The sequence below is a fragment of the Impatiens glandulifera genome, chromosome 1, assembly GCF_907164915.1.
Source record: "Impatiens glandulifera chromosome 1, dImpGla2.1, whole genome shotgun sequence".
NCBI classification, from domain to species: domain Eukaryota; kingdom Viridiplantae; phylum Streptophyta; class Magnoliopsida; order Ericales; family Balsaminaceae; genus Impatiens; species Impatiens glandulifera.
This window is the reverse complement of record NC_061862.1, coordinates 86,710,953-86,765,551: the sequence shown is the minus strand read 5'-3', so window position 1 is coordinate 86,765,551 and position 54,599 is coordinate 86,710,953. Positions and strand designations below refer to the sequence as shown.

Sequence of the window (54,599 nt, the reverse complement as noted above, 5' to 3'; positions counted from 1 at the left end):
AGTGTCATTAAATATAAAGACTCAAAAAAGATAAAAGATTACAAAAGTTAGAATTCAAGCAAAACAAACTTTTGCAAAAACATGAACATCATATGAAGCAATCAATTAAGCTTGAAATATAACATATAAGAACTTCTTTAATCCAAATGTTTAGAACCTAACTAACTTAGAAACAAATAGCCAATATAAAAAACTTCCTTTTTATCCACATCTCTCAATTCAACAACTAATTTACTATATGTCCTTTTTATACTCTTCTGTTTCAGCAAACCACTTATCATTTAGCACATCTATTTCTTCCACTAAAGCATTGCTGCTATCTATACCTGAAATTACATTCTTTAGATGAAGATTATAATGCACAAATGTCAAGTCAGTTAGTCTCTTTTCATCTTCCCAATTCTGTCCATTCTTGAGCATTTTCTCGGCCAATGTTCTCTTCAATTGATATCTCGAAGCACCACTGCATGTTTGGCTCAGAATCCGCACAGCTAATTTCTGCAACTCAGGGCATTCCCCTCCATAAGTAGACCACCATTCACCTACAAGTAAAAATTCAACACTTTTAACCAAAAAAATATCATAATATTAGTTAGCTGAAATATAGATATGTAATGTATAACCAACCCACTTGGTAAAATATTTGTTCTTCGGTCATATGAGATTCCTTCTCCAAAACCACCATTGGATTCTTGATATTCATCGAGCTGCATAGAGATGGCATCCTGGACAAACTCAGACTTCTCCATTCGAACGATACAACATAGAAGACCACCCGAAACTTCCATATCATTAAAGAAATCAGCGGAGTAGAATAAACAGGGGTTTAAAAAATAACCCGCTGCATGAAGAGGGTTATGAAGAGGGGTGTCCCAAATCTCGTCTATAATACTCCAAAACTGCATGTATTCGAATTCTCTTCCGTGAAATTCCTTCTTTATCGTTTCTTTAACTTGGTCAATTGTTTCATATATTGTGCCAACCGTGATTATATCCTTTTCATTAATCAACTCCAAGACACGCACCACAGGGATAGTTCCTCGTGTGACAATCCATGCATCCTCCCAAAAAGATTGATCAGCCACCAGATCAGCCACTTCTTTTCCCTCTGTGCTAGAAGCCCACGATGATGTGATCCACTCTGAGGACGTGAACATTCTCTTCAAATTCTCCTCTTCCGATACAATATTCTCTAAGGTCAAAAAACAACCCGCAAACTTACTTCTCGAGGACTTAACCAAGTTATGAACACCAGTATTCCTCATAAGCTTCAATATTTCAGCACAATTATAAATGAACTTTGTGATGGTTCTAGCCTTGATCAGAACATTGTTTATCATACCGATCCTTTGCATCTTCTCTAACATGAGTTCTATACAATGAGATGCACTCACCGTCCAAAAAATGTTTGGGTACTTTTCCATGAACTTCTCGCCAACCACTTTCATATTAGGCGACCCAGTGTATGTGATGATCTGAATGACGTCCTCTACCCCAATATCTGCAATAACTTCGTCAAGGCAGATCTCCAAGGCATTATCATCAGAAATATCATCTGAACGAAGATAAACCGGACCTTGTGGACATTCAACTAGAATGTTTACAAGCTTTCTCCCATTTTCATCAAACCACCCATCCAACAATATACTACAACCTGTGTTCGTCCACGAATCCCTGATCTTGTTCACATATTCATGCATTTGCTTCACTTCATCCTGAAGGAACTTTCCTTCCATCATTGAGGAACTAGGCATAATAATATTGTTATCCATTTGCTCAGAGCCAATAATAGAATCTAACACCTTCTTGACACTACATAAATTGGCCGGGTTGATATCAATACCTGATTCGTAGAAGATCCTAGCAATACTTTCTTGAGTTGGCCCCGGTTGAGCTTCACTACATTCTAAAGTTGTTAGTAAAGAAGTGTTTCTTATGACAGAAGCTAGAGATTGGTTTTGTTCACTAGGATCAACATCTTGAATGTCAATGGTTTCAATCTCGATATCATTTGATTGGTGGTGAGACTTGCTCCTCTTGCAAGAAGAAATGTTTGAATGGTCTAGACTCCCGACTTTTTTTCTTAAGTGTGACCTCTTTTCTAGTAATTCTTTTTTGAAAAATTGCATTACATTTAATGGAACCTCATCACAAGGACTAACATGTTCCCTCCACATACCAGCTAAATGTGATCTAAGATGTTCTAAGCCAGACACAAATTTTCCACAGTAGCTGCACTTTGTTTTCCCTTCTGATTTCTCCACAGATACGCAGTACTGGTTAATATCTAAACTTACTGCATGTGTATTCATTTCTGCTTCCGCAAAAATGAAATGACAGATCTGCAGATTAATCGTCTTTCAATGGCTTTTTCTTGATTTGGAATTTCTCAACCTCCAACTTGTTTTCCACATGAATTCGTTGACACTTTGAACCAACTGCCATGCAAAAAACTAAATATCAGATTCACATGCTAGATTAAATAAATGAATCACAATGCTAAGCACTCATCTCCAACTATATGATGAAAATAAAGCTTTACGAAACTAGGTAAGCCCCATTTAAAAATGCATACTTAGTGAATGCAAGGACTCTTAAGAGATTCATAAGCTTAATTGAATAAAATTATTGAAATTAATATGAAACAGCATGCAATCAAGTAGTCCCAATTCTACTAGATCAACTTGCTTCTTTAAGAATATATGCATCTAGAATGTCATATGTGGTGTACTTTCCCAAAAATAATTTATGCAGAATAATATGTCACATGCCCATATCTGGAATGTCATGTAAATTTTTTTTATTTTTGGTATGAAATTGATGAAGAAAGAAAATATTATTTTTCAAATGAACTGCTTGTTCTAAATATTACAAAAGAATCATAAAAAAAAATTCCCTCCTCGAAATAAAATTATATTTTTGATTCATCTGTTCCTATTTTATCTGAAACACAAACTCATCCTCCGAAAACACATAATTTTAAAATTTTGAATGAATAAAGAAGAAATTCAAGGCAAAAGAAAACTACTTTCAAATTTTGAATGAAGAAAGGAGTTCAAGACAAAGATTTTTTTTTTTGAAATTTTGAATGAACAAATAAGGAGCGAAGACAAAATAAAACTCTTACTTGGCTAGATGATTTTGTTACTAATATCACTATCGACTATCTTATACACCTAAAACATTTAGGTAATATATCTATTTAAAAAAAATCAAATATTTTTAGAAAACATTTTAAATTAAATAATGACAAACTACTATGAATGATGAATTGACTACTCTAAAAAATAATAACACGTCGAATCTGGTTTACTTCCAACCAACAAGTAACCTATTGGTTGTCGATAGGTTTAGAAAACAATAGTTAATCCCAATGGATCTGTAGCCAAATAGAAAACTCAACTCGTTGGAAAAGGCTACAACCAGAAAGATGAGATTGATTTTAATGACAACTTCTCTTCGATCGTCAAAAATAGTAACAATCAAATTGTTACTTGTTTTAACATTTGCTAACAAGGCTTAAGAGACCAAAAGGTCGGGTTCAATTTCATATAAAGCGTTTTGAGTTTAAGCGGGGACCATGATTATTGGGTATCATGCTAGTTCTCTTAATTGATCAAAAAAATTTTTTTGTTAAAAGTTGATTCTAACAGTAATTTGATGTTAATAATGCATTTTCTCCACGATCATCTCAATAAAGATGTATACATGGATCTTTCAGAAGGGTTCATTGAAGCAACATCAAAATTTTATGGCTTAAAATATGTTTCACTTTAGTGGAATACAGATTTTTCTAGACAATTGATGAGTTTTGATTTTGTACCATCAATTAATTTAATGATAATTGTATTTGTATTCTTAAAACTAAAAAAACTTTCACTAACATGTTAGTATAGATTAATTACTGGATATTGTATTCAATTCATTGATTTTAATCAAAATAATTTTTGGGTTTAGTACTAGCACCGGTTTACATATAAATAAACACAGATATATATTCTTGATATATTAGCTTATAAAAGTCTGACTAGTTTATCATTTTGATTAAAAAAGGATTAAACTGAACAAAAAACAATAGTTCAGCACTTCAGCTCTGGCTAAACAAAACAAAATTAGAAATATTTTTTATGCAATAAAAATTATTGTTGTTCCAAGAATAATAAATGTGATTATTGGATAATCAATAAGATGTTTGAGTATTCAAGACAATAAATGCTACATGACTCTTCAGTTTTTGTAGAGAAATGGTTTTGTTTATCAATTAAAAATGTAAAAGACATATATTTTCATCTAACAATATTTTATAAAAAAATTCAATAAGAATCTCAAATAACCCAACATCAAACAAGTTCAAATAAAAATACAAAAATACAAAAATAAGATCCTCTCTATCATTTCATCATGTGTCCTCTCATAGGGATGGTTGAAATGACTAAAAAAAACAATCATTTCAAATCTGTTAAGAGGGCAAAGGGGCCAAACGGTAAGATGATCTCATTTGATCTCATTGTTCAAGAATAATAAATGTCATGGCTGGATAACTAAAACAATCAATGTTATCTGACTTTTCAACTTTATACAGAAATCTGTTTGTTTGTTTGTTTACAATTAAAAATCCAAAAAACCTGTAGTTTCATCCAACAATATTTTTTTTAAAAAATTCAATAAAACTCTCAAATACCTGAACATTAAACAAACTCCAAGAGATAGAAGAGAAAGACTAATCAAACCTAGAATGGTATAAAGAAGATACATACCATTCATAAGCTACCTTCAGACTACACTCTAATCCTAGTTTATAGATGTTCATGTACATCATTTTCTTTTAGTTTTCCTTCTAAAACTAGGGTTTATTTAGCTTGATCAACCATTCTAATGATCCCCTTTTATTCAGGACATTTTTAATAGAACAGAACATTCATAATCTGTCTTTTACCAAACAAAACAAAGCTCGCAATTATAACAATAGAATGTGATTCTAACAAAAATGGGTAAAAGTTATATGGGTCATTAATCAAACAACCACATTCGCATAAAAACTTACCTGTAATGTGGAATAGTGGAGAAGATGAGAAAAGCATTCACTCTTGGCTTGAACCCCAAGTCCGCAAAGAATAATGTGGCCACTACAGGTGAGCCAGAGATGAATAATCTGATGAAGAAGAAAAGGACAAGAATAAGAGGATTGAAGGTTCTTTCCCCCTTTCCTGCAGAAAATGGTGAAGAAGAATAGGCGGACTTAAAGAAGAAGATTGTGCTGGAAATGGAAATGGGTCAGTGTCCTCTTATGCTATTGGCTGCGGATTGAGAGAGAGAGAGAGAGGATGAAAGTGGTTCTCTCTCTCTCTTTTGCATGCTCATGGTTGTTTCCTCCAGCTGTGAGTGTGTAAATCAACGTCTTAAAGGACTTGTTTGGGGCTTGGGAAAATGTTGAAAATCTCTTTAGAAGATCATTTAATATGAGATTTTAAATAATAATACTTTTGATTGAAAAATAGTATTTTTTTTAGTTTATAAAATTAATAAAATATAATGATGATACTTTTCTAAGTTACATTCATTTATTTTATGTTATTAAGTAGTTTGAGTTTGTTGAATTTATTGATAGTATATATTTGAAGGAAGTGATAATTTTTTTTTGGTAAAAAATATTTGTAAGGTATTAATATATAATGATAAAATAAAAATAAAATTAATAATTTAAAATATAGATTATTTTAGTATTTTTGGTAATGAATTGAATAATGTGTTGAAAAAAGAGAAAGAATGATATCATGTTTTTGGGTTATGATTATTTAAATAATCTATACCCGAAGGATTAAATATATTTATCATAAAATATTTATGAAAGCTGGAATTAGCAGACAACGGGTACCCGTCCGTCGGTTAGTGAAATACTCATCATCGAACCCGATTAAACTTTATTATCCGACACAAATAAAAATATTATTTATTTGCATATTTATATTATATTTATTTGCATTGTATACCTATATTTTATAAGTTAAAATTTTTAACAAGTTTGTGGTTATTATATATTAGAGTTTAACAAAATATAGAGAACGTTGAAGAGTTGAAAGTTGTTGAACTTGAAAATAGAAAATAGAAAATAGAAAATAAAAAATAAAAAATAAAAAATAAAAATAAAAAATAAAAAATAAAAAGTAAAATGTAAAAAGTAAAAAGTAAAGAGTAAGTAGACGGTTAGAGTAGAGTGAGTATGAATATAGGCAACATAAATAACATATTTATTGTAAATTTGTAATGATTTGGAATTTGAAAAGTAAAATTAAACTTTAATATATATTAATATTTTTGGTATCGGATTTGAGTTTCGCATACTCCCATCCCGACCCCAAACCCGGTCAAGTAATCATTTTCACCCTCCACCCGAACTCTAAACCCGATTTAAAATACTCGAATCTTAAATATCATATATACAGACACATTATTTATTGTGATCCTTAGCTGGAATCAATGATATAGTACATGTTGATAATGATGAAAAAAATGTGATAAAAACCTACTAAAAATAGATTGTACGTAAAAAACAATGATGGGAAAAATTAATGAATTTTTTTACTAAAAGTATCCTCTTACACAGATTTATAAAGAAAATGGTGTGAGTAAATTATATTTTGCATTTCAATTTTATTGTCTTTCTTCAAGTCATAATCGATTATTAAGAGGTGGTTGTGATCCTATATTGAAATAACAATACAGAGAATGGTCAATTTATTCCAAAATAAGTATATAAAATTATTTTGATTTTTAAAATATTGTAATCGTTTTGATTATTTTATTTCTTTTAAAAAAATGTGACAAAAATATAATAAATTAGAAATTAAAATAAATAAAAAGAATTAATGGCACAATAATCTCACATAAGAGCATACAAGTAAGACATCCTCCAAGAATCCACAAACTTCCTTCTTTATAGAAAGTCATTTTCTTATTTTTGTTTGGATTGAGTAACTTTTTTTCTTCTTTTAATCATTGTGAATTATTTTTAAATTTATAAAAAAAATGATGCTTAAAATAATGAGATTTTATTGAAGTTTGACAACTAAAAAAATTAAACAAGGAAAAACAAACTTAACAATAACCCTTATTTAACATATTTACAATTTGGTGTGAATTTGAACTTGTATTTGGCATAGCAAAATAATTTGATTTTATTTTTTGAGAAAAAAGTTAATCATTTTATTAAATTACTTGTTTAGCACAAAAAATGAAGTATCAAATTATACTTAATCAAACAATTAAATAAACAAAACAATTTTATCTCATCAACAATGTGAATTTTTTTCTAAGTAATTAAGGAAAATGTTTTTTTTTGTATTTTTTTTATTAGTTTCCCTTATATTTGTACACCATTCTTATTAAAGTTAACTAAACACTTGTTTAATTAATTGGGGAGAACTAGTTAAAACAAAAATCAAAACTAAGAAAAATAAAGTATGGACTTACTTCACATATATATATGAAACAATCTTTAACAATATTCACAATGATTTATCATATCATCATCCACTCCAAATAATTTCAAATAATAACGTTTGTGAATTACTGATATTCTTACATACTTTGACTAATTTATTTTCAAAATTTTCACACATGATTTTTTTTTTAACAAGAATACAATTCTTTTCTTTTCAGATTTTCCAAAAAAAATATTAATTAAAAACCAATGTTTCATATTCACAATTTTTTTATTTTCAAAAGGTATCTCAATACATGTGGTACCTGATGGCCGAATTTGAAGGGTTCGAGATCGAGATAAGGAGGAAAAAGATTACCCAATCAGGTTCGGGATCCAAGATGAAAATGTGCCCAACACAATAAATATATATATATATATATTAAAATTTAAAATCACTTTTCAAATTCTAATCAATACAATAATTACACATTTATAATAAATATATTATTTATCCATGACTTTTAATATTATATGTTTTTTTAAATAACAAAATGTGTTCTCTTTATTTCCTTTTACTTTTTATTTTCAAAATTAACAATTCTTCATATATTCAACCTTTTTCTAATTGTTTTTTTGTTAAACTTCCGTACATGTATTAACAAAACAAAAAAATTGTTATATTTTTCAACTTTTATAAAATAACTATGCAAATAAATAATATTTTCATTTGTGTTTTTAATATTTAATATATTTAAAAAATAACAAATAAAAATTTATATTTTAATCGGGTAATAGAGTACTCGTCGAGGATCGAGTACCCGACGAATCGGGAATGAGAATACAAATAGAGACACCTTTCGAATTTAAATAATAAAATAAAAATCGAGTTTGGAGATAGGGATTTCACTATCCGACATGTAGAGTACTCGTTGTCATTCATATTTCTAAATATAATTATAGGGATTATGAAACTATCACTATGATTTATTATATAATTTAATCAGATTTAGCAAGCTATAACATTCTATTGCAATAAAGTCCAATTAAATACATTACCATAGTTTTATTACACAAAAAATGTACTTGTTTAACCAACCAAAACATAAAGTTTTGATCCCTTCTCAATTAATAAATTTTCAGTATTACAAATTAACCTAATGTAAAGTTATATTTGGATATGTGAAAAACATTAATAATTTTCTTTAACAAAATATAATTTCATAGATAGTTGAGTTAACAGGAAAAAAAAAACATAAAGAAAACGGACACACCAGGAAAATCTCAAAATCATATTCTGGGTATAACTAAAAATAGAGCTCTAAGAATTTTAAATGGCCAAAATTTGTTTTAAAAAATCATATATAGTTCATTTCCACCCACCAAACTTAGCACATTTACTTAGTATGTAAATAAACATATTAGATTTCAATATGGAATTACCTTAAATTGCGTAAAAACACACATTATGCGAGCTAGAAACCGCCTTCATCATGCAAACAATTAATCTGAGATACATAAGATATATAAGAACTTCCTTAAACAAAATGTAAGAAACTAAATTAGAAAGAAATAGGTCCATCCCTTAATTAATAAATAAAATCCATTGTCTCTCCAATTGAATTATATAGTTCTATCCTATAGAGAAGTTACAACAACTAATCATTATTAAAAATAAAACATTATCTTCCCAATTCAATTATATAGGTCCATCCATGTTACATCCCATTCCTAAAATATGTGTTACCTTAAAATTGCTGTTTTAGAAAATCTATATGTTACCTGAAAATATTGCTGCTACCCATACCTGAAGTTCCAATTTGTAGATGAATATTACACAGCACAAATGTCAAGTCAGACAGTGGCTTTTGTTCTTGGCAACTCTTTCCACTTGTGAGCATCTTCTCCGCGAATGTCCTGCTCAATTGATATCTCGATGCACCGTTGCATGTCTGGCTCAGAATCCGCACAGCTAATTTCTGCAACTCCGGGCATTTCCCTCCATAAGTCGACCACCATTCAGCTGCAAGTGAAAAATTAAACACTTTTTAACCAAAAAAAAAGAACTATATTAATTTAGCTTTATTAGCTGAAATATGTATAACCCACATAGTAAAATATTTGTTAGCCGGTCACATGAGCTTCCTTCTCCAAAACTACCATAGGAATTTTACATTCATCAAGCTGTGTAGAGATGGTGTGATGGAAAGATTGAAACTTGTTCATTCTCACAATACAACATATAAGACCACTATGAACTTCTTCTACATCAAGAAGATAGTCGTCCCAAATCTCGTCTGTTCTTTAACTTGGTCCATTGTTTCACAAATTGTACCAACCATGATTTTATCCTTTTCGTTGATCAACTCCAAGACACGCACCACAGGGATAGTACATCGTGAGACAATCCTTGCATCCTCCCAAAAAGATTGCTCGGCCACCAGATGAGCCACTTCTTTTCCCTCTGTTCTAGAAGCCCATGATGATGATGATGTGATCCACTTTGAGGACGTGACCATTCTCTTCAAATTCTCCTCTTCTGAAACAATATTCTCTAAAGTCAGGAAACAACCAGAGGACTTAACCAAGTTGTGAGCAAGAGTATGAATGGATGAGTCTGATATAGTGAGAATTAGACTTCTATAATATGTAGTTTCAGATTAGGGCAGTAACTTAGTAACGACATAATAACTGAGAGTTTAGATCAAATAGAGAAGACCTGCAATTGATAGAAGAGATTAAAATGAAATAAGAGAGATTTAAAGTATGAGTAAAGAGAGAATAGAAATTAATCTAAGAGTTTTACAAAATGTTCAGTCTTGATCAGCTAATATTTAAGAAATTCCTATTAAATGTTTTTTCCCTCCAGAATCAGTTCACTTTTCTGTTCTGTTGTGAGGTCTAATTGTTTCTTCTGTTACTTAAACTGCAGCAGTCTCAGCAAACTATTACCCTAATTGTCACCTGCTGATACACAGTTTATTCAATAGAAAATCTGCTGTTACATGTTGATTACAAAGAAGTTACAGACCGACTTCGCTATCCTCGACTTATTAAGGGTTAAGAAAACCTAACCCTAAAATTCCCTCGTATCATTAGCCTCTCCATCAACACTTGTTCGCCCACGCCCACGAACAAGCTGATTGAAAGAAGTTGTCTCCCACTGTCAACACGAACTCCGAGTACTTTGTAATCAACCACGCTTCCTCTTCCCAGCTAGCATCATCATCTGAAGCGTTAGACCACCTTATCAAAAATTGTCCATTACTAATTCCATCATTCCAAACAACTCTCTCATACTGTGCTACCTGAATCCACTAACACATATATACTGTTCTTACCCACACTGCCCTTGATCTTCATTGTCTCAAATATTGTAGCACCTTCTAAGCTCACTGCCAATACTTCTGCTCTTCTGCCACAACCCCATTGATATCTCTTTGATTTTTATCTTCTACCAGTTCAATACTCATAATCATTGGCCGAGATTTTTATCTTCTACCAGTTCAATACTCATAATCATTGGCCCGATTTACATCTATGATCATATTCCCACTTTTCTTCCCAATAGAAACATTGTCTTTCTTCTCTCGTCCAGTGTTTTCTGGTCCAAATTAAACCTTCGGGGATTCGAATTAGTAACGACCGATTTCGACAATGATCCATTATTAACATCATTAGTAGAAGTACTCGTACCTGATCGATTATAGCCTCCTAAATAGTTGCTTCTACCTCCAAATGCAGGTTGCTTATGATTAGGTAGTGAACTCCCTTTATTTTCTAAGTAGCCCTTTAGTACCAATAATTCACACACTGCCTTCTGCAGTTTAATATTTGTCATCTCTTGGAGTTTAGCCATTCTCATAGTCTTCGATAATGATCCCGGTTTTTGAATTCTGATTAGATTCGCAATCTCCTCATTTTAACCCTTTAAATATCCTTTAATTGAGTATTCTTTCGTAAGATAAGATAACTTGTAATTGACATCCAAATACTTCTTACCAAACTCTTTAACTGATGCAGACTGCTTAAGATCTTTCTATTCATCCAATGGATCATCAAATTCACTTAGACCGAACTCTTTTAGTACCAACGCATTTAACTTCTGCCATGTCATAGCTCTTCCTGGTATTATGTGTTGTAGATATGAACTGAACCAACAACGAGTTCACCTTGAACCTTTCAAGTGTGCACAAACATATTCCAGCATAGATTCTTCCAACGTGTGATCCACAGAAAGGACATCTCCACTTCATATATCCAGTCGTCTACCTCTTCACCATTAAATTTGGGAAAATCCATTTTTGAGAGTTTCAATGGTGGTCGATACATATGGTCACGTTGTTCTCTTTCTTCACGAGGTTCACCACGATATCTCATTTCCTCATCGTGTCTACAATCTTGTTGTCGTTCATCTCTGTAGTCTCCTCCATTGTCGCCTCTTTGTTCCTGATTATTGTTATCGGACACTGGAGTTAGTCGCCTAAATGCATCGTTCATTGAGGTCATCATCACCTCCATCTAATCAAACCGATATTCTTGCGCTTGCATTCGTTCTTTTTGTGTATGGATATGGCTACGAATCTCGTTCAATTCTCCTTCATTCGCGTTTCCACCATAATGTCAAAAAGATGTTTCGATACCAATGATATAGTGAGAATTAGACTTCTATAATATGTAGTTCCATATTACGGCAATACCACAGCAACGGCAGAATAGCTAAGAGTTTAGATGAGTAGAGAATAAGAACGATTACAGGACCTGGAATCGATAGAAGATATTATAATGAAATAGGAGAGATTTAGAGTATGAGTATAGAGAGAATAGGAATTAACCTGAAGAGTTTTACAAAATGCTCAGTAGTCTTTTACCTTTGATTAGCTAGTATTTAAGGAATTCCTACCTGTTTTTCTCTCCAGAATCAGTTCACTCTTCTGCTGTGAGATCTAACTGTTTCTGACAATTCTGTTACTTAAACTGCTAAAGTCTGAACAAACTGTTAGCCTAATTGTCATGTTACACAACTTATTTAATAGAAAACTCGTTGTGTAAACGAACATGCCGATTTCGTTGCTGATTTCGTCGTGACTTATTAAGGGTTAGAAAACCTAACCCTAAAATGCTTTCATATTAGAGTCCTCATAAGCTCCACTACTTCAGCACAATTATCAATGAACATTGTGACGGTTCTAGCCTTGATCAAAACATTGTTTATCATATTGATTTTTCGCATAATTTCTAACATGAGTTCTATACAATGAGATGTACTACTGTCAAAAAAATGTTTTGGTACTTTTCCATCAATTTCTTGCCAACAACTTTCCTATTAGGCGAGACATTGTTAGTGATGATCTGAATGACTTTCTCTACCCCAATATCTGCACTAACTTCGTCAAGGAAGATCTCCAAGGTATTATCATTATAGTCTGTAATAGAAATATCAGTTGACTGAAGATAAATCGGACCTTGTGGACATTAAACCAGAATGTTTACAGGGTTTCTTCCATTTTCATCAAACCACACATCCAACAAGATACTAAAACATGTGTTCATCCATGAATCTTTGATCTTGTTCACATATGCATGCATTTGCTTCACTTCATCCTGAAGGACCTTCCATCCAACATTGAGGAACTAGGCATATTAGTATTGTTATACATCTACTCAGAGAAAAGAATATAATTTATCACCTTCTTGACACTAGATAAATTGGCCAGGCTGATCTCAAAGACCAAATTCATAGAAGAACATATCAATAATATTTTGACTCTTGTCTAGAGGGGTTGAGCTTTACGGCATTCTACAGCAGTCTCTAGTAAAGAAGTTACATGCTTTTGTTCTTGTTCCCCATGACGAGGATTTTGAATGTCAATGATTTCAATCTCAATATTGTCTGATTGTAGACTTGTAGGTGAAAGTTCCTTAACTTGCCAAAAAAATGTTTGAATAGTCTAAATTCTGAACTTCCTTACTTAAGTATTTCTTCTTTGGTAATTCGTTTGTGAAAAGTTCATGTAAATCTAATGGAACTTCCTCATAAGGAGCCACATCTCCTCCAAGACCAGCTAAATGTGATTAAGGCGTTGTGAGAGACACACTAATTTGCAACAATAGTTGCACTTGACTTTATTTTTATCCAAAAATACACCATAATGGTTGATGTCTGCGCACTTACTCCATTTGTATTCATTTTTGGCAAATAGTGTGTTTCAAAAAAGAAACGATGGATGTGCAGAATAGTCACCTTTCAATTTATTTTCTTGCTTCGAAATTCTTCACCTCCAACTTGGAACCAACTGTCATGCAAACAACTTTATGAGATTCAAATACTAGTTTAAGTAAAAGAATGACAATTAATCATTCATCTGCAACTATGGTGGAAATAAAACTTTAGGATTTTCACTACACATTTCAAATTATCCCTCACAACAATATTAGGAGAAAAGCCAACACAAAAACATATCATGTTTTAACAATTAAATAAGGATATTTTTTCACCACAATTTTGCAACCTGCGCAAAAATATGCATCAATAAAATGGTTTCATCTTTTCAGAAAATGAAGAAGTAAATAAGGATTAGTAGTTAAACCCTAGAATGAGATGAGAATGATAGAGCTATTTGAGAAGAAAATGATACACGAGAAAAAAGGGATGCGATTGATACCTGAAATGCCAATTATAGAGAAAATATACTTCTTTCATCATCATGACTTCCTTTTCTATGATATTCCCTATATAAGCCCTAGCCATAACCAACTAGTGAAGGTATCCCAACACATGAAAATGAATCTACAAGCTAATGTACTATGGTCAGCTAGCATTTTGGAAAGGAAAACGATTACATAGGAAATACTAATCTACTTGTGAGTCCACTATAAATCTCCTTTACCCCACTAGTGTGATTCGTGAAACATGTATTCAAATACAACTCCTAATTCACGAAAACAATAAATCTAAGTTTCCTTAGGATACTAAAGGTTTCTTTTTGTCTCTAAAGAAGAGGGATAGACTATCCATTGCATCCATATTAATTTATATTCTTCACTTTATAGATTTAATATGTAGGCAATAGGCATGCAAGGCTTAATTCTCCTTCATCAACTATCCTTATGAAGACATATTCGTTTGTCAAGATATATAGAACCTTAATGTGATAAGAGATTATGACTTCTGATAGTTGAATTGGCAATTGTTTTTTAACTAGTATTGGCAACCTTAAGATTCTGCTTCTATATAAAGTTGTATAATATTCTAATACATTTGCATGAAATTGAACACAACAATGTCAAAATTAGGAATCTTAGGTAGATTAAAGTTCCGTTAAAACTTAAAATCAAAGACAAAATATAATTAACACTTTTGTAGCAACTAATTAATTGTCCCCTCTTTTCAGGAAAAGAATTTAATTATCCTAAAACACAACAACTTCCATTTTTAGTCACACCTAATTCGTTTTAAAATCCAAATTATAAAAAATTTAAAACTTTTGGCTTCATTTTATTTGAAAAGGGTTGGTCGATGCAGTTTCATAATTGTTTGGTACGTGTTAGGTTACTATTGAGGAGTGCCAAGAGTCCATCCACTAAGTGAAAGAAGATTTATTTATAATATAATAAGTGTTAACAAAGTGCAATAATATATAAAGCAGTAAAACATGGGAAATACTATTAATTCATTATACACGCATTTCATTGATATGATAACATGTTAAGCTCAAGTGATATTCACATAAGACTAAAATGAAAAGCCAAGATGCACATTCCATGCAAGGCTAACCATTCTTTATACATTTGCGTACACCCAATTTGTTATCTTTATGATTCAAAACATTATGTAAAAAAGTCAGATGAAAAGTAAGTTGGTTATGTTTACGGATCATATAAAATAACTCAAATAATAATTCCCACAATAATCCAAAAACCATACTAAATCATCTTTGTATCAAATGAAACACCATTTTCAGGAATAAATATGAATTATGATCCATAAACAATGATTATGTTATGGCAGAGATGTGACAAAACACAAGTTTTCAAATAGGCTCAATATTAACTTAACTAGCAAATGTTAGAAAAAACAACAAAATTCTCATTTTTCATTAACAAAACTTATCAATAAATGGACTTGAACAGTGATAGTGATGAAATAGGAACTTACCTGTAAGATGAGATGAGCCTTTTAGATATGGAACCAAAAGCTTGAAACCCGAGTCCAATAAGGATGATGGTTGTTCCTCTAGGTATATCGCATCAGCTGAGGCAAACATTTTCCCTATTAGGCTATTTTATTTGCACGAGAAATGATATAAAACAAGAAAAAAATTACGGTATACTCTTACATATATATTCAAATTAACTACAGCTTTCGACCCGACAATCCGGACCCTTTAAAAATTAAGCATTCTTAGTTAATTAAAAGGTTGAACTTATATTGTTATAACGTTCCGCGCTCATCAAATTTGGTGTTAAATTTAAAAAATAAAGTCTTATTACCCTAGTTGGTTAAAGAGTTGTACTTATTTTGTTAGGTTGCAAATTCGAAACATACCTATAACATTTTTTAATAAATTTATGGGCATGTCAACTCACAATCTGGCCCAAGTATTAATTTACTCTCACATATATATCCAAATTAATCACAACTCGCTAATTCGAACACTTTAAAAATTAAGCATCATTATATTATTATATATGGATAGATAAAGTCCACAATTGTATTTTATGTGTAAAATAAATTCTAATTTAAAATTTGGTACAACTTATGCCACAAAGATGTGACATTCAGATGAAATGGGAGCATGTATTTTAATTTTTTTTATTTTAAATTATTTTATTTGATTAATTTGAATAACTCTATCTCATTCAAAAATAAACTCAACTCAACTTAAATTTAACGCAAATTAAATTATATTATCCAAATTTATATTTAGATTTGGTTTGAATTATGATTAGAATTGAAATGAAGGGGTTTGTGTCAACCAAATTATAATGTACAATGTATATTTGAGATTAACTCTAAACATTTTTTTTATGATTTAGAAAAAGTCTTATCTATGTTTTTTCAAACCAATTAATTGTATTACTTTTTATTATTATTATTATTTATTTTTTAATTTTGAACATTGTTTATTCAGTTTATGTTTAAATATTTTTTTATTTTATTTGAATAACATTTAAATATATATATTACTTAGAAAAGATCTCCAAGACAAACAATGAATCTAAAATAAAGGGAGATACTAAGATTAGAAAAGCGAACAGTTTCCCAAACTAACCTTGTTTGGCGTTCACTTTCCCAAACTAACCTAGTTTGTTCATTTATTCCCAAACTAACCTAGTTTACTATTAAAACTCATTTTGTTTTTTGTTTTTTTTATTTTTTTTTTACATTTCAAATTTATTATATATATATATATAATTATTTATATTTTGATATATATTTTAAATTATTAATTTTATAAATTTAATTATTTATATTTTGATACATAATTTAAATTATTTTTTTATAAATTTAATTATTTATATTTTAATATAAATATTTAATGGTTCATTAACTTAAGACATATTTTTAGGAAGACAACACAATAAAAATTGATAAAAATTTTATTGTGAAATTATATCACAATGAAAAGTTGTCAAAATTATTTTAATAAAAGACAACCCAATAAATATAAATAATAATTTGAATGAAAAGTTGTCAAAATTATTTTAATAAAAGACAACCCAATAAATATAAATAATATTTTGAATAGTAAGATAAATAAATTTATGAGGATGAAAATCATACTGCCACATATATATATATATATGTAAATATATATATAATAAATTTGAAATGTAAATATATATATATTAAAATATAAATAATTAAATTTATAAAAAAATAATTTAAATTATATATAAAATTTAAATAATCAAATTTATAAAAATAATAATTTAAAATATATATAAAAATATAAATAATTTAGTTTATATAAATAATAATTTAAATATATATATCTATATATATATAATAAATTTGAAATGTTAAAAAAAGTAAAAAATAAAAAATAAAAAAAACTGAGTTTGAATAGTAAACTAGGTTAATTTGGGAATAAATGAACAAACTAGGTTACTTTGGGAAAGTGAACGTCAAACAAGGTTAGTTTGAGAAACTGTTCTAGAAAAGCTCCTTTATCACAAGAAATGAACTTTTGTTTCTAGGTAGGTAAGTAATCAAACATCAATTGAATTAAAAATCTCATTCACAAACATTCTCATTCATTATTTTTTATAATGATAAAATTGGATGACACCTATAAAAGTAAATCTGTTTTTTTAATATCCTTGCAACTAACATCTCTCCTTCCCTCTTTCTCCCATTTTGGAAATCTAGATTGGTTCTTCGAATAACGGTTGATTATCAAGAATGGGAAGGCACACTAATAAAAATGATAATAAGAATTAATAATAAAGACAAGAAATTGATCTAAAGAATTGAAACAAAGTTTATAATATTTATGTCAACCCTTTCTCACCTTAAGAAATTGAGTCCATTAACCAATAAAGATTCAAGATCATTTTGTAACTTCAGCCATGGTACTTGGTAGGCCGTCTATTAGTCTCATTATGCAAACATAGATTTGCAAGTTTAATGTACGACTGACTCGAGAGAATCAGTTGGGATTTGTCCACTCAAACTTAAATCAATTATTTCATCAACCGTTCCATTCTCGCAGCACTGTTGAACCCACAAAACGAGATTACGTTGTTGTGCAAGTATTCTAACCCGCGAGCAGCACCTAAACAGATATGGAGTCTTTCCTTCCAAGTTAGAGGAGTCACGTCTTTACTACCATTACGTTTATTCTTGTGGAGTTGGTCCGCCAGATTGCCGCGTTCTATGTACTCATAAACAAGTATCATCTCATGACTATGAGTGCAGTATCCTATCAAAGAAACAATGTGTTTGTGTCTAAGTTTTTGGAAAGAGTCTCAATTTCTGATATGAATTATTTCTTTCCTTGATTAGATTTAGAATCTAACCTCTTAATTGCAACGGTCATTTTAATCTTACCATTAATAACCCCTTTATAGACCTTACCAAAACCCCATGTCCAATCTCTAATCCTTTGTCAAAGTTTTTAGTGGCGATTGCGATCTCAGCAAATGAAAATCTACAACACAAATCCTTGTCTACTAGAGATGTTTTTTCACTCCTAATTCTATCTTCACGTTCGCAAAAACAGTAAGCACTGACAACATTAACTATGACCATAAATATAACCTGACTTGTATTTAGTATCAACAATCTATTCTCTATTGAATCATGAGGATGGAGATAGGAGAGCACTGGATACCCACCAGCAAGATTGTCTTCGGGGTCGCTAAGTTTAAAAACCTCAATCCCCTTAAGAATTGAGTCAATGAATTCGGTCGATTGCTCATTGTTGCTTGGGTACAAAGCTACAAGTAGATCTCTTTTTCCCATGATTCTGTCTCCTCGTAATGTCGTCAAGTAATCCTTATGGATTGCAACCCCAATATCACTGCCCCATTTGATCAAGTCTCCTCTAGGCTAAACCATGTGATTGTTTATGAGAATACTGAACTCTTTCTGCCCATTTTCTTTAGCGTGTCATAGTCAAGCTCACAAAAATGCAATCTAATTAGATACGCGAAACCCGAATTCACAGGCAACTTCCATGTAAAACTAACTCCTTCACCATCTTACGAATTTCGGTTCATTGACCAAGACGGTAAAGTCTTTGTGGTGCACTATCTTAAGATGTTTTCCTCGTATACTTGATCCGATTTGTGAAAGTGATGGGAAAAACAGTTGATTCTATGATATGGTTTGAATCATCCGTCCACTCCCTGAACATACTTGGGTCATGAACAGATGAATGTTTGATGCCACCAACGTTTAGCCGATAGGCCATCTCCATTGCAGTGTCTCTGCCCAGTTGAAATCGACCCTTCTGCCCTGCAACGTATGCCCCTGCATCTGCATCTCCATCTCCCTCCTCCATAGTGTAGTAAAGTCCAACCGGAATGGGAACAACTTCAATTCCATTAACAAATGCAAATCTGTCATCCGAAGTTGAGGGCGATAACTTGTTGTGGATCATCGTACTGAACAGGTGAGTTGTCGGCGGTTATTGATCGTCGGAGAAGGAGGAGAAAGAAGGTGGTCGGAAAAGGTAACTGAGTAAACTTCATGGCTAGCAGCTTCGGGGTTTTTTCCGATCAATGGAGTTTCTGTGCCAATATATAGTATGAAGACAGTTTCCACACTTTGTCATTTATTAATAATATAATGACATGAATGGTTTGTCTATTTCTATTAAAAAAAATTAGGATATGTAAAAATTTATAATTTGTGAAGGATAACTTGTTTTATGACATCGAACTATTACCCTTTTCAAGACAAACCTAATGATAATAGAGTCGGTTAGTTCGATGCTACCCATATTTGTCTGTATCCAATAAGGTATTGTCACATATATAAAGAAAAAAAATTAACAAATAAGGAAGATGATACTTCACTTTATCATTTTATGAGTGGAATAGGGCCGGCTCTCGGGTAAGGCAACCAATGCACTTGTATAGGGCCCCCATTTTTTTATATTTAATAATATTATATTATTAGTATTATTTTTTCCTCTTTTTTCTCCTTTAATATTAAATATATATTATAAAAATAACTTTTTTATCTTCAAAGTCTCGTATTATAATATATTAATTATTTATATTTTATTTTATTAATTAAAATTAAATTTTATATTATTTTACTATTTTAGGGGCCCCAAAATTTAAATTTGCATAGGGCTCCAAAATCTCAAGGCTTCTCATGGCCGACCCTGAGTGGAATACAAGCACCGTTTTTATGGATAGCATCAAAATAACAGATATCTATGATTAGAATTTATTGACTATGCACACTCTATTAGAGTACCCTAGGTTAGGGTCTCCCTAGTTTATTTGGGGGTTAATAAGGCCTAAATTACATTATGTGCAAGATGGAAGAATTATCAAACTACAATACTTCTTCTTGCTAGAAAAAATATGAACAATCTATTCATATTGATGATGAAAGTAGTCTTACAATCATAAATATAATGATGGGATCTACTTATTATTGAGAATCACATGAATAGTTGATTTGTATATTTTGTAACAAAGAACCATATTGACATGGCGGTTTATATTTTTTTTAAAATTTTATGAAATATTAATATTAGGGTCATCTTTTTCATCTTTCCCGTTATTATCAAAATTTCTACGGGCGAAGACCATCTTTTTCGATTCCATGGCTCAGGCTGTTGTTGTAGTTTCTTCTAGTTCTTTTGGAACCTTCCATTGCATACTCAAAACAATACTATCCTCAAGAAAAGAAACATATTCTGATTTTGGATGACATTTTTTAGTTTGAGTTAATTTGAATAAAAAATTTATTATTATTACAATAATTTTAAAAGAATGTTTACATTTTTTAAATTTAAAATATATGTAATATAAAGTTTAAAAAATAAATATAAAACATAAGTATCTTATTATAAATACTATTAATATAAATATAGAACAAAACATATATTATTAAAACATTTTAAATTACAAATATATAAATAAACTCATCAAACATATGTTATTTATTTTAAAGTTTTCAATCAAAATATTTTTAAAATGAACCAATTATATATATATATATATATACTTCTTTGTTTTATTTTATAAGTTTTTTAATTCTATAAGTAGTTTGACTTTGCCGTCCTAAGTCTTAATAAAATGAATAATATTGTTTATTGTTAAATATTAAATTGAGTATTATGACCCAAAGGACATAATTTTTAACGTTTCAAATATATCTAGGATTTTCGTGCGATACAAACGGACAAATATATAAGTACGATGTGAGTTCTAAAAAACAATTGAAAACCTAAAATTTATCGTCTTACCTTTATATATTCATAAACAAATCGGTCGAATTAATTCTAATGAAAAAATGGGCAATAGACTTAGTAGCCTACTATGTGAGTTCTAAAAAACAATTGAAAACCTTAAACTTATCGTCTTACCTTTATATATTCATAAACAAATCGGCCGAATTAATTTTTTATTTTTCAAAAGTGGAGCTCTGTCGATAATCAATCAAATCAACTGTTTCAAAAGTTGAAATGATCACTCTAATATGGCGATCATTTCGCCTACAATCATAAGCACAATGATGCCATAACTGGATGAGAACGAATGAATATAGACAAAATCTATTAATGTCATTTTGTCTGAAATTCGATCAACTTGCATCCACGACCGACATTGGTTGGCTGTAAAAAGCCTTCTCTGACCAAGACGAAGCAAGATAGATGAACCTCAAGCCTCCAATCCAATACTTACAAGTTACAAAATCTGACATTAAATTATTCAAAATTTTTGAAAATTTTAGAAATTGTATAGGCTTTAAGGTTTGTTTCTGGATCATCTCAAAGCCGCATAAAGAGTTCATGAGTGTTCTTCAACTCACTGTAAGTTTCAATTCATCTTATAATTCCAATTAAAAATTCAAATTCAAATTTTTATATTTCAGTTCGGCCAGTTTTAAATACTGCTTGATTGTTCAATTTTTGACTTGAAAACGATATTCCTAAGATCAATTCGAGCGAATCAGGTTAAACGAAAATACTCAAATTCAATTTTCAAAATCGAGTTTTTATTTTTGATTTCTAGCTCGAGAATTATGGTTTAAAAGATGTTAATACATCTTTTAAAAGACGTTAATAGAAATTTTGGATCACTTACAATTGGTTTAAGGTATGTTTACACAAAAATCAAAATCTTTAAAAATTTGAAAAAAAACAGTTCTTGAATTAGTTTAAAATGATAGCTAGTGTTCATGTTTTGGTTCTATTTGATCCTAACATGTATAAGGAACCTATTGGTGAGCTCCTTATACGAATTAAACTTTAAAAACTAAAAATTCAATTTTTGTGCAAGATTTGTCCACACTCGATTTGACCTCCTTTCCGATTGAATGATGCTTTAGAATGATGATGATCATGTCCTACATTGGAAAATGAAGCTACACATACCTTCAGATCGAAGAACGGATGAGTATAACGAAATCATCAAACATGCAGTTTGATGTTCTTGACATCCGATCGACGTTTTCGCTTTGATCTGATTTTCGATTGAGAAAATCATCCATCCCCTACATCTAACCGAGGAATCCCACCATTCGACTGCAAACTTTAGCGCGGCTTGGTTTTCGACCGAGAAAACCAGCTAAACATGGTTTTTGACCGAAGGGCAACGCACGAGACCGAGAAGTCCAACCTCCGAGTTGACCGGGTACCCAAATCTGTTGACCTTGGGCCAAACTCGCTCCAGACTCGCGCATCCGGCCTAATCCGCGACCTGGGCACCTATCTAAGATCCTACTTGTTTGGGGTTTTTAATTTCTAAATTCTTTAATAATTAGAAACCTTAAACTATTTTTAAAAAATAAAAAAAAATATAAAATGATTTTAGAATATTTTTAGAATATTTTTACAAAATTCATTTTTGATAAAGGTCTGTTTGAATTTATTTTAAATTCTAATGCCTTAAACTAATATTTTTCAGGTGTGTTTTTCAATAATTCTTGAAATCAATTGTAGGTATCATCATTTAAATATTATTTTATAATTTTAAATGCAAGATAAATCTATGCATGTCTAAAATTAAAAAATAATTAGTTAAATAAAACGTAATAAAACCAAACTTCAAAGAAATAGTCAAAATTTTATAAAGTATAGACAGTTCTTTAATGAATAAATTCCACTAACTCTGAGCTCTTTAACTCTTTAACGAAGAGTGACCATACTACTAGCTTCAGGATGGGCAGGTGGGAGCATAGAGGTTCATATGCCTATAAGTCTTGTTCCAGTAATCGTTCATGTAATCACCTGTACATATTTGATCATGAAGGAAGTGGATGTGGATATTAGAAAATTTCCTGGAATTATGGATAGAATGAGTAAGGAAATAACTAAAGGAAATAACTAGTCTTGCTGAATAGTATGAAGATAAAAAAAAGTGGTGGCTCCTCCTAAGAGAAATTTCAGTGTTTAGATTGATGGATCAATCCTAGCCTCTCTTAGTACATTCCAATATGTAACTTTAGTCTTTTGTTTTTTACTTTAGCCTTAAAAAATCCCAAGTGGTAAGAAAATAAATTACTTGCGCCTTAACTCGTTGTTGCAGATGTGGATCAGTAAGGGCGAATACGAATACGAATACGATGAATGTGGTACGGCTATGGTTAGTATAAAATACTTCTAATCTGATTGAAGTGAAGTGAAGATAAAAGGGGTATGGATCTGAAATTTTTATATATTTTTTATTTATTTATTGGAACGCTAGGTTCTTTTATTCCGTGCGACTAATCCCTGTAGTTAAACTTAAACACGTAATAAAAAACACACTCAAACAATTTAACTATCACGCTCAGACCCTGAACCTCCGAGGGATTCTTGATTGTTTGGACTTACATTGTGATACACTTGGACTCACGATAAATCGGTATAAAAGTCAAAATTGAGTTTCATCTGTGACTAATAATTTTATATATGAAGAATGGAGAGATTGCATAATTTTGTGTGCCAAGGAGTCAAATTAAATTATTTCTCTATTTTTATCAGCTTTCCATAAATCACTAATATTATTATTATTGGCTGGGGAATGATAGGAATTATATCAGCCTTATTCAAAATTTTATATAAAAAATAATTAATATGTTTGTGTTGAATATTAGTGATTTTGACCAGTATTGTTCAGATAAAAAAAATGACTTGGTCTAAAATTCGATTATAGTATAGGGCAACAACTTTATTTGAAGTAGTAGAATTACAATTAGTTTAATTGAAAAATTCAAAAATATTAGCTTTAAAACATCATAAATAAATCAACTTAGTCACAAACAACCAACTATTGAAATAAAGAAAAAGTTGTTAATAAAAGTCAACTAAAGAAAGAAGAAATAAATTAAGAGTAAATATTTCTAATAAGACTCAACCAGGGAATACAATTGGATATTGAAATCTCACCAACTTCATCAAATTAGAATGGTTAATCAGATAAACAAAAAATATAGGTTAAAATAAGATTATTGAAGTTTTGTCCATGTGAGAAAATCTCAAATTTTGATAGTTCGACATTTACATTATATCATTGAATATTCGAGTCTTAGGTGAAAAATTAAAATTAAAATTAAAACTCAAATAACAATTTGACAATAAAAAATACAAAAATATCAGTCTTAAAACATTAAAACAAACCAACTTGATCAAAAACTCAACAACTAACTTGTGAAATAAATAAAAACTTGTTAATAAAAGTCCACTAAAGGAAGAAGATAAGTTATAAGACAGAACAAGGGAAGGGAATACATACACAATTTTGGGTCTGCAGATATTCTTCCATAAGGTACAAGAAGAAGAAGATCCTGAATTCATCTTTGTATGATCCAAGTGTAGAAGCTGGGTTATTTGTATGATCTTGTTTTTGTGTTTGTGGCCTAATTGTTGAAAGATTATTTTTGTAGTAAAAGAAGGCAGTTTTTTTTTTTATGATTATTAATTTTCCAGAAAAAACAATATATATCTTTCCTTGCAACAACAGGTCTCATAGAAGATGGCCGATGCCGACGAAATTGAATCTCTCGTCTTTGACAATGGAACTGGAATTATCAAGGTTTGCTTTTCCTATACATATTATATAAATTTATTTCAAAGTGTTTTCTGAAAAGGGTTACAACAAGCCTTGTTCTTTCACCTAACCCAATATATATAAACTGCATTCCCATCCAATCCACAGGCTGGTTTTGCTGGTTATGACGCTCCACGGGCTGTATTTCCAAGCATAGTAGGCAGACCTCGACATACAGGTGTCATGGATCAAAAGGACGCATATGCTGGTGATGAAGCTCAGTCAAAAAGAGGTATCCTTAACATAAATTACCCAATGGAGCACGGAGCTGTTATCGATTGGAATGATATGGAAAAGCTTTGGCAACACACATACAACGAACTTCGTGTTTCTCCTGAAGAACACAAAGTTCTACTAACAGAAACACCCCTCAACCCAAACACCAACAGGGAGAAGATGACACAAATTATGTTTGAGACTTTCCATGTCCCCGCAATGTCTGTTGCTATTCAGTCAGTTCTCTCGCTTTACGCAAATGGTTGGACAACAGGTTTGTTTGTTTGTTGGTTTGTTGTTGTTCCATTGCACGCAGAGTCTTAGACTATTTACATGACATGTATTTTTTTTTTGACAAAGGTATTGTCTTGGATTCGGGTTATGGCGTGACCCACGCAGTACCCATTTACGAAGGCTATTCTCTCCCAGATGCAATGTTCAAGATGAACCTGGCCGGTGATGATTTAACAGGTTCATTGATGAACATGCTTTCGGAAAGATTAGTGTACCCATTCACCACAAATAATGCAGAACGTGACATAGCGCGCGACATCAAAGAAAAGCTTGCATACGTGGCCCTGGATTACGACCAAGAGATGAAGAAGACAGCCGATGTCAGCAGCTCTTATGAGTTGCCCGACGGGCAGGTGATCAAAATAGGAACAGAGAGGTTTGAATGCCCGGAAATTCTCTTCCGTCCGACCTTGATTGGGATAGAATCACCTGGAATTCATGAAGTAATTTACAATTCAATTATGAAGTGTGATGTGGACATTAGAAAGGATTTATTTGAAAATATCCTTCTTTGTGGCGGCTCGACCATGTTTCTTGGATTTGTGGAAAGGCTGAGTAAGGAATTAACTCTTCTTGTTCCCGATTGTATTAAGATTAAAGTGGTCGCTCCACCGGAGAGAAAATATAGCGTTTGGATTGGTGGATCAATCTTGGCCTCTCTCAGTTCATTTCAACAGGTCTATTTTCTTTCTTTCTAATCAATTAACTGCTAAGAAAATCAGTTATTTACTTTTACTTTGTTGCAGATGTGGATTACTAAGCAGCAGTACGATGAATTCGGTTCTTCTATTGTTCATAAAAGATGCTTTTAAGCTCATTCAAGATTTCAAGTTATGATGACATTTCCCTGTTTGTTTTTCTGTATTCTGTAATTGCATTCTTGTGTTATTTTTATACTTCAAGGCTTGCTTATTATAAATAATGAGAATTTGAGAGATTTCAACATGCCTTAATCATTATTATTACTTATTTTCATTCATATATAAGAGTTTTTTCAAATAATTATACTTCAATTAAATTATTAACATAACTTTATGAAATCTTCTCTCTAAGTCCAACACTTATTAAATGGGTTATATAGAGATCTAGAGAGTGATGGGATTAGGCGTACTAGGCAACCAAATCTGACAAATATCAACACTAAATTTCTTATTTATTATTCTTTGATTTTAATTATCTTAAGGTGAATTATTTTGACTTAATTAAAGCCTAAACAGAAAATCAAGCATCATCAAAGATGATACTTTGATAAACACCTTCGAGAAATTAAAATTCTAAACACTCAGTACAAGAGATTTAATTCAAAACAATGATTTTTTTTTTTTGAAAAAGATTAACTTTTATTAAAATGAACGCAAGATATTTTTAAACGTTACAAAAAAAACAAAAAAAAACAAAGTAAAAATTATAAATGTCAATAAGATCGAAAAATTCTTTTTCACTTCAAAATCAATAAAAAAAAAGAATAAGTTTGATTTCTTTTTAACGGTCCATAAATTAATGTTCAAAACAAACTCTAAAAATGTTTTGAATCCAAAAAATGACTATGATAGTCAAACCAAAATTTGTTAGGAGAGTATTTTATTCCAACTTCTAAAAAATAAACAAAAGAAATCATAATGTAGTGAAACCCTACCAGGTGTATTTTGTGAAAAAAATGCATTGCTATTTTAAAAATAAAACTCCTTGGATCAAAACGATGGGCATTTCAAAACAAAAAAAAATATCAACACAAAAGTGAAGAAAGGAAAAGACTACATCTCATAACGCCACAAAAGATCACACCGTTGTTTGGAATTTTTGTAAATTGTTAAACTGAAAAGTGAAAAGTATATTAATTCAGCAACAACAGTGGCTATATATAGCCTTACAGAAACACAAAAAGGAAACAGTTTAAAAATAAACTAAAAACTAGGGAACTGCTGCTCCACTCAATACTACCTCAACCCCATTACTCTAAACGTGATCTCATAAAGAACTTGACATTATTGACAGTTACAAGATAACCAATAACTTACTCAAATTCCAACATACTCTCCCTTAAGCTAATTCATCTGAATTTAGCTTATTTCAGACAAGCTAACTATTCCAAGCAATTCACGCAGTTTCTCGAATTGCTCCAGCTTCAATGGTTTGGTAAAGATATCTGTGACTTGATTCTCTAGTGTACAGTATTCTAACTTGACAGTTTCTGCATTCACCAACTCCCTTAGATAATGAATTCTTACTTCAATGTGCTTGATTTTCCCAGGAAGAACCGAATGCTTTGACAATTGTATGGTAGAATTGTTGTCACAATTAATCACAGTTGTCGATTCTTCCTCAACTCCAATCTTCTCTAAAATTCTTCTAAACCAAACACACTGACAAGCACAGAACGCAACTGCTATGTATTCCGCCTCGGTGGTAGAAAGTGCAACAACCGATTGTTTCTTTGATGTCCAAGATATTGAACCTGATTCCATCAAGACCGCACATCCGGTTGTGCTCCTGCGATCATCTAAGTCACCAGCGTAGTCATTATCTGTGAAAGCCAGGAGTCTTGGACTGTTGTTCTTGCTTCTCTTGTAGAAAATACCAAGTTCAGTTGTACATATCAAGTATCGTAGAATCCTTTTTGCAGCAAGCCAATGTGACATCCTTGGACTTTCCATGAATCGACTTATGAGGCACACTCCATACATCAAATCAGGCCTGGTCACTGTTAAATATATTAGGCTCCCAACCAATTGTTTGAATATGGTTTCATCTACTTTCTCACCATTTTCATCTTTTGCGAGTTTCGTTCCCTGCACGATAAGATTTTTAACTGCATTGCTTTCTTCCATCCCAAATCTCGCTAAAACCTCGAGAGCATATCATTTTTGGCAAATAAAGATTCCTGCATCACTCTGTCTCACTTAGGGATGGCAACGGGTACCCTACCCGCCGGGTAGTGAAGTACTCATCCCCGTACTCGATTTTCATTTTACTACTCGACCCCGACCCCGACGGGTATCCTTATATCTTCTCCATCCCCGATTCCGATGGGTACCCCATTACCTGAATAAAGTCTAAATTTATATATTTTATTATAAAAAAACATTGATGAATAACTAAATAATAAATAACTTTATAGTAGTAATATCGAAATATAAAAAATAGAAACATTATTTACCTATATAGATGTTATAGATGTCGAAAAACATAACAATTTTGTTGTTACTATAATTTTGAAAAAGAAATATTGAAAATTTTTAAGAGATGAAGATAAAGAATGATAAGAGAGAGATAATTTTTTATAATTGAGGATGAAGAGAGAAGATAGAAGAGTGTTTAAGGAGGAACGAAGTTTTTTATAATAAAAAATGAAGTACGGAAAATGATGAAATGTGGGTAAGTGTGGAATGTGGATAAGATCAAATTAAATGATGTAATTATTATAAAGATAATGATGGGATGTGAAATGTCATATTAATATTTAGCAATAGATAAATATATATATATATATATTAATATTAATATAGTCGGGTATCAGGTTTGAGTTTCGCACACTCCCCATCTCCGACCCCGTACCCGATCAGGTACCTTCTCTCCTCCCCATACCCGACCCTGACCCCGAACCCGATTTAAAATACCCGAACTCGACCATCGGGTACCCACGGGTATCGGGCATACATGTACCCATTTACATCCCTAGTTTCACTTCAATCCCAATAAATTGCTTCATTTTTCCTAAATCTGACATCTCAAATTCTAGCGTCATTGACTTTTTAAACTCTTCACACATATTCTTATCATTTCCGGTAAATATTAAATCATCGACATATAGGCTGACAATGAGAATATTACCTCCTCTATCTTAGTAAACAAAGTGTGTTCGCTGGGACATCTTTCAAATTCCTCCTTCAGAAAATATCCTTCAATTCGGCTATACCACGCTCACAGGGCCTGTTTAAGCTCATTCAGTATCTTCCTCAGCTTATACACCTTTTCTTTTTCCCCTTTCTTTATAAACCCTTATGGCCGTCTATTAGGGTCTCCAAATTAAGGCCTCGGTCCTAGAATAATTCCAGCAACCTTTCTCGGCACCCTTTCTCGGCACCCTTTCTCGGTCCTATTGTGCACATGGGCCAGATTTCTATTTGTTGTTTTAATATTTTGTTTTGCTTTCCTTTTCTATTTTACAAACCGAATTCTGTTATTTTCTAGTAGTTGTTATAACTGAATATTATGGGGCAAGACATCACCTATATAAGACTGATCTTTCTTCCCCAAGGACCCATGAATGGAATAATGAAGATATGAACTTCGCCCTCATTTGTCTATTATTATTTATTATGGACTGTTTGGTATAGACCAATAGTATTTCTCTTCTCAACATTGGTTCTTCTATCCCCTCATCCCAAATTCTCTATTAAAAACCTTCCGCTGCCCTTTGATTATAGAATTTCTACCGGTCCTAGAGATCAAGAACTTGATTCTTGAGATCAAGAACCCATAAACACACCTTACGAAACAAGTTGTAACATTCTTGGTATCAGAGCAAGACGATCCTCAAATGAAAGAAACCCAGTAGCAAACAAAGACGGATGCTCTTAAGACCCTACTCGAAGGCCTGTCCCAATAATATACCTCCATGCAAGCTTCCCTGCAACAACACATGACCGAATAAGCTGCTTTGCACAATGCCTTTTAGAAAAATATGGACAGAAGGTTCAATGCTGCTGGAAAAAGTTTGACAGCCATTGAAACAGGTGCTTCTGGAAATGGCCAAGATCCCTACACCCGACCCTATGTTAATGCTTCTTGCTACCTTCCTCTAACCCGACTCACAAATGTTAATATTCCTAAATTTGATGGGACTAATTTGGAGGGCTGGCTCATATTTGCCGAGCAAGTCTTTAAGGTGGGAAAGACGAATGATGCCACAAAACTAGACATTGTCCGCACTTACTTTTCAAAAGGGGCAAGAACGTGGCATGACTCATATTTGCAGAATCGCAACCATATGGAAGCCTTGACGTGGCATGTATTCAAGAAAGATCTCTTGCTGCGATTCGGTCGCAGACCCTTGTACAGCGTTGAATCGCCGCTGCTGCCCAAGCCATCAATTGTTAGCACGGTCTGGCCAAGCACCAAATCCAGATTATTCATGGACTCGGGTAATCACTAAGAACCCATTCAAGAACCTACTCAAGAACCTATTTTAGATGATCCACCTTTGCTGCTTGAGGCGGGAAGTGAACATGTCATTTCTTTGCAAGCATTGACCATTTCTTATGAGAAGCAAGACACAACCACGGTCTTGAAGAATATGCATCGGGCGTAGGTCAACATAATGCAAGACGACCAGCTGGACAAGACCTTGGAAAATTATAATGTTGTTGCCACGGTACAAATAAAAAGTAAGAACGAATGCCAAATTGTTTCACTTATTTTGGAAGACACTCCTGAAAATTTACAGCACATAATCAAAGGGGTCAACCAACAACCCAACAACCGACCATCAGCCAGGAAGGTTACTAAAAGACATGGCTATGTTGTTGCACATGTGTTGCTGGTTTGGATAAAAGACCGGGCTTGGTTGTTTGAAGACATTTTAGAGTATGCCCGGAAGAAAAATGGCCCTTTTGCTGCACCTGGCATGTTGGGCTGAAGGAAGGACTGATTGTGGAGCAGAAAGACCGAAGGCTTTTAAGAAATGCGGTCCTAGACTCCGACACTTGCTGGACTTACGGAAGTCTGACCGAATTCTTTGAAATTTTGGGCATGCGCATTAGAGGCTCGGCAGACCACGGTCTTTTTCATCGAGGGCGACAAATTTTGAAGGGGGAGATAATGTTAGGGTCTCCAGCAACTTTTCTCGGCACCCTTTCTCGGTCCTATTGTGCATATAGGCCAGATTTCTATTTATTGTTTTAATATTTTGTTTTGCTTTCCTTTTCTATTTTACAAATCGAATTCTGTTATTTTCTAGTAGTTGTTGTAACCGAATATTATGGGGCAAGACATCACCTATATAAGGCTGATCTTTCTTCCCTAAGGACCCATGAATGAAATAATGAAGATATGAACTTCGCCCCCATTTTTCTATTATTATTTATTATGGACTGTTTGGTATAGACCAACAATATTTCTCTTCTCACCATTGGTTCTTCTATCCCCTCATCCCAAATTCTCTATTAAAAACCTTCCGATGCCCTTTAATTATAGAATTTCCACCGGTCCTAGAGATCAAGAACCCATAAACACACCTTACGAAACAAGTCGTAACACCGTCTCACATACACATCCTCCTTCAAATCTCAATGTAAAAACGCACTATTGACATCCAACTAAAAAATCTCCCAATTCGATTGTGCTACAACATCAAATATGGTTCGAATTATGTCGAGCCTTGCAACTAGAGCGAAGACTTCGGTATAGTCTATGCCGTAGCATTGAGCATAATCTTTTGTTACCAACCTTGCCTTGTGTTTATCGACTTCACCATCTTCATTCAACTTGGTTTTATAAACTCATTTCACTCCAATTGGTGTGATGACTCTAGGTAGAGTGGTTATCTCTCAGGTGTTGTTCCTCACCATTGATTTGATTTCACGTTCCATAGCTTCTCTCCAAATATTGTATTTCGTTGCCTCATCATATTGAACCGGATCACTTTCTAACATCATCATCAACAACATGACAAAAAGTCCTCATCTTCTCCATCACCTACAACATAATCAACCAATTATTTTGGTGTTCTTGGTGTTCTGCGTGGACGTGTCCCTATAGTTGCTTCACTTTCAGATGCTCTTGGTGAATTATTGCTTGAGCTTGGAAGAGACGTCGAACTTGGACTCAAAACTAGACTTGGTGGAGTCGAGCTACCACCTGAGGCACTCGACGCAAACGAATCTCCACTTGTCATCATGGGACTTGTAACAATTGTCACATCATCTCCTCCTTTTGCGTTCTCTCCTTCTTCGTCTACACATTCAAGATTTTTTCTTTCTGCATCTGTTTGATCCCAATCCCAACCTTTACTTTCATCGAACACAACATCTTTGCTTATTACAATTTTCTTTATCTTTGAATCATATAGCCTCCATTAGGGATGGCAATGGGGCGGTTCAGTGCGGGGAATGCAATTACCATCTCCGCCCCGTTTTAATTTCGGGGATTTTTTTAATAGCATTCCCGCCCCGTTCGGTTTTTTTTGGTTTTATGGAATCCCGCGGGGCACCGTTAATAATTTTTATTTAAAAATAAAAATAAAAATTATACAATAAAATTATATAAACGAATTTTTTAATATAATATATATTATAATATATTAAAATTTTATATTATTATAAAGAAATATTTTTAATACTCTTATAAAATATAGTAAATAAATAAATATATTGGTGATTTAATATATTTAATTATGTCTATGGTATTCGGGGCAGAATCGGGGTGAAAACGAGGTTAAATCGGGGCGGGGGACACAAATACCATCCCCGTCCCATTCTCGTTCGGTTTCGGGGGAAAACCGTCCCAAACGGGGCAATTCGGTTCGGTTTTCATGGGGCGGTTTCAAATTGTCATCCTTAGCCTCCATGCCTTTGATTCATCACTGACCCCTAGAAAAACACATTTCTTGTTTTATCATCCAATTTACTTCTCTTTTGATCTGGTATATGCACATACCCTATGCACCCGAACACGCGAAAGTATTCCACCACTGGTTTTGTACTGCTCCAAGCTTCTTCAGGAGTCATTCCCTCTACCGCCGCTGTTGGAGATCGGTTTTGAACATGCACACTCCAGCTGGTAGCCTCAGATCAGAACATCTTAGGAACTTGTTTGTCTTTGAGCATAGATCGAACTGGGTTAATGATTGTCCAGTTTTTTCTCTTTGCGGCGTCGTTTCTATTGTGGTGTGAATGATGTTGTTAATTGATGATTGATGCCGTGGGATTTACAAAATTTTCCAAATTCATTAGATGTAAACTTTCCACCTCGATCTGTTAAGACATAAAATTATAAAAAAAAAATTATAAAAAACAAAATGAATCACACTATATAATATATTAATGATTGCTATATTCCATAGATTAAAAATATTTTATTAAATACAATAAACATAAATTTATCTTAATTAAATTTGATTATATAAAAATTTAACACATTTAAGTTCCATTTTTTTATTTACATCTTTACACGTGAATTATAAAAAATTAATAATCATTTTAATTTTCTTACATAAATTTTACCATTATATTGTGTTTGACATTAATTTTATAGTATCATAATTGTTAGTAGGGATGACAATGGGGCGGTTCGGGCGGAGAATGCATTTACCATTCCCGCACCGTTTTTGTTTCGGAGATTTTTTTAATACCATCCCCGCCCCGTTAGGTTTTATTCGATTTCGGGGAATCTCCGCGGGGCACCGTTAATAAAAAAAATTAAAAAATAATAAAATTATATAAACGATTTTTTAAATATAATATATATTGAAATTTTATATTTTTATAAAGAAATAAACTTACAACTCTTATAAAATATAGTGAATAAATAAATATATTAGTGATTTAATATATTTAATTATATTTATAAAGTTCGGGGAAAAAACGGGGTGAGATCATGGCGGGTTCGGGGCGGAGGACACAAATACCATCCCCGCCCCATCCCCGTTCGGTTTCGAGGAAAAACCGTCCCAAATGGGGCAATTCGGTTCGATTTTCACGGGGCGGTTTCAAATTGTCATCCATAATTGTTAGATACACTATATATATTAAATATATAGGTTTGAATTTTTTTTAATATTGTTCTTTCATTTATTCCATTTTTTTAATATTGTGTGGAGTCATTTAATCTCATATCTATATATATAATGATGCCTAAATTTTAAAATGTCTGAATTGCCGGGTCGAGAGTTGTGGTTAAATTGGATATATATGTCAGAGTAATGGATACTTGGGTCGGATTGTGGGTTGACCCGCCCATAAACTTCAAACGGTTAAAAATAAAATTAAAAATGCTATAGGTATGGTTCGAACTTGCAACCTAACGAAATAAGTACAACCCTTTAACCAACTAGGCTAATAACACTTTATATTTTAAATTCAACACCAAATTTGATGAACGCGGGACATTTTAACAATATAAGTTCAACTTTTTAACTAACTGATTTATATATATAATTATTCTTAATTTTTAAAGTGTCCGGATTGCCGGGTCGAGAACTGTGGTTAATTTGGATATATATGTGAGAGTAAATAGATACTTGGGTCGGATTGTGGGTTGACTCACCCATAAACTTAAAACGGACGTTCTCAAAAAAAAAAAAAAAAAAACTTAAAACGGTTAAAAATAAAATTAAAAATGCTATAGGTATGGTTCCAACTTACAATCTAACAAAAACAAGTACAACTTTTAACCAACTAGGCTAATAACATTTTATATTTTAAATTCAACACCAAATTTGATGAACGCGAGACATTTTAACAATATAAGTTCAACTTTTTAATTAACTAATATATATATATATATATAATGATGCTTAATTTTTAAAGTGTCTGGAGTGTCGGGTCGAGAGCTGTGGTTAATTTGGATATATATGTGAGAGTAAATGGATACTTGGGTCGGATTGTGGGTTGACCCGCCCATAAACTTCAACCGGTTAAAAATAAAAATGTTATAGGTATGGTTTGAACTTGCAACCTAACAAAACAAGTCAACCCTTTAACCAACTAGGCTAATAACAATTTATATTTTAAATTCAATACTAAATTTGATAAACGCGGTGGTTCATCAATAGTTTTTAATTAGTCATAATTCTCTTTTGACTCCGCAGTATAAATTTCACTATTATTGGTGAGCAATAATGGAAGAATTCCGTCATATTTATAGAGATAGATGACATAATTCATATGGATATAGTAAGTCTCGTATATGCTACTTTAATGGTAATCTTTACATTTTTCCTTTCACTCGTAGTATGGGGAAGAAGTGGACTCTAAAGGTCAAGCTAAATGAGTTGAGGAATCAAACTGTATCAATTGTTTTAGAGATCGTTCTGAAATGTGAGAGTAAATGGATACTTGAGTCGGATTGTGGGTTGACCCGCCCATAAACTTAAAATGGTTAAAAATAAAATTAAAAATGTTATCACATTTTTACTGTAATATTTTTTCACGGTTTTTTATATTATTATCCGTGCAAATGCACGGGATACATGCTAGTTTAATGTAATTTTTTTCTAAAAACTTTTTTTTAGATACAAATGAAATAAATTATTACAAATATGGTCATTTTATTCAAAATTTTAATTTTTTCGTTTTACTAATTTAATTTAATTTTCCCATTTTTTTAACGTAAATTATCATTTTATCTTAAATAGATAAAAATAATATTTTAGCAAAATATGTTTATGTGTTTTCTCTTTTGAACATCAGTATTTCAACTTTTACTTTATTCTCTAAAAAAAACTTTATAAACAATTTATTATCTTAAGAGTCAAAATATTAATTAAAATATATCTATTAAAAAAATACTGAACCATTAAATAAATTTTATAGTATCAATATTATTCTTTCATTTATTCTATTTTTTAATAGTATGTGAAGTCATCTAATCTTATATTTATTATAATTTTTTTAGATACAATTAAAATAAATTATTACAAATATAGTCATTTTAGTTAAGTGTTATTATATATATATATATATATATATTTTTTTTTTTTTTGTTAAACAATAACATTAATTATTATTTTAATTAAAATAATAATAATTCAATTTTATAATATTTGTGTAAAAAATATATATTTATAATAATTTATGGATATGCCACCCAATTGTAGCTGCCTAAAACACTTAAAAAAAAACAATTTAAAGATTAATAGAAATAAGTTATTAAATATATGTATAATTAAAATATGTTTTAAATTAAATAATTAATTTATTTAAACCAATATAATTTGAATAAGATATTTAAAAAAAATATTATTCAATTTTGAATTAAAAAATATTTATAGAATAATTTTAAAAAAAAAATCTCATTTAATTAAAATTGAGAGTTAGATATAAAAATTAATTAGTAAATTATATCAAATAATATTGTTAAAATTATTGCAAATAATTCATGATTTAAATATAAATTATAAAAATAATTTACAAAATTAATTATAAAAATAATATATATATATATATATATATATATATATATATATATTATTTAAGTATAAATACTATGTATATTATTGAAATGTTTATACTAAAATATTTGACATTTTTTAAGAGAATGTTTTTGTGTCACATTGTCTGTTAGGAATATGGGGGTTGTGATGGATAAATGAGAAATTTAAGACTTTAATCAAAGAGTTTGTAAAGTTTAATTTTTTCTTAATTTTTTGTTCTGTTTGAAAAACACTAGTTATAATATTTGATTATATTTAAAACTACCTATTAATATCTTTAATTTATTTAATATATATTTTTACACTTCAATATCAAACCATAACCCTAAATTTTTTCACCTTTCTTATTTTATTTTTCTTCTTATTAAATTAAATTAAGAGTTTGAGAGGTGGACCGTTATTATGCGAAGAAAACATTGGATATTAGATCGGGAACTCATTTTGAAGCAGAAATGATGACTCCCCGCTCAAATTAAGCACGATTGAGCCTCAATTCTCCATACTCAAATTAACATGCACAATTCTAGGCGTAATCTTGACTGTTTTGAGACTGTTATACTAAAATCGCATTGTTTGGTCACGTTCCCTTCTATGCAAGGCAGGCCTTAGGGTAAGGCCAACTAGCCCCTCCCACACAGGCACCCAAAATAAAAAAATAAAAAATTAGATCACTAATAGGGTTTAATTTCTATGTCAATAAAGGTGTTAATCTTCATTAATACAAACTTATTATATTTATTTAAAATACAAAACACAACTAAAAATATACTAATATTATTTTTTCCATTTTTTCTTAGGCACTCCAATCCCCAGGACCGCAAGTGCTTCTATCCATGTACGTCGGTCACCCTCGTCATAATGTTAACATTTTTCTTTGTACATTGTCATAGTCAAAGCATTGTGGCAGGTAGACGCCATTCTCCACCAGGTGTGTGATGAAGACATTCTCTTTATTAGCTCCAACAGTTTTTCTTTATTGCTTTAACGTAGTTTTCTGAGGCTCACTCCGCCATGCAGCGTTATCAAGTCGAACTTAGCTCCGTCGCCCTCTCAAAGATGTCTCTTTCGTCGTGCCAAACCTTTTGGATCGTGTCCCAGTCTTGCTTTGTCGCTGTGAAGAAGAGTTGTGGAAAGAGAGAACATGTCGGGTTGTATGATTCATATCTTTAAATCTTAATTTAATAAGAAAAATAAAAGAACAAAGTTGAAAAAAGGAAACTAGGGTTATTGCTTGATGACATGCTAAAACATATATTAAAGAAATATAAAATAAAATGATATCTCATTACATGTTAAATAAATAAATATAAGAAAATATTGTAATGAAAATTCTTTAAACGACAAAATAAAAAATAGGAAAGACCTAAACTTGACAAAACCATTCTACTAAAATCCTAAATTTGTCATTCATCCCCTCATAAAATTACTGATGTTTATTCATGTTTCCATTTACAACACTCAGAAAAAGAAATTTACATCCTCAACACCCAAGGTGGAGAAAGGGTATCTTTAGGCAAAAGGTACCCAAAGAGTTACTCATATGCCTATGTATAGTTAACCACTTTAATTGAACTTCAGAATTTTGTAAGTATGAAAGTCCTTTTCTTTCTTCAAATTGACTTGACCTGAATTTTGCATTCATATTCTCCATTTATTTTTGTTTTTTTTCTTTCTAAAAAGTAGTTATATTTGGATGTGAAAAAACTTTCATTTTCTTTTAACAAAATATCATGAATCATAGATATTGTTGAGTCAATGTCAGAAAATCACAAAATAAAGAAAAGGCAAAAATATGCACACAAGTACCCAAGATGAAAAAAAAAAAATCAGCATGAACTCATTCAAGGCCAACTGAAAAGCAGAAAGGAAAATCTAAAAATCATATTCTAAGGAATAACTAACTAAAAATATAGCTCTAAGAATTTTAAAAGGCAAAAATTGTTTTCAAAAATCATATATATATTTCATTTCCAATTTACCAAACAATATGTATCAGGTAAATAATAAGTGGGCGATTTCAATATGGAATATCTTAAAATGCGTTAAAGTGCACAAACTTCGTCATGCAAGCAATTAATCTCGATACATAAGATATAAAAACTTTCTTAAACCAAATATGTAAGAAACTAAATTAGAAAGAAATAGGTCCATCCCATAATTATTAAATAAAATCCTTTGTCTCTTCAATTCAAATATAGTTCTATCCCATAGAGAAGTTACAACAACTAATTATTATAAAAAAAATCCTTCATCTTCCCAATTCAGTTATATAGGTCCATTCATGTTACATCCTAACATTCTGTTTCAACAAACTTAAAATATATGTTACCTTAAAATATTGCTGCTACCCATACCTGAAATGCCAATTTGTAGATGAATATTATACAGCACAAATGTCAAGTCAGACAGTCGCTTCTGCTCTTCGCAACTCTTTCCACTTGTGAGCATCTTCTCCACGAATATCCTGCTCAATTGATATCTCGATGCACCGTTGCATGTCTGGCTCAGAATCCGCACAGCTAATTTCTGCAACTCCGGGCATTGCCCTCCATAAGTCGACCACCATTCAGCTGCAAGTTAAAAATTAAACACTTTTTAACAAAAAAAAAAAAGACCATATTAATTAGTTTTATTAGCTGAAATAAGTATAACCCACCTGGTAAAATATTTGTTAGCCTGTCACATGAGCTTCCTTCTCCAAAACTACCCTTGGATTTTTGATATTCATCAAGCTGTGTAGTGATTGTATATTCGAAAGATTCAAACGTTTTCATTCTCACTAGACAACACATAAGACCACTAATAACTTCTATATCACTGAAGAAATCAGCGGAGTAAAAAAGAATCGGGTTCAAGAAATAACCAGCAGCATGGAGTGGGGAATGAAGATAGTCGTCCCAAATCTCGTCTATAATACTCCACAACTGCATATATTGAGACTCTTGTCCGTTGAGTTCCTCCTTTATCGTTTCTTTAACTTGATCCATTGTTTCATAAATTGTGGCAACCATGATTTTATTATTTTCGTTAATCAAATCCAAGACGCGCAACAGAGGGATGGTACCTCGTGAGACAATCCTTGCATCCTCCCAGAAAGATTGATCAGCCACCAGATCAGCCACTTCTTTTCCCTCTGTGCTAGAAGCCCACGATGATGTGATCCACTTTGAGGACGTGACCATTTTCTTCAAATTCTCCTCTTCTGATACAATATTCTCTAAAGTCAGAAAACAACCAGCAAACTTATGTCTCGAGGACTTAACCAAGTTGTGAGCACGAGTATGAGTCCTCATAAGCTCCACTACTTCAGCACAATCATCAATGAACTTTGTGACGGTTCTAGCCTTGATCAAGACATTGTTTATCATATCTATGCTTTGCATCTTTTCTAACATGAGTTCTATACAATGAGATGCACTCACTGTCCAAAAAATGTTTTGGTACTTCTCCTTCAATTTCTTGCCAACAGCTTTCATATTAGGCGACACAGTGTATGTTATGATCTGAATGACGTTCTCTACCCCAATATCTGCAATAACTTCGTCAAGGCAGATCTCCAAGGCATTATCATCAGAAATATCAGCTGAACGAAGATAAATTGGACCTTGTGGACATTCAACTAGAATGTTAACAAGGTTTCTCCCATTTTCATCAAACCACCCATCCAACAAGATACTACAACCTGTGTTCATCCATGAATCTCTGATCTTGTTCACATATTCATGCATTTGCTTCACTTCATCCTGAAGGAACCTTCCTTCCAGCATTGAGGAACTAGGCATAATAATATTGTTATCCATCTGCTCAGAGCCAAGAATAGAATCAATCACCTTCTTGACCCTAGATAAATTGGCCGGGCTGATATCAAGACCAGATTCATTGAAGAACCTAGCAATAATTTTTTGACTCCTGTCTATGAGGGGTTGAGCTTCACGACATTCTACAGAAGCTGCTGGTAAAGAAGTTATGTGCTTTTGTTCTTGTTCCCCATGACGAGCATCTTCAATGTCAATGGTTTCAATCTCAATATTGTTTGATTGAAGGTGACACTTCCTCCTCTTGCCAAAAGAAATGTTTGAATAGTCTAAACTCCGAACTTCCCTATGCAAGTGTGTCTTCTTCTTCTCTAGTACTTCGTTTGTGAAAAACTCCTTTACATCTAATGGAACTTCCTCACAAGGAGCCACATCTCCTCCAAGACCAGCTAAATGTGATTTAAGACGTTGTGAGTGACACACTAATTTGCCACAATAGTTGCACTTGACTTTATTTTTATCTACAAATACACCATAATGGTTGATGTCTGCACTTACTCCATTTGTATTCATTTTTTACGAATGGTGTGTTTCAAAAAAGAAATGACGGATGTCACCTTTCAATGTGTTTTGTTGCTTCAAAATTCTTAACCTCCAACTTGGAACCAACTGTCATGCAAACAACATTAAAAGATTCAAATTTTAGATTAAGTAAAGGAATGACAACACTAAGCATTCATCTCCAACTATGATGGAAATAGAACTTTAGGATTTCCACCTACACATTTCATATTATACTCACGACAATATTAGGAGAAAAGCCAACACAAAAACATATCATGTTTTAACAGTTCAATAAGGATCTTTTTTCACCACAATTCTGTAACCTTCGCAAAAATGTGCATCAATAAAATGGTTTCATCTTTTCAGAAAAAAAGAAGTGAATAAGAATCAGTTGATAAACTTAGAATGATATGAGAATGATAGAGCTATTTGAGAAGAAGATGATACACAAGAGAAAAAGGATGCTATTGATACCCGAAATGGCAATTATAGAGAGAATATACTTCTTAAATCATCATAACTTCCTCTTCTATGATATTCCCTATATAATCCCTAGCCATAACCAACTAGTGAAGGTATTCCAACACATGAAAATGAATCTATCAGCTTATGCACTATGGGAAGCTGGCCTTTTGGAAAGAAAAACGATTACAGAAGAAATATTAATCTACTAGTGAGTCCACAATAAATCTCATTTGCCCCCACTGGTGTGATTCGTGACACATGCACTCCAAATTCACGAAAATAATAAATTTAAGTTTCCTTATCTCTAAAGAAGAGAGACAGACTATCTATTGCACGCATATTCTTTACTTTGTAGATTTAATAGGTAGGCAATAGGCATGCAAACCTTAATTCTCCTTCATCAACTATCCTTATGAAGACATATCCTTTTGTCAAGATAGAACCTTAATGTTATAAGAGATTTCACTGGTTATGAATTCTGATAGTTGAATTGACAATTGTTTGTTTGTAAAGAAGAAGCAAAAAATTAGTAATGGAAACCTTTACCCCAAAGGTTGCTACGAGAAAAGACCACGATTACACGGAAACCATAACCAAGTGAATCGGTTCCACAAATGAACTATTGACTCTATTTCCTTATCTTTCTACAATGAGAAACTATAGAGTGACACTCATTTGGTGGAAAAAGCATTAAAGACGATTGAAGATAAAGAGTATGTGGATCATCAATTGTAATGTAGATAAAACAAATAGCTTATAAAGTTTAAAAAGACCCCATAATGACTGTACTAGTAAGTGCCACGCATCACCATAGCTAGTCGTTTGCTCAACAACTTATTATTGACTTCACATAAATGCAAGAAATGGAGAAATTCATTTAGTTATGGAAAACAGCACTCAAATAAGCTTAACCTTAGAAATAATTAGAAAGAATTTATTTGTAGGATATTTTTTTGATTGAATATCGTGCTATATAATTTCACAAGATTCTGAAAACATAAGAGAAACTAAACTTTTACATATATATATATATATGTGAGTATACATAGAAATCATTCTGTCCATTCAAGACATTAATTTCAGCAAATATGATGGAACTTTAGCATTTTCTTACTTTTAAAAAATAATAATTGAAAATGAATACATGGAAATTGGAATCTTCCAAAGATTTTGCTTCTATTATAAAGTTGTACAATATTCTACTACATTTGCATGAAATCGAACATAACAATGTAAAATATAGGAATCATAGGTAGTTTAAAGCTCCGTTAAAATTCAAAGACAAAATATGTTTTAAACACCTTTGTAACAACAAAATTGTCCCCTCATTTTAGGGGAGAAAATTTAGTTATCCTAAAACACAACAACTTCCATTTTGAGTCACCACCTAGTTCGTTTTAAAATCCAAACTATAAAAGGTTTAAAAGTTTTGACTTCATTTTATTTGGAAAGGGATGGTTTGGATACGTGTTAGGTTACGATTGTGGAGTGACAAGAGTCCGTCCACTACAAAATAATAAGTATTAACATAGTGCAATAATATATAAAGGCTGTAAAATATGAGAAATACTATTAATTCATTAAACAAGCACTTCATTGATATGATAACATAGCAAGCTTTGATGTTCATACAAGACTAAAATGACAAGACAAGATGCACATTCAATCTCAAGGCTAACAATTCTTTATACATATTATGTAAAAAATCTACATTGGTTGGTTATGTTTGCCAAAGATCATAGAAAATAATTCAAATAATAATCCCCACAATAATCCCAAAAAACACACTATAGAATAATCTTTTAATCAAATGAAACACACTTTTCAGAAAATAATATGAATTATAATCCATAAACAATCTTATACAAAACTTTAGTGATTTTTCAATAGTAGCATGATTGTGTTATGACAAGATGTGACAAAACACAAGTTTTCAAACAGGTAGAAAAACAACCAAATTCACATATATCTGATTTCATTAACAAAACTTATCAATAAATGAACTTAAACAGTGATGAAAAATAGGAACTTACATGTAAGATGAGATGAAATGAGCCTTTTAGATATAGAACCAAAAGCTTGAAACCCGAGTCCGATAAGGATGATGGAAGGTATATCGCACCAGCAGCGAGGCAGGGAAGAAGAAAATAGAGGTTCTAGAAGTCGAGATCGATTCCAGACGCAGCCATTTTCCGTATCAGACCCTTTCCGCGTGCATAAAGAAGCCGGTCGAGTGAGAATTGGAGACCAACTACAAGCGATCAGATGGAGAATGGTAAAAGGATCGGTACCCTCTTCTGCTATGGCTGCTGAGTGCTGATTGAGAGAGATAGAGAGAGAAGGGCGAGAGCTTGCCTTCTTTCTCGTAAGTAGGCAGAGGTTGGTTGTTGAGGATTTTCTTCACTTGTCTTAGGACAGACACTCAATAGTCAAAATAAATTAATAAAAAAAAGCCAACAAAGCCTATTTCAAGAAAGATTTCCCAATATAACTTTCTTGTAAGTTTCAATTCTAAAAATAACCTAATTTTATTTTTAATATTTTAATTTTTTATTAAATGTATTCTAAATTTAATTATATATTTATTTATTTAAATTATTATTTTATAAATTCAACTATCAATATTTAAATATATTTTTTTTAAATTTAATTATTTATATTTTAATATATAAATTTAAATTATGATATTTTTTTCATGATAGAGAAACATTAATTAATATATATATATATCCTAGTTATGCGTCAAAAACCAAATATTATTTATGTATAGATATTTTAGATAAAAATAATATTATTTAAATTTAATTAATATATGATAGATATTTTAGATAAAAATAATATTATTTAAATTTAATTAATTTTGAATTGATTTTTGATTGGTGAATTCAAATTTAATATTAATTTATATTTTTAAATGCATAAATATCTAAAGTTATATAATTTATTTATTTTTAATTTGAAATTTAATTTTTATTTATTTGAAAAACACTTAAAAGAAATATCAAATATATTAATAAAATATATTAATAAGTTGCATACCGACCAATCACATAAATCGATAAAATTAATTATTTTGACTAAATAACTTAAAATTATTAATATATTTGATATTTTTTATAAAGTTTTTGATCAAATTATCAATATAAAATTTTACTTGAATAATTGTTATATTTATTTAGAAAAATAGAATTCTAAAATATCTCATGACTAATTTATTTACGATTTTTTTTTTTTAAATTGATTTTGATGGTTTATTTTTTTTTTAGTAAAATGGACCATTATCAACCATAAATAATATAATATAATTTTATTAAATAATTTTTTATTATAATAGATAATTGAATAAATATTAAAAAAAATTAATATATTTATTTATTTATTTAAATAATTAAATAAATATATATTACTGAAACATCGTTCAGGAAAAAAAAAATCTTTCTCTAAAAAAAAATATTTTCTTTCTCTTTCTTTATACACACTTTTTTATTTTCAATCAAAATTAGTAACGTGATATCATTCTTTCTCACCCCTCCCAAACTATCCCTTATCCTTCCACGATTTTATTTTTATTTTTTTATTTGAATATATATTATTTATTACTTTTTATATGTACGCATATATATTTATTTTTTTTTATAGAAGGTTAACTTTTATTAAAAAAAGTTGATACGTTACAAAATGAATATATATATATAAATAATTAATAATTTAAAATTTAATATTAAAAAAAGTATTATTTTAATTAAATATATTAATTTTTTATTTACATATTTATTAAATAATTAATATAAAATATAACTTTATTCAATAATTTTTATTATAAAATATATTATTATAAAAAAAATATTAATAATGGTTAAAAATAAATGGTCTAAAAATATTAATATTATTTCCCTTAAATATTAATATTGATCAATTTTTTACCACTCAAAATAACTTAGAACATTTTTACCTTAATTTTTTACTATTAGTTCGGCTAATGGCTAATGAACTATCTCATTTTATATTTATATACCAACTTCATTAAACCTCCTCTTAATTACCTCACTTTCATTCACATATTTTAAACTACCAATATAATTTGTTCTCTAATGTCCTCTTATTACTAATTTTGTGATCTCATTTCGATTAATCAATCATCTAATCACATTTTTTCATCAATGTAATCGACTTCTCATCTCGTGACCTCATATTCACTTCGGTCAAACTAACTATCTCATTCACATATTTTAACCGTAAATATCTTTTGTTTATAATTGATCTCTCATATTACTAATCATGTAACCTCACTTCGAATAATTTGTACATTACCAATCTCTTTTACTCTCACTTTAATAAAACAATCATTTAATCATCACCGACCTCTTACCCTCACTTCGGTCAATCAATAATCTCATTTAACCACCAGTATTATTTCTTCCCTAATGCATCTCTCGTATTATTAATCTCGTGACCTCACTTCCGCACACAATCACCTTAACATTACCAACATTTTGTATCATCACTTTGGTAAACCATCCATTCCATCATCACCGACCTCACTTTGAGCATTTTGCATCTAACTATATAAACATTACCAACCATTTTTACCCTCATGGCAAACCAACCATCTAGTCATCACTGATCTCTTACTCTCATTTTAGTCAACCAACAATCTCATTTAACCACTAATATCATTTCTTCCCTAATGAACCTCTCGTATGACTAACCTCGCGACCTCACTTTTATACGCAACCATCTAAACATTACCAACATTTTTTACCCTAACATAAAGAAATTTTCACTTCAACCATCTCATCATCACTGACCTCACTTTGGAAAAACTAACTACTAATATAATTGACCTTACATCTCGTGACCTTACTTTCTCTTCAATTAACCCTTATTCACATATTCAACAACTAATATCATATCATTTGATCCTCTAATGTTACCTTTCATTACTAATCGCGTGGCCTCAATTTGATTAATGCGAACCCTTAAGCATCTCAACATTACTAATATATTTACCATCACTTCATTTAATCAACTATCTCATTCATATATTTAACCATCAATATTGTTTGTTCTTCTAATGTTACCTCTCATTAGTAATTTCGTGGCCTCACTTCGATCATTTTGCACCCAATAATCTCAACATTGTCGACCTCTTTACCTTCATTTCAGTCAACCAATCATCTAATTTACATATTTAACCATCAATATCGTTTGTTCATCTAATGTACCTCTCATTATTTATCTTGTGGGCCCATTTTAATTATTTTACATCAAACCATCTCAATATTACCGATCTCTTACACTCAATTCGGTCAACCAACAATCTCATTCACATATTTAATCATTAATATTATTTGTTCTTTTAATAGACCTCTCAATAAAATGAAGTCACTTTGAGCATTTTGCACCACAACCATCTCATATTTATAAATTTTTTATCTTCATTTCGAAAAATCAAAATTTTAATTCACATATTTACACTAATAAAAATAGGTCTTTTACCGAAAGTATAAACTACCAAAATTAACTACCATTATTTCTTCATAAGATTTTTATATTAATTTAAAAGTTGCTCATAACAAGCTTTCAAACCTTGGTCTTTATTATGTATCATTAACATTGTAACCACTATATCACTTCAGATTATTGATTCATATTTATAATTTTATGCATAAATATATAATTTATATAAATAACAATTAAAATACTACTCACATTAAAATACATCAACCTCTAACATTAAAAAAAAAATTTACAAAAAATAATTAAAAAAAGAAAATATGCAAGTTCATCTACTTGTTTAAAAAATATTTTGTTAAATTTAAAATATAAAAATTATGTAGCTTTAAAGTTTTATACAATTGTATAGTTCAAATTTTATATATATCTTTTCTAATGAAAAACTGCTCCATGACAACCAAACACAACTTAATTTGTTTACTTACTCTCCCACCGATTCACAAATTAAGGTAAGTTATAAATCTTAATTGGAATAAGTTGATTTTGACACATTTAATTTTTTTTCATCATTATTATTTATTAAAAGTAAATTTAACAATATAAAAAAATTATTAATTTTGTAGTAAGAATATAACTTAATATAACATTTAAAATTATATATTTAAAATTTTACAAATATTAAAAACTATAAGATAAAAGATAAGAATTAAATATAATTAAAGTTATGATAATAATTATATTATATAAAATAATAATTTAATTGTGTAAATATAAATATAAAAATATAAATATAAATAATTAAATAATTAAATTTAAAATATATTTAATAATAAGTTAGTTTGAAATTAATGAACAAAATATATTAGTTTGGAAAATTAGAACTTTAAACAATGCTATTTTGGAAAATCACCTAAGTGCGATATACCCATTTTTTTTAATACCGTATTTCGTATTAAAATTTTCGTTATATGAAAAATTATATATATACCATACCAAAATTTTCGTATATCACAATCTCAATATAACACAGATAACATATCGAATATTTTCTAAGATTATAAAAAAAAAATGATAAATATCTTTAAGAGTTCAATTTCAAATATGTCTGGAAAAGAAATTAAATTTGCTAAGATAAGTGAATCAAAATTTTAGAAAATGAAAATTATGACTTATTTATTAATTATTTTATTATTTATTTACTTAAAAATGTTATAATATATATATATATATATATATATATAATTTAAAATATTATTTCGGTATATACCGATAAATCAAAATTTTAAAAAATAATATCGATATCGTACCAATAATTTCGGTATATTGAAAAATCGATATTTTACAATATGGTATTTTCAATATAAATATCGGTAATTTTTTCACCTTAAGCGCGCTAACAAAATCATATAATGAGAAAAATAAAATAAAAAGTCACCAAATATGAAAATAAGAATAAAAAAACACGGGCCCAACAAATTATCGAGATTGTAGATTTCGTAGAAAGACAATTAACGGGTAAGTAAACTCGTATGGCCAGAGACGGATTCAAGATTTAGAGTTAGGATGAGTTTAAAAAATAACAAGAAAATTTTGGATTAAACAAGTAAATAAAGTTAAATTTTATAATTTTTTTAATAATTAGATCAATAAATAGTGAATTATATTAAATTTTTTAAGAAATAAGGAGGTAATGTCACATTATTACTGTAAAAAAATATTATTTTATTATTATTTTTTATTTTTTCGAGGTAAACTCTAGCCCACTCGAACCTCTACAAAGATCCACCCCTACGTATGGCATAAGGAAGTTGATTGTGGGATGCCCTTGTGGGTTGCACTGTCGACCGACCTTGATCTTTTGAGAAAGGTTCGAGTGTGAACATGCATGTCGGGATTCGAAATATTGTGTATTATGCCTAAGCGGGGAGGAGCTAGAAAAAACTCTAGTAGATGCCTGAAGCGATACTAACGTGTAAATCGTTCGTATGACTTTGGTATAAGCGTGAAAGACTAATTGAACTATCTAATAAGTGGTTCCTTCCGAAGTGTTTCTCAAGATAACTATAACTCGATTGTGAATTCTATTATGTAAAAAGAATGACACACTGACTTTACTACTTTTTTAAAATAAATTTTCATATTAATAATAATATTATTAATGATAAATAATTAAATTTTGCCTGTGACTTTTAGTCGACACATGATAGATTGAAAATAAAATGTGAGTTTATTTGAAAATTTAGCAGTAAAAAAGATGTTATGAGCTTAAAATTTGGGTTGAAGAGAGGGCTGATAAAGAGAATTTGTTTTTATATTTCGAATTATGGAATCATCTATCTTGCGGTTTCACAGTGATCTAAATTGTTTTTTTATTTGACCGGTAGTTAACCGAAAATAAAACAGGATGGTTTTGTGTTACTCGTACTAATTTTGTTCTAATTTCATTATGATAATTCTGTTCCGAACACTAATAAAAACAATTAAATATATAATTACCCTAATATATTTATTTATTTTAAATGTTTTAAAAGAGTTTTAAATTTATTTATTTATAATAATATAAAATTTTAATATAAAAAAATCAGAAATAGAATTTAAGCCGAATGATAAATACATTTTTCTTTTCTTTTCAATATGCAGTTGGAATAAAGAAGAATGGCTGCAACGGATTAGTTTTTGAAGTACGGGATTCAAATTTGTGCAGCCACAATCATGGTGGACTTGTTATTTGTCCCAAATATGCCCACAGGTTCCACAGGTTGGAAGGGGAGAAAAAATTATTGAGATTTTTTTTTCACTCTCCTGCACAAGGTTGGTAGGGCACGTCAAATTCGTGACCTTACTTTCGTTCCATGATCGCGACTCATATAATTATTTGTATATATAATTAAATAGAAATAAGTAATATTAAAAGAAGTAATAGTTAAAAAAATCAATTAATTAAATAAATTTAGTGATTTAAACAAGTAAATAACTAATTTTGAATTTATAAATTTAAGTTCATTTTATTTTTATTACCATAACATTAAAATTGAAATAATTTTATAAAATTATTTTACAATGTAGTAATATATATTTGATGGGTAATCTTTAGTCACATTAGATTTGTAAGACGCTTCTACCAATATTTGATAATATAATTTTGGATTCATCCACTTCAATTATATCTACAATATTTCATTCTCCACATGTTGTGTGATGAGTTGTGTGTTGGGTTGCGAGAGAACATAGATGATCTGTAGTTAAATATATTAAAGTTGGGATTTATTTAAAATTAATAATTATTTACAAACTCATAAAATTGTAAAAAATAAATAAATAGTGAGAGGTTTATTAAAATTAATTATAGTTAATTATATGTATATATAATTAAATAATATTAAAAGAAGTAATAGTTAATAATAACAATTATATAAGTTTATTTATTTAAACAAGTAATAAATATTTTTGAATTTATATATTTATAGTAGTAAAAAATTAAAATTGAAATAATTTTATAAAATTGTAAAAAGATTTGATGATATTAGTCATGATACATGTGTTGAAAGTGATAAATTTTACAAACAAAAACATGTGCGAAAATGTGTGATTTGTAATTAACTATTATATATATATATTTAAGATAGTTATTAAATATATTAAAATTAAGATTTGATTTATAATGAATGATTATTTGAAAACTAGTAAATTTATAAAATAAAAATAGTAAAAAAATAGTTTATAATTATTATAGTTAATTATATGTATATATAATTAAATATAAATAAATAATATTAAAAGAAATAATGGTTAAAAAATCAATTATATAAGTTTATTTATTTAAACAAGTAATAAACTATTTTTGAATTTAAAATTAAAATTCAATTTTTTTTTATATTTAGCATAAAAATAAAATTGTAAAATTATTTGATAATATTAGTAATAATACATGTATTTAAGTGAGAAAGTTCTATATTTATTGACGTATAATATATTTGATTAGTAATCTTTATTCATACAAGATTAATTAGTCATATGAGATTTTTAAGGCCGTTCTACTAAGATGTGATCATATGACCATTTTAATTAAGTATACAATATTTTAAATTAATAACTCGACTTGTTTATATTCAAACAACGTTGGTACGAGAACTCGAAAAGTTGTAGTTTATATTCAAACAACTTTGTTGCGAGAATTTGAAAAGTTATAGTTAAATATTATTATATATTTGTATTTAAAGTGATTGTTAAGTACTGAGAATTTATCTAAAATTATTAATTAGTGTAAACTCATAAAATTATAAAAAAATAAATAAATAGCAAAAGGTTAGTTTTAAATATATGTATATACAATTAAATATAAATAAATAATATTAAAAGAAGTAACCGTTAAAATAACAATTATATAAGTTCATTTATTTAAATAAATGATAAGTATTTTTGAATTTATAAATTTACAACTTGTATAAAATTAAAATTGAAATACATTTAAAAAAAAATTGTAAAACTATTTGATGATATTAGTCATGATACAATATTTGTCCGAATCTACTGTCCTACTAAATTGCACCTTATTCAAAATCTCTCTCTAATGAAAAATTATTTCATCTCTATGATTTGAATAAGGGGACAACTCTATGACTTGAATAAGGGGACAATTATGATTTGAATAAGGGGACAACTCTATGACTTGAATAAGGGGACAATTATGATTTGAATAAGGGGACAACTCTATGACTTGAATAAGGGGACAATTAGTGTGACTATATCCGTCTCTCGTATATATGTGCTTAAATTGCGAATTTCCATGAATCAACCATCCAAGTGAGTTTTAGTGTCAGAATATATACGATAAATTTGTAATTAAGTTTTATTTTATAATATATATATATATATATATTTAAAATAGTTGTTAAATATATTAAAATAAAAAATTTATTTAAAATTATTAATTAAATGTAAATTCATACAATTATAAAATATAAATAAATAAATATTAAAACATAGCTGAAAATAATTATAGTTAATTATATGTATATACAATTAAATATAATAAATAATAATAAAATAAGTAATAGTTAAAAAAAAAAACAATTATAGAAGTTGATTTATTTAAACAAGTAATAGTTTTTTTTTGAATTTATAAATATAAATTCACTTTATTTTTATAATTAACATAAAATTAAAATTGAAATAACTATATAAAACTACAAAATTATTTGATGATATTAGTAATAAAAATGTATTGAAGTGAGAAGTTACAAAGTGAATGACATAAATATTTTATGGGTAATCTTTAGTTAAAATGAGATTTTGAAGACATTTATACGTAACAAGATTTTATATGATTTGGATTCATCCATTTCAATTATATACACTATTTGATCTCTTTCTCTTTAAAATCAATTGAGGAAAAGTGTATTTTGCAAACTAATAATTCAATTTGGTAATAAGTTGTGGTGCTATAACTAGTTGATTTATAGTTATAGTTAAATATTATTATTATATATGTATTTAGAGTGGTTGTTAAATATATTCAAATTGAGAATTTGTTTAAAATTATTGATTATTTGTAAACTCATCAAATTGTAAAAACTAAATAAATAATAAGAGGTTTGTTAAAAAATAATTATAATTAATTATATATATATATATATATATAAATAAATAATATTAAAAGAAGTAATAGTTAAAAAAAAGCAATTATATAAGTTTATTTATTTGAATAAGTAAAAAAATATTTTTGAATTTATAATTGACATAAAATTAAAATATTTTTATAAAATTGTAAAACTATTTGATTATATTAGTCCTAATACATTATTAAAGTAGAAATTCATAAACCAATAATCCGACCCGCTTACAATCCGGTCTTGCGTTTTAGATCGATAATAAGTGATATTATATATATATATATATATATATAAATAAATAAATATAAAGTATTAGTTAAATATATTAAAATTAAGAATTTATTTAAAATTATTGATTATTTATAAACTTATACAATTATAAAAAAAATAGGAAGAGAGTAGTTTAAAATAATATTAGTTAATTATATGTATATATAATTAAATATAATAAATATTATTAAAAGAAGTAATATTTAAAAAAGACAATTATATAAGTTTATTTATTTAAACAAGTAATAAACTATTTTTGAATCTATAATATAAATTCACTTTATTTTTATAATTAACAGAAAATTAAAATTGAAATAATTTTATAAAATTATAAAATGATTTGATGATATAATATATATGCTTAATTTAAATTTATTAGGTCGAGAGTTATGATTAATTCGGGTTTTAAATTTGCAACATAATAAAAACAAGTACAACTCTTTAACCAACTAAGAAAATAAGATTTTATATTTTAAATTCTACACAAAATTTGTTGAGCTCACAACATTCATAATAATACAATATATATATATATATATAATAATGCTTAATTTGAATTTACCGGGTCGAGAATTCTGATTAATTTGGATATATATGTGAGATTAAATGGATATTTGTATCGGATCGTGGGTTGACCCGTCCATAATTTGAAATGGTTAAAAATAAAAATGCTAATAAGACTTTATATTTTTAATTCTACACAAAACTTGATGAACGCGCGACATTCATACCAATAATATATATATATATAATGTTTAATTTGAGTTTGTCGGGTCAAGAGTTGTGGTCAATTTGAATATATAGGTGAGAGTAAATGGATACTTGGATCTATATTATTATTAACGAAATATTTTTATTTAATACTAGGATAAGAGATATAATTGTTTTTATTATATTTGTTTTTGTATGAGTATGAAAATTTTATATAATATATATAGTTATTCAAAATTTAATTCACAAAATTATAAAAGTGGTAAAAGTAATTATTATATGTAAGTGCGCAATCATTGTTGATAAAACCTAAGAGTTTGTCCACAAAGGGAATGTCAGCTTGAGTATGACATTGGTAATATCTAAAAGTGTTTATATTTTTTCTTGCCTTTGTAAAACAGAAACGTGTTTTTGTGGAATTCATGAAGAGTGTTGACACATGTATCGTCACTTCAATAGCTGAATTCACGATCAATGTTTTCAAATTTTCTTGGCAAGACCAGATAATAAAACAGATTGTTAAATCTACTGTATGTGGCAACTAAAGTCATATACAAGAGAGGAAACAACATTGAATCACCGTATCACCAAAGAAAATGTAAGGTATACATTTTAAAATTGTTTGAGAATTCTCTATACTAACCTGATGAAACTTATTTTTGAAGTCCAATGCATTAATTAAGTCGTTAAGGATAAAATTTGATGCGTCGATCCTGATGTCAGAAGTGAACACAATTAGGAATTGCAAATTACTTTTGGTTGCTACATTGTTAGAAATGTAAAATAGATGAACACTAATTGCAAATTAATATCATTTGTAACATTTTAACATTGTTTGGTGGCTACATTATATATGAAACAAATTAGAAATTAATATCATTTATTTTTGTTTATAATGGAAATTAATACTATTTTTTATATTGAAAATTACAATATTTGGTTGATACATTATATTGGAA

General features: G+C 29.8%; 3 protein-coding genes across 3 annotated transcripts; 1 reads left to right on the top strand and 2 right to left on the bottom strand.

Annotated features, from left to right (window-relative positions):
* Nucleotides 1-234: 234 nt before the first annotated feature.
* LOC124935188 lies at nt 235-2,343 on the bottom strand. Its single transcript, XM_047475642.1, has 2 exons — nt 632-2,343; nt 235-542 (listed from the first exon to the last, which is right to left on the bottom strand). The coding sequence occupies exons 1-2, from the start codon at nt 2,310-2,312 to the stop codon at nt 235-237; spliced, it is 1,989 nt and encodes a 662-aa protein (XP_047331598.1). The 5' UTR covers nt 2,313-2,343.
* A 22,720-nt stretch (nt 2,344-25,063) lies between these two features.
* LOC124919187 (actin-7-like) lies at nt 25,064-26,587 on the top strand. Its single transcript, XM_047459360.1, has 4 exons — nt 25,064-25,129; nt 25,253-25,634; nt 25,721-26,331; nt 26,401-26,587. Exons 1-4 carry the CDS (start codon nt 25,070-25,072, stop codon nt 26,464-26,466), a joined length of 1,119 nt encoding a protein of 372 aa, XP_047315316.1. The 5' UTR covers nt 25,064-25,069; the 3' UTR covers nt 26,467-26,587.
* An 11,000-nt stretch (nt 26,588-37,587) lies between these two features.
* On the bottom strand, nt 37,588-43,983 carry LOC124919186. Its single transcript, XM_047459359.1, has 4 exons — nt 43,624-43,983; nt 39,463-41,230; nt 39,161-39,376; nt 37,588-37,917 (listed from the first exon to the last, which is right to left on the bottom strand). Exons 2-4 carry the CDS (start codon nt 41,132-41,134, stop codon nt 37,829-37,831), a joined length of 1,977 nt encoding a protein of 658 aa, XP_047315315.1. The 5' UTR covers nt 41,135-41,230; nt 43,624-43,983; the 3' UTR covers nt 37,588-37,828.
* Between the last annotated feature and the right edge of the window lie 10,616 nt (nt 43,984-54,599).

What these genes read in the sequence shown, in the direction of transcription:
- LOC124919187 (XM_047459360.1), top strand. Translation starts at nt 25,070, where the DNA reads ATGGCCGATGCCGACGAAATTGAATCTCTCGTCTTTGACAATGGAACT. An exon ending in ATGGAACTGGAATTATCAAG is followed by an intron (nt 25,130 to 25,252) that starts GTTTGCTTTTCC and finishes TCCAATCCACAG; the next exon opens with GCTGGTTTTGCTGGTTATGA. An exon ending in CTCTCAGTTCATTTCAACAG is followed by an intron (nt 26,332 to 26,400) that starts GTCTATTTTCTT and finishes ACTTTGTTGCAG; the next exon opens with ATGTGGATTACTAAGCAGCA.
- LOC124935188 (XM_047475642.1), bottom strand. Translation starts at nt 2,312, where the DNA reads ATGAATACACATGCAGTAAGTTTAGATATTAACCAGTACTGCGTATCT. An exon ending in AAGAACAAATATTTTACCAA is followed by an intron (nt 543 to 631) that starts GTGGGTTGGTTA and finishes TTTTACTTGTAG; the next exon opens with GTGAATGGTGGTCTACTTAT.
- LOC124919186 (XM_047459359.1), bottom strand. Translation starts at nt 41,134, where the DNA reads ATGAATACAAATGGAGTAAGTGCAGACATCAACCATTATGGTGTATTT. An exon ending in GCTAACAAATATTTTACCAG is followed by an intron (nt 39,377 to 39,462) that starts GTGGGTTATACT and finishes TTTAACTTGCAG; the next exon opens with CTGAATGGTGGTCGACTTAT. An exon ending in TCTACAAATTGGCATTTCAG is followed by an intron (nt 37,918 to 39,160) that starts GTATGGGTAGCA and finishes TCTTCTTCACAG; the next exon opens with CGACAAAGCAAGACTGGGAC.